At 43.6% G+C, this 72,089-nt stretch overlaps 1 protein-coding gene across 5 annotated transcripts; it reads left to right on the top strand.

Annotated features, from left to right (window-relative positions):
- The first annotated feature begins 22,845 nt into the window (after positions 1-22,845).
- LOC109879268 (nuclear receptor coactivator 6) lies at positions 22,846-63,420 on the top strand. Of its 5 annotated transcripts, none has more exons than XM_020471442.2 (19): positions 22,846-22,977; positions 38,375-38,663; positions 38,952-39,107; positions 39,256-39,378; positions 39,477-39,599; positions 39,710-39,813; positions 39,941-40,679; positions 40,922-41,065; positions 48,707-49,326; positions 49,438-50,030; positions 50,131-50,249; positions 50,340-50,674; positions 50,767-50,988; positions 51,088-54,133; positions 54,227-54,283; positions 55,536-55,566; positions 62,249-62,290; positions 62,811-62,944; positions 63,068-63,420. In XM_020471442.2, the coding sequence occupies exons 2-19, from the start codon at positions 38,423-38,425 to the stop codon at positions 63,112-63,114; spliced, it is 6,876 nt and encodes a 2,291-aa protein (XP_020327031.1). In that variant the 5' UTR covers positions 22,846-22,977; positions 38,375-38,422; the 3' UTR covers positions 63,115-63,420. The 5 variants fall into 5 exon arrangements, 4 of the variants coding, with proteins under 4 accessions (XP_020327031.1, XP_020327030.1, XP_020327032.1 ...); XM_020471441.2 differs by having other exon boundaries at positions 50,764-50,988; XR_002253507.2 differs by lacking the exon at positions 63,068-63,420 and having other exon boundaries at positions 50,764-50,988; positions 55,536-55,600; positions 62,811-62,879.
- Positions 63,421-72,089: the final 8,669 nt, after the last annotated feature.

Here is a 72,089-nt window from a genome sequence, read left to right as displayed (position 1 = left end):
CCCTTATCTCACCTCATTTGCTCATATTGTATATATACTTGTTTTTGTACTATATTATTGACTGTATGTTTGTTTTACTCCATGTGTAACTCTGTGTTGTTGTTCCTGTCAAACTGCTTTGCTTTAACTTGGCCAGGTCGCAATTGTAAATGAGAACTTGTTCTCAACTTGCCTACCTGGTTTAAATAAAGGTGGTGGGGGGGGGGGAACAAGACCAGTACCCATGCTTGTCTTGACCACTGAATGCTGTCTTCCCCCCCCCCCCCCTTCCACTTACTTGACTCTTCCAATAATTTTGAAAGAGTATTTGCAGATTCTAAACCCTGATTACTCCCTTCTTATGGCTACAGGGGCAGTATTGAGTAGCTTGGATGAAAGGTGCCCAGAGTAAACGGCCTGCTCCTCAGTCTCAGTTGCTAATATATGCCTATTATTATTAGTATTGGATAGAAAACACTCTGAAGTTTCTATAACTGTTTGAATGATGTCTGTGAGTATATTAGAACTCATATGGCAGGCAAAAACCTGAGAAGAAATCCAAACAGGAAGTGAGAAATCTGAGGATGGTCTATTTTCAACCCAGGCCCTATTGAATTCACAGTGGGAAATGGATGAAGTCACACTTCCTAGGGCTTCCACTAGATGTCAACCGTCTTTGGAAACTTTGGAAACAAAGCTTCTATTGTGTTGTGGGCCTGAATAAGAGCTGAATGAGTCAGGTTACTGGCAAAGAGCCATTTCCTGGTCACGCGCATTCCACATGATATCGACCTGTGCTTCCATTGCTTCTCTAGACACAAAGGAATTCTCCGGTTGGAACTTTATTTAAGATTTATGATAACAACACCCTAAAGATGGATTCTATACTTAGTTTGAAATGTTTCTTCGACCTGTAATATAACTTTTTGAAGTTTTTGTCTAAAATTATGCGGGACCTGCACGAGCGTTTGGATATGTGTGCCTAACGCGGTAACAAAAGTAGCTACTTGGACATAAATAATGGACATTATCGAACAAATCAAGCATTTATTGTGTAACTAGGATTCCTGGGATTGCATTATGATGAATATCATCAAAGGTAAGGGAATATTTATAATGTGGTTTCTGTTGACTCCAACATGGTGGAAAATGTTATTTATTTTCTGTCTCAGATTATTGCATGGTTTGCTTTTTCCGTAAAGGTTTTTTGAAATCTGACACAGCAGTTGCATTAAGGAGAGGTATATCTATAATTACATGTGTATAGCTTGTATTATCGATGTGGCTATGCAAAATCACTGGATGTTTTTGGAACTAGTGAACGTAACGTGCCAATATAAACTCAGATTTTTTACATAAATATGAACTTTATCAAACAAAACATATATGTATTGTGTAACATGAAGTCCTATGAGTGTCATCTGATGAGGTTAGTGATACATTTTATCTCTTTGTGACTCCTCTCTTTTGCTGGAAAAATGGCTGAGTTTTTCTTTGGCTTGGTGGTGACCTAACATAATCATCGGTGGTGTTTTCGCTGTAAAGCCCATTTGAAATCGGACACTGTGGTGGGATTAACAACAAGATTTCCTTTAAAACGGTATAAAATACATGTATGTTTGAGGAATTTTAATTATGAGATTTCTGTTGGCGTCCTGCACTTTCACAGGATGTTGTTATATCATCCCGTTAATGGGATTGCAGCCCTAAGAAGTTGTTAACCAGCTCATCTTTGCTTGTAGGCTTGGCAGAGTTACTGATGAATGTTTTCAGTTGATGTCAAACAAGTTCAATCGTGTTTAAATCAGGAGACATATACATGTAGAGATGTAAAAAATATTTTTAGATACGCTGTAGGCCTACTGTAGGTGTTGTAGGTCTTTTATTTATTGATATTGCTTTTACTACATAAAGGTCTACTTACTCTGCTGGCGTCTTGAACCCGTTTATGCCCTCATCTGCAATGCAAAACCGGGCGGCTGTGTGTTTTGGGTCTTTGTCTGCATCTGAAGAAGAAAATAAGACATTAAGCCTAACAGCCAAAAATACTAGAAATATACATGTAAATAAGCCTCAACATAACAAAATATTGATATAATCCTACCTTGAAAAAAACGGTCCCAGAAACACCTCTCTGACATAGGGTCCAGCATATCTCTTGATGATTTCTTCCTCAATGAAATATCGAGCCATGATACCTGAAAAAGGAGGCAACAGTGAATTATTGTGGAACACATAGCATAGGTGTAGGCTACTTTTGTAAACTTACCATTAAAAATCAAATATGGTCACTGGGGACCAGGTTAACCCCCACACATGGACTTTGAGGGGATGCTTGGGACTCGGCTTACATGATCTTCTTCCTTTTTTTCTGTAGCAATTTTGAGCAAATTGCTCAAGGGCCATGGTTGATTCGTCTGTGAAGATGACGTCAATTAATGTCTCACCAGCTTTGATCCATGCCTGGGCCTGCAGGACGCGAAGGTCTTTGTTTGACATTCAAATCATTGGGTCGAAAATACAGAACAGTACAAAACAAGAGAAAACACAAGGTTAACCTCTCTCTAGGTTATGTGGACAACATCCAGTGAGATTACAGAGCTCTAAATTCAAAAACAGAAATACTCATTATAAAAATTCAGAAAAGATACAACTATTTTACATTGGTTTAAAGATTAACTTCTTGTGAATCCAACCACTGTGGCAGATTTCAAAAAAGCTTTACGGCGAAAGCATTAACTTACGATTATTTGAGAACATAGCCCAGCAGACAAATCATTACAAACAGTAACCAGCCAAGTAGAAGAGTTACACAAGTCAGAAATAGAGATACAATTAATCCCTTACCTTTGATGATCTTCATATGGTTGCACTCAGAAGACATTCATTTATTCATTCATTTATTCAATAAATATTCCTTTTGTTCGATAAAGTCTCTCTTTATATCCAAAAACCTCCATTTTGTTTGCGCATTTTCTTCAGTAATCCACAGGCACAAATGCAGTCAAAACAGGCAGACAAAAAATGTCAAATTGTATCCGTAAAGTTCATAGAAACATGTCGAACGATGTTTATATTCAATCCTCAGGTTGTTTTTAGCCTAAGTAATCTATAATATTTCAACCGGACAATAACGTCGTCAATATAAAAGGTAAACAAGAAAGGCACTCTCTCTGGTGGCGCGCATGAAAAAAGTCTGTGACACGGCAGGGTCCATTCATTCAGACTACTCTTACTCCCTAATTTATAGGAATACAAGCCTGAAACAATTTCTAAAGACTGTTGACATCTAGTGGAAGGCATAGGAACTGCAATTTGAGTCCTAAATCAATGGACACTGTAACGGCATTGAAATGGAAAAAAAGAAAAAAATGAATGGATTTTTCATAGGTTTTCGTCTGCCAAATCAGTTCTGTTATACTCACAGACATTATTTTAACAGTTTTTGAAACTGTAGAGTGTTTTCTATGCATATCCTATCTTCTGGGACTGAGTAGAAAGCTGTTTAATTTGGGCATGCTTTTCATCCAAAATTCTAAATGCTGCCCCCTACCCTAGAGAATTTAATGTTCTGAAAAGAATAATATATACATATTAAATGTCTTACTGAGCATTCTCGTAAATCCAAGTTTCTTCACCTGTCTTCTGTCCTTTGACTGTGATTACAGCGATGTTGAGATGTGATGCCAGCAGATTACAGATGGCCTTTTATTTTTTTTATTTAACCTTTATTTTCCATTCCTCCTGAAAGCCCTAATCTGCTCACTTAATTAAATAGAGATCCTGGTCAAATCGAAATCGAATAAAATAAAATAAAATTGTATTTGTCACATGTGCCGAATACAACAGGTGTAGACAGTGAAATGCTTACTTACAAGCCCTTAACCAACAATGCAGTTTTAAGAAAATACCCCCCCCAAAAGTAAGGGATAAGAATAAGAAATAATTAAAAAGCAGCTGTAAATAACAATAGCAGGGCTATATACAGGAGGTACCGGTACAGAGTCAATGTGTGGGAGCCCCGGTGTCAAGGTAATTGAGGTAATATGTACATGTAGGTAGAGTTATTAAAGTGACTATGCATAGATAATAACAATGCAAATAGTCTGGGTAGATGTTGATTAGATGTTCAGGAGTCAGGACTCTTATGGCTTGGGGGTAGAAGCTGTTTAGAAGCCTCTTGGACCTAGACTTGGTGCTCCAGTACCTCTTGCCGTGTGGTAGCAGAGAGAACAGTCCATGACTAGGGTGGCTGGAGTCTTTGAAAATTTGTAGGGCCTCGTGGGCTCGTGTCACTGGGCAGCTCGTGGCTGTGCTTCCCTTTGTAGTCTGTAAAAATTTGCAAGCCCTGCCACAACTGACGAGCGTCGGAGTTATTGTAGTACGATTCAATCTTAGTCCTGTATTGACGCTTGGTCTGTTTGATGGTTCGGTGGAAGGCATAGCGGGATTCCTACTCCTTGAAAGCGGCATCTCTACCCTTTAACTCAGTGTGGATATTGCCTGTAATCCATGGCTTGTGGTATGTATGCACAGTCACTGTTGGGACGACGTCATCGATGCACTTAATTAGCCAGTGACTGATGTGGTGTACTCCTCAATGCCATCGGAAGAATCCTGGAACATATTCCAGTCTGTGCTAGCAAAACAGTACTGTAGCTTAGCATCTGCTTCATCTGATCACTTTCTTAATGACCGAGTCACTGGTGCTTCCTGCTTTAGTTTTTGCTTGTAAGCCAGAATCAGGTTAGAATTATGGTCAGATTTGCCAAATGGATGGCGAGGGAGAGCTTTGTACGTGGAGTAAAGGTAGTCTAGAGTTTTTTCCCTCTGGTTGCACATTTAACATGCTGATAGAAATGAGGTAAAACTGATTTGAGTTTACCTGCATTAAAGTTCCCGGCAACTAGGAGCGCCGCCTCTGGATGAGCGTTTTCCTGTTTGCTTATGGCCGTATACAGCTCATTGAGTGGGGTATTAGTGCCAGCACGGTCTGCGGTGGTATATAGACAGCAGGTGAAACAGATCAAGGTGTGACACCTTATTCCGCTTACTACTTACTTCCTTGTTAGTATAAAATTCATGGAATTCATAAATAGTAAATAGTTACTTAATACTTAGGATAGAATTCATTATTAGTTGTGCATGAAAGTTGACTGAATTGAAACTCACACACCGGAGAATTCAGATGCCCTTGATGTTCTTTTACAAGACTAAAGTTGAAATTTGTGTTTACCTGAATTGTGGCTACACATTTACTGTCAGTTTTTTCAGACACACAATGTGGTGGAAATTCTGGAAGGATATTGATCTCATCCCGTCAGTAGAGGATGCCTGTTTTTTTTTTTAAATGCCTTCCTCACCATCTTAAATAAGCATGCCCCTTTCAAGAAATGTAGAACCAGGAACAGATATAGCCCCTGGTTCTCTCCAGACCTGACTGCCCTTAACCAACACAAAAACAACCTATGGCGTTCTGCATTAGCATCGGACAGCCCCCGTGATATGAAACTTTTCAGGGAAGCTAGAAACTAATACACACAGGCAGTTAGAAAAGCCAAGGCTAGCTTTTTCAAACAGAAATTTGCTTCCTGCAACACAAACTCAAAAAAGTTCTGGGACACTGTAAAGTCCATGGAGAATAAGAACAACACCTCCCAGCTGCCCACTGCACTGAGGATAGGAAACACTGTCACCACCGATAAATCCACTATAATAGAGAATTTCAATAAGCATTTATCTACGGCTGGCCATGCTTTCCACCTGGCTACTCCTACCCTGGTCAATAGCACTGCACCCCCCCACAGCAACTCACCCAAACCTTCCCCCAAATCCAGTCAGCTGATATTCTGAAAGAGCAGCAAAATATGGACCCCTACAAATCAGCCGGGCTAGACAATCTGGACCCTTTCTTTCTAAAAATGATCTGCCAAAATTGTTGCAACCACTATTACTAGCAAGTTCAACCTCTCTTTCGTGTCATCTGAGATTCCCAAAGATTGGAAAGCAGCTACGGTCATCCCACTCTTCAAAGGGGGGGACACTCTTGACCCAAACTGCTACAGACCTATATCTATCCTACCCTGCCTTTCTAAGGTCTTCGAAAGCCAAGTCAACAAACAGATTACCAACCATTTCGATTTGACACTGATAGAGTGTCAAATCGGAGGGCCTGTTGTCCGGGCCTCTGGCAGTTTCTATGGGGGTACCACAGGGTTCAATTCATGGATCTCTGTATACATCAATGATGTCGCTTTTGCTGCTGGTGAGTCTCTGATCCACCTCTACGCAGATGATACCATTCTGTATACTTCTGGCCCTTCTTTGGACTCTGTGTTAACAACCCTCCAGTGGAGCTTCAATGCCATACAACTCTCCTTCCGTGGCCTCCAATAGCTCTTAAATACAAGTAAAACTAAATGCATGCTCTTCAACCGATTGCTGCCTGCACCTGCCCGCCCGTCCAACAACACTACTCTGGACGGTTCTGACTTAGAATATGTGGACAACTACAAATACCTAGGTGTCTGGTTAGACTGTCAACTCTCCTTCCAGACTCACATCAAACATCTTCAATCCAAAGTTAAATCTAGAATTGGCTTCCTATTTCGCAACAAAGCCTCCTTCACTCATGCTGCCAAACATACCCTTGTAAAACTGACCATCCTACCGATCCTCGACTTCGGCGATGTCATTTACAAAATAGCCTCCAATACCCTACTCAATAAATTGGATGCAGTCTATCACAGTGCAAAGCCCCATATACTACCCACCACTGCGACCTGTACGCTCTCGTTGGCTGGCCCTCGCTTCATACTTGTCGCCAACCCCACTGGCTCCAGGTCATCTACAAGACCCTGCTAGGTAAAGTCCCCCCTTATCTCACCTCGCTGGTCACCATAGCAGCACCCACCTGTAGCACGCCTCCCAGCAGGTATATCTCTCTGGTCACCCCCAAAACCAATTCTTAATTTGGCCGCCTCTCCTTCCAGTTCTCTGCTGCCAATGACTGGAACGAACTGCAAAAATCTATGAAACTGGAAACACTTATCCCCCTCACTAGCTTTAAGCACCAGCTGTCAGAGCAGCTCACAGATTACTGCACCTGTACATAGCCCATCTATAATTTAGCCCAAACAACTACCTTCTCCCCCTACTGTATTTATTTATTTATTTATTTTGCTCCTTTGCACCCCCATTATTTCTATCTCTACTTTGCACATTCTTCCACTGCAAATCTACCATTCCAGTGTTGATTTTTTTATGATTTATTATTATTAATATTATTGATTTATTATTGATTTATTATTATTATTATTATAATAAATTATAATAATAAATTATAATAGCTTGGATGAAAGGTGCCCAGAGTAAACGGCCTGCTCCTCAGTCTCAGTTGCTAATATATGCCTATTATTATTAGTATTGGATAGAAAACACTCTGAAGTTTCTATAACTGTTTGAATGATGTCTGTGAGTATATTAGAACTCATATGGCAGGCAAAAACCTGAGAAGAAATCCAAACAGGAAGTGAGAAATCTGAGGTTGGTCTATTTTCAACCCAGGCCCTATTGAATTCACAGTGGGAAATGGATGAAGTCACACTTCCTAGGGCTTCCACTAGATGTCAACCGTCTTTGGAAACTTTGGAAACAAAGCTTCTATTGTGTTGTGGGCCTGAATAAGAGCTGAATGAGTCAGGTTACTGGCAAAGAGCCATTTCCTGGTCACGCGCATTCCACATGATATCGACCTGTGCTTCCATTGCTTCTCTAGACACAAAGGAATTCTCCGGTTGGAACTTTATTTAAGATTTATGATAACAACACCCTAAAGATGGATTCTATACTTAGTTTGAAATGTTTCTTCGACCTGTAATATAACTTTTTGAAGTTTTTGTCTAAAATTATGCGGGACCTGCACGAGCGTTTGGATATGTGTGCCTAACGCGGTAACAAAAGTAGCTACTTGGACATAAATAATGGACATTATCGAACAAATCAAGCATTTATTGTGTAACTAGGATTCCTGGGATTGCATTATGATGAATATCATCAAAGGTAAGGGAATATTTATAATGTGGTTTCTGTTGACTCCAACATGGTGGAAAATGTTATTTATTTTCTGTCTCAGATTATTGCATGGTTTGCTTTTTCCGTAAAGGTTTTTTGAAATCTGACACAGCAGTTGCATTAAGGAGAGGTATATCTATAATTACATGTGTATAGCTTGTATTATCGATGTGGCTATGCAAAATCACTGGATGTTTTTGGAACTAGTGAACGTAACGTGCCAATATAAACTCAGATTTTTTATATAAATATGAACTTTATCAAACAAAACATATATGTATTGTGTAACATGAAGTCCTATGAGTGTCATCTGATGAGGTTAGTGATACATTTTATCTCTTTGTGACTCCTCTCTTTTGCTGGAAAAATGGCTGAGTTTTTCTTTGGCTTGGTGGTGACCTAACATAATCATCGGTGGTGTTTTCGCTGTAAAGCCCATTTGAAATCGGACACTGTGGTGGGATTAACAACAAGATTTCCTTTAAAACGGTATAAAATACATGTATGTTTGAGGAATTTTAATTATGAGATTTCTGTTGGCGTCCTGCACTTTCACAGGATGTTGTTATATCATCCCGTTAATGGGATTGCAGCCCTAAGAAGTTGTTAACCAGTTCATCTTTGCTTGTAGGCTTGGCAGAGTTACTGATGAATGTTTTCAGTTGATGTCAAACAAGTTCAATCGTGTTTAAATCAGGAGACATATACATGTAGAGATGTAAAAAATATTTTTAGATACGCTGTAGGCCTACTGTAGGTGTTGTAGGTCTTTTATTTATTGATATTGCTTTTACTACATAAAGGTCTACTTACTCTGCTGGCGTCTTGAACCAGTTTATGCCCTCATCTGCAATGCAAAACCGGGCGGCTGTGTGTTTTGGGTCTTTGTCTGCATCTGAAGAAGAAAATAAGACATTAAGCCTAACAGCCAAAAATACTAGAAATATACATGTAAATAAGCCTCAACATAACAAAATATTGATATAATCCTACCTTGAAAAAAACGGTCCCAGAAACACCTCTCTGACATAGGGTCCAGCATATCTCTTGATGATTTCTTCCTCAATGAAATATCGAGCCATGATACCTGAAAAAGGAGGCAACAGTGAATTATTGTGGAACACATAGCATAGGTGTAGGCTACTTTTGTAAACTTACCATTAAAAATCAAATATGGTCACTGGGGACCAGGTTAACCCCCACACATGGACTTTGAGGGGATGCTTGGGACTCGGCTTACATGATCTTCTTCCTTTTTTTCTGTAGCAATTTTGAGCAAATTGCTCAAGGGCCATGGTTGATTCGTCTGTGAAGATGACGTCAATTAATGTCTCACCAGCTTTGATCCATGCCTGGGCCTGCAGGACGCGAAGGTCTTTGTTTGACATTCAAATCATTGGGTCGAAAATACAGAACAGTACAAAACAAGAGAAAACACAAGGTTAACCTCTCTCTAGGTTATGTGGACAACATCCAGTGAGATTACAGAGCTCTAAATTCAAAAACAGAAATACTCATTATAAAAATTCAGAAAAGATACAACTATTTTACATTGGTTTAAAGATTAACTTCTTGTGAATCCAACCACTGTGGCAGATTTCAAAAAAGCTTTACGGCGAAAGCATTAACTTACGATTATTTGAGAACATAGCCCAGCAGACAAATCATTACAAACAGTAACCAGCCAAGTAGAAGAGTTACACAAGTCAGAAATAGAGATACAATTAATCCCTTACCTTTGATGATCTTCATATGGTTGCACTCAGAAGACATTCATTTATTCATTCATTTATTCAATAAATATTCCTTTTGTTCGATAAAGTCTCTCTTTATATCCAAAAACCTCCATTTTGTTTGCGCATTTTCTTCAGTAATCCACAGGCACAAATGCAGTCAAAACAGGCAGACAAAAAATGTCAAATTGTATCCGTAAAGTTCATAGAAACATGTCGAACGATGTTTATATTCAATCCTCAGGTTGTTTTTAGCCTAAGTAATCTATAATATTTCAACCGGACAATAACGTCGTCAATATAAAAGGTAAACAAGAAAGGCACTCTCTCTGGTGGCGCGCATGAAAAAAGTCTGTGACACGGCAGGGTCCATTCATTCAGACTACTCTTACTCCCTAATTTATAGGAATACAAGCCTGAAACAATTTCTAAAGACTGTTGACATCTAGTGGAAGGCATAGGAACTGCAATTTGAGTCCTAAATCAATGGACACTGTAACGGCATTGAAATGGAAAAAAAGAAAAAAATGAATGGATTTTTCATAGGTTTTCGTCTGCCAAATCAGTTCTGTTATACTCACAGACATTATTTTAACAGTTTTTGAAACTGTAGAGTGTTTTCTATGCATATCCTATCTTCTGGGACTGAGTAGAAAGCTGTTTAATTTGGGCATGCTTTTCATCCAAAATTCTAAATGCTGCCCCCTACCCTAGAGAATTTAATGTTCTGAAAAGAATAATATATACATATTAAATGTCTTACTGAGCATTCTCGTAAATCCAAGTTTCTTCACCTGTCTTCTGTCCTTTGACTGTGATTACAGCGATGTTGAGATGTGATGCCAGCAGATTACAGATGGCCTTTTATTTTTTTTATTTAACCTTTATTTTCCATTCCTCCTGAAAGCCCTAATCTGCTCACTTAATTAAATAGAGATCCTGGTCAAATCGAAATCGAATAAAATAAAATAAAATTGTATTTGTCACATGTGCCGAATACAACAGGTGTAGACAGTGAAATGCTTACTTACAAGCCCTTAACCAACAATGCAGTTTTAAGAAAATACCCCCCCCAAAAGTAAGGGATAAGAATAAGAAATAATTAAAAAGCAGCTGTAAATAACAATAGCAGGGCTATATACAGGAGGTACCGGTACAGAGTCAATGTGTGGGAGCCCCGGTGTCAAGGTAATTGAGGTAATATGTACATGTAGGTAGAGTTATTAAAGTGACTATGCATAGATAATAACAATGCAAATAGTCTGGGTAGATGTTGATTAGATGTTCAGGAGTCAGGACTCTTATGGCTTGGGGGTAGAAGCTGTTTAGAAGCCTCTTGGACCTAGACTTGGTGCTCCAGTACCTCTTGCCGTGTGGTAGCAGAGAGAACAGTCCATGACTAGGGTGGCTGGAGTCTTTGAAAATTTGTAGGGCCTCGTGGGCTCGTGTCACTGGGCAGCTCGTGGCTGTGCTTCCCTTTGTAGTCTGTAAAAATTTGCAAGCCCTGCCACAACTGACGAGCGTCGGAGTTATTGTAGTACGATTCAATCTTAGTCCTGTATTGACGCTTGGTCTGTTTGATGGTTCGGTGGAAGGCATAGCGGGATTCCTACTCCTTGAAAGCGGCATCTCTACCCTTTAACTCAGTGTGGATATTGCCTGTAATCCATGGCTTGTGGTATGTATGCACAGTCACTGTTGGGACGACGTCATCGATGCACTTAATTAGCCAGTGACTGATGTGGTGTACTCCTCAATGCCATCGGAAGAATCCTGGAACATATTCCAGTCTGTGCTAGCAAAACAGTACTGTAGCTTAGCATCTGCTTCATCTGATCACTTTCTTAATGACCGAGTCACTGGTGCTTCCTGCTTTAGTTTTTGCTTGTAAGCCAGAATCAGGTTAGAATTATGGTCAGATTTGCCAAATGGATGGCGAGGGAGAGCTTTGTACGTGGAGTAAAGGTAGTCTAGAGTTTTTTCCCTCTGGTTGCACATTTAACATGCTGATAGAAATGAGGTAAAACTGATTTGAGTTTACCTGCATTAAAGTTCCCGGCAACTAGGAGCGCCGCCTCTGGATGAGCGTTTTCCTGTTTGCTTATGGCCGTATACAGCTCATTGAGTGGGGTATTAGTGCCAGCACGGTCTGCGGTGGTATATAGACAGCAGGTGAAACAGATCAAGGTGTGACACCTTATTCCGCTTACTACTTACTTCCTTGTTAGTATAAAATTCATGGAATTCATAAATAGTAAATAGTTACTTAATACTTAGGATAGAATTCATTATTAGTTGTGCATGAAAGTTGACTGAATTGAAACTCACACACCGGAGAATTCAGATGCCCTTGATGTTCTTTTACAAGACTAAAGTTGAAATTTGTGTTTACCTGAATTGTGGCTACACATTTACTGTCAGTTTTTTCAGACACACAATGTGGTGGAAATTCTAATCAAGTGATAGAGACTTTGTCATTTCTTCAAACAATCATCTTTATTTAATATCGATTAATTATTGCAATAATGAAGCTGGTCAACCTCACATTCTGAAGTGTGTTGCCGAGAGCTCCACGAGCAGAACTAAAGCATTTTAGGGCAAAGTCCATCCTCTTGGATGTTCATGACAAACAACAGATTTGCAGAATTATACAAAGGTACATTGTTATATCAAGCAACAGACAGCAAGATTTACATTGCGCCAGGTTTCTGTCTCTAGGTCAGTTATTGCATCAAATGATGGAGTCCATTATTCATCTGCCATTTGGGAGAAATAAACTGGAGGGGGGGTCTGCTTGGCACCGGCAGACAGGCACACAGACACTAATCATGGAATGGAATGCAGTCTCTATGTTTTATCACCAAGACATCGTAAATCAATTGCCAGTCCAAGCCTCAGAGGCACAACTCAGTCCCACAAACACAGATGAGACAGTACTAAGAAACCTTATTCGATACATAAACACTATGAAAAAAGAATCTTGTAATTTTTCTACCATCACACACACACACACACACACACACACACACACACACACACACACACACACACACACACACACACACACACACACACGCGCGCTCACACGCGCATGCACACACACACACACACACACACACACAGACACGCACACCTCTCCTCCACTCCTCTCTGCACCTCAGATCTCCAGTGCCCTGCCCTCTCTCTCTCTCTCTCTTTATGGCCATGGCTGAAGTCCTCCTACTAAGTCTAGGCTTTATGAGTAGAGTCCCTGCATGTGTCTGCAGTTGTGCCAAAATACATGCTCTTGTTGTTCTCTTACAGATTACAGGTGAATTGTGTGTTTAGCTACACATACATTGTTCATTTTTTTACACGCACATACAGTGGGGCAAAAAAGTATTTAGTCAGCCACCAATTGTGCAAGTTCTCCCACTTAAAAATATGAGAGAGGCCTGGAATTTTCATCATAGGTACACTTCAACAATGACAGACAAAATGAGAAGAAAAAAAATCCAGAAAATCACATTGTAGGATTTTTTATGAATTTGTTTGCAAATGATGGTGGAAAATAAGTATTTGGTCAACAACAAAAGTTTATCTCAATACTTTGTTATATACCCTTTTTTGGCAATGACAGAGGTCAAACGTTTTCTGTAAGTCTTCACAAGGTTTTCACACACTGTTGCTGGTATTTTGGCCCATTCCTCCATGCAGATCTCCTCTAGAGCAGTGATGTTTTGGGGCTGTTGCTGGGCAACACGGACTGTCAATTCCCTCCAAAGATTTTCTATGGGGTTGAGATCTGGAGACTGGCTAGGCCACTCCATGACCTTGAAATGCTTCTTACGAAGCCACTCCTTCGTTGCTCGGGCGGTGTGTTTGGGATCACTGTCATGCTGAAAGACCCAGCCACGTTTCATCTTCAATGCCCTTGCTGATGGAAGGAAGTTTTCACTCAAAATCTCACGATACACGGCCCCATTCATTCTTTCCTTTACACGGATCAGTCGTCCTGGTCCCTTTGCAGAAAAACAGCCCCAAAGCATGATGTTTCCACCCCCATGCTTCACAGTAGGTATGGTGTTCTTTGGATGCAACTCAGCATTCTTTGTCCTCCAAACACGACGAGTTGTGTTTTTACCAAAAAGTTATATTTTGGTTTCATCTGACCATATGACATTCTCCCAATCTTCTTCTGGATCATCCAAATACTCTCTAGCAAACTTCAGATGGGCCTGGACATGTACTGGCTTAAGCAGGGGGACACATCTGGCACAGCAGGATTTGAGTTCCTGGCGGCGTAGTGTGTTACTGATGGTAGGCTTTGTTACTTTGGTCCCAGCTCTCTGCAGGTCATTCACTAGGTCCCCCCATGTGGTTCTGGGATTTTTGCTCACCTGTGATCATTTTGACCCCATGGGGTGAGATCTTGCGTGGAGCCCCAGATCGAGGGAGATTATCAGTGGTCTTGTATGTCTTCCATTTCCTAATAATTGCTCCCACAGTTGATTTCTTCAAACCAAGCTGCTTACCTTTTGCAGATTCAGTCTTCCCAGCCTGGTGCAGGTCTACAATTTTGTTTCTGGTGTCCTTTGACAGCTCTTTGGTCTTGGCCATAGTGGAGTTTGGAGTGTGACTGTTTGAGGTTGTGGACAGGGGTCTTTTATACTGATAACAAGTTCAAACAGGTGCCATTAATACAGGTAACGAGTGGAGGACAGAGGAGCCTCTTAAAGAAGAAGTTACAGGTCTGTGAGAGCCAGAAATCATGCTTGTTTGTAGGTGACCAAATACTTATTTTCCACCATAATTTGCAAATAAATTCATTAAAAATCCTACAATGTGTTTTTCTGGATTTCTTTTCTCATTTTGTCTGTCATTCTTGAAGTGTACCTATGATGACAATTACCGGCCTCTCTCATGTTTTTAAGTGGGAGAACTTGCACAATTGGTGGCTGACTAAATACTTTTTTGCCCCACTGGACATGCACACATAACTCTTCTAATACTTGTTTAATTTTTTATTTTTTTTGAAACATTTTTATAACACACATACAGTACCTGTCATGTTCTTTCCTGTACTTGAGTACTTATTAAATTCAATATGTTTCATAGTCAGTTGTTTCAGTTGTTTATTAGTGTCTCATTTAGACTTAATCTCCTTATTTAGTCCCTACACAATTGCAGATCTAAGACAAGATGAAAGTAAAAACCCATTCTCGTTCTAATTCTTTTTTTTCCACCTGCATTTTGTCAGACCAGTGAAGATGGTGGTAAACTGTACTATTTGTATGAACGCTAGGTTACCTTTTCCCATTGTTATCATACTAACTTTTTTTCATATAACCTTAATTAGAGCTCTTGCTCACCTGATGTACCATGCCAGGTGTGTATAATACGGATGTTAATGGGAGAAGGAAGGTGTTAAGGTGTGGTCTTTACTCCAAAATGTCACTTAATATAACTTCCAATTGAAGAGAGACTATGAGATGCCCTCTGCAAGTAGTTGTGGAGAACACGTGACCTTCACGCAGACATCGACATTTGAGGGGCTGAGACGAAGCACTCTCCAATACATTTTCCACCGGGCTGCCAGAATCCCAAAGGCACATTAAACAACTAACCTTGCCCTAGACAGTCGTTTGTTGAAGATCCTTACAGACCTTGGCAATTGCAGCTGGCGTCTAGCGTAGGGCCTCATGGGGTTGGGTTTCAAAGGGAAGACCTCGTCGCCAACAAAGACATTGGTAATGGGTCCCAGGTCTTCAGCCCATGGAGTAATACAGGTGGTGGACTCTCCAGGGTGCCATCCTGAAGTGCCTGGCCAAAGGCAGAGTCCCGGGGGGTCCCGCCATCACTTCCATTGCCGTATGCACCGACATCAACGTAATGAAAACAGTAGATGGAATCCACACACTATCAACAAGGCAGGTCCTAGTTTTGTCACACCTGGTCTACGGTTCAGTGGTGTGGTCAGGTGCCACAAACAGGGACTTAGGAAAGTTGCAATTGGCTCAGCATGGCTGGCCCTTGTATGTCCACAGAGAATAATAATATGCATGTCAATCTCTCCTGGCTCGAAGTGGAGGAGAGATTGACTTCATCACAACTTGTATTTGTGAGCGGTATTGACATGCTGAATGCACTGAGCTGTCTGTTTAAACTACTAGCACACAGTTCTGACACCCATACATACCCCACAAGACATGCCACTAAAGGTCTCTTCACAATCCCCAGGTCCAGAACAGACTATGGGAGGTGCACAGTACTACATAGATCCATGACTACATGAAACTCTATTCCACACCAGGTAACTGATGCAGCAGTAGAATCAGATTTAAAAAAACAGATACAAATACACCTTATGCAGTGACTGTGAAGTAACACAAACATAGGCACAGACACATACACATACACACACACAATAACATACGCACTATACACACACGTACACATGGATTTTGTGTCGTAGATATGTGGTAGTGGAGTAGGGGCCTGAGGGCACACACTTAGTGTGTTGTGAAATCTGTTATTATAGTACATTCATGTTTTAAAATTGTATAACTGTCTTTATTTTGCCCGGAACCCAGGAAAAGTAGCTGTTGCCTTGGATCTATAATAAATACAAATACAATATTCTATCTACTCATATACAGTGCTTTGCGAAAGTATTCGGCCCCCTTGAACTTTGCGACCTTTTGCCACATCTCAGGCTTCAAACATAAAGATATAAAACTGTATTTTTTTGTGAAGAATCAACAACAAGTGGGACACAATCATGAAGTGGAACGACATTTATTGGATATTTCAAACTTCTTTAACAAATCAAAAAACTGAAAAATTGGGCGTGCAAAATTGGGCCGAATACTTTCGCAAGGCACTGTAGCTACCTCAGTCTATGACTGTACCAATAAACTAGACAAGGATGACTCTACTCTTAAAAAGGTGATATCTAGAACCTAAAAGAGTTCTCTGGCTGTCCCCATAGGAGAACCCTTTGAAGAATCCTTTTTGGTTCCAGGTGTAACCCTATTGGGATCCACGTAGAACCTTTTCCCCAAAGGATTCTACTAGGAACTCAAAAGAGTTCTACCACTTTTACTTTTTTTCTAAAAGTGTACATGATTTCAATAAGAATGTAATGAATGACTAACTGTTTTGAACAACAAGTGGTCCTGGAGAAAACTACCCTACCTTCATCAGGGCAGAAGGCACCCTAACTTTCTTTTCATTTGGTAACTTAACATTTAATAATTAAAACAATTATTTTAAACTAACATTCTGTAAAAATACATCTGATGTCACATAGCGGCTATTAACTAGAGAGCCCTTTAGCTAGCTAGGTTACACATAAAATATATCTAATATCAATCAGTTATGGTATCAAAGGCTTTGAATTTAGCTTACCGGAGACAAATCGCAGGCGTTCAACTCGGCTGATGGACTCCCGGTAGTTGGTATCCATCCGGGCGATCCTGGATCCAACCATCTAGAGCAGGTGATCGAACTTGCTTCGGTCCAGACGAAAGTAGCTTTGGATTTCCTCTCCAAACAGTCGAAACTCTTGAATGAGTCAGTGGAACTCCCCTGCCTGTTTTCGTGAATTTAACCATCTCTAGACCCACACAGATGCGCGCTTTCGGTGGTGCTGGTGCCAGTCCAACAGCACGACCAAGACCACCTTCCTCAACCTGGTCTCATTGTTGAAATAGCCTACTCTCTACTATCTATATTACTTATTATTGCATTTCGCTCCAAAACTATGCATTTTGGAGGGAAATTATATTATAGGCTGTCACAATAAATAATATGTATACTACTTGGCAAATAAATGAATAAAACATTAAAAGAAATTCAACTGTCTAAACTTTTTTGTTAAGTAATCTCACTTTCTGTACTGGATATGTGTGCTACAAAAGTTCAACTATCACATTTTGCTACTTTCTTTCAAGTCTATGCATACAATTTGATACATACTTTCGATAAATCCAACATATGCACCGCAATGCAACTGCCTCTGCAACGCAATGCTGAAAGGCAAACGCAGCGTTCCATTGGAAATGGAAGTACTTCTGGTGTACCAAAACAAAATAAAACAGTCGGTGTGTTCAAGGTATTAATCTTTTCACCCTCCTCTAACTTTCCATCCAATCCCCCTCCCTTAACTAAACACAGTACCATATAGAGCCATGACTACATGGAACTCTATTCCACATCAGGTAACTGATTTAAAACCAGATAAAAATACACCTTATGGAACAGTGGGGACTGTGAAGCAACACAAACATAGGCACAGGTGATTAGAATGGCGCCGGAGGAGATGGGTGGCGTTTTAAGGACTCCTAACCAATTGTACTATTGTGTGTGTTTTTTCGCATTATTTGTAACTTATTTTGTACATAATGTTTCTGCCAACGTCTCTTATGACCGAAAAGAGCTTCTGGATATCAGGACAGCGATTACCCACCTCGCACTGGACAAAGATTTTTTCTTTAACGAGTCGTCCACAAAGGATTTACTACAAACACCCGACAAGGCCCATTTGCATGAGAAAGAAACGGAGATATCGGGGACGAAGGTCGGGGTGCCATGTAAGGATCCGACGGCGAGTGGATAATCTGCCTCTACCATCAGTCCTATTAGCCAACGTAAAATCATTGCATAACAAAATAGACGAGCTACGATCATGAATATCATACCAACGGGACATAACAAACTGTAATATCTTATGTTTCACCGAGTTGTGGCTGAAAGACAACACGGATAACATACAGCTGGCGGGGGTTACGCTGCCAGGGCAAGATAGAACAGCTGACTCCGGTAAGACAAGGGGTGGCGGTCTGTGTATATTTGTAAACAACAGCCGGTACACGAAATCTAATATTAAGGAATACTCAAAGTGTTGCTCACCTGAGGTAGAGTATCTCATGATAAGCTGTAGACCACACCAAGAGAGTTTTCATCTATATTTTTCGTAGCTGTACATTTACCACCACAAACCGATGCTGTCACCAAGACCTGTATACGGTCATAAGCAAACAGGAAAACGCTCATCCAGAGGCAGTGCTCCTAGTGGCCCGGGGACTTTAATGCAATCAACTCAATTTTAACTCATTTGTACCAACATGTTAAAAGTGCAACCGGAGGAAAAAAAACTCTAGCCACCTTTACTCTACACACAGAGACGTGTACAAAGCTCTCCTCGCCCAAATCTGACCAAAATTCTATCCTCATGATTCCTGCTTACAAGCAAAAATTAAAGCAGGAAGAACCAGTGACTCATTCACTAAAGAAGTGATCAGATGACGCAGACTCTAAGCTACAGCACTGTTTTGCTAGCACAGACTGGAATGCATTCTGGAATTTTTCCGATAGCATTGAGGAGTACACCACATCAGTCACTGGCTTCCTCAATAAATGCATCGATGGAGTCGTCCCAGCAGTGACCGTTCGTACATTTCCCAACCACAAGTTATGGATTACTGGCAACATTCACACTGAGCTAAAGGATGGAGCTGCAGCTTTCAAGAAGTGGGACTCTAACCCGGACGCTTATAAGAAATCCAGCTACGCCCTCCGACGAACCATCAAACAGGCAAAGCGTCAATACAGGACTAAGATTGTATCGTACTACACAGGCTCCGGCACTCGTTGGATGTGGCAGGGCTTGCAAACTATTACTATTACCACAAAGGAAAGCACAGCCGTGAGCTGTCCAGTGACACAAGAGAATCAACTGTTCCGGATGACTGTGTGATCACGCTCTACGTAGCTGACGTAGGTAATACCTTTAAACAGGTCAACGTTCACAAGGCCGCAGGGCCAGACGGATTACCAGGACATGTATTCCCGAGCATGCGTTGACAGTTGACCAACTGGCAAGTGTCTTCACTGATATTTCCAACCTGTCCATGACAGAGTCTGTAATACCAACATGTTTCAAGCAAACCACTATAGTCCCTGTGCCTAAGAACACTAAGGTAACCTGCCTAAATGACTTCTGACCCGTAGCACTCACGTCTGTAGCCATTAAAGTGTTTTGAAAAGCTGGTCATGGCTCACATCAACACCATCATCCCTGTAACCCTAGACCCACTCAAATATGCATACCGCCCCAACAGATCCAGAGATGAAGCAATCTCTATTGCACTCCACACTGTTCTTTCCCACCTGGACAAAAGGTACACCTACATTAGAATGCCATTCATTGACTACAGCTCAGCGTTCAACAGCATAGTTTTCTCAAAGTTCATTACTAAGCTAAGGACCCTGGGACTAAACATCTCCCTTTGCAACTGGATCCTGGACCTCCTGACAGGCCTCCTCCAGGTGGTAAGGATAGGTAACAACACATCTGCCACGCTTATCCTCAACACGGGGTCCCCTCAGGGGTGCGTGCTCAGTACCCTCCTATACTCTCTGTTCACCAATGACTGCATGGCCAGGAACAACTCTAACGCCATCATTAAGATTTCCGACGACACAACTGTGGTAAGCCTGATCACCGACAATAATGAAACAGCCTATAGGGAGGAGGTAAGAGACCTGGCCGTGTGGTGCCAGGATAACAACTTCTCCCTCAACCTGATCAAGACAAAGGAGATGATTGCACTTGCTTGACTGACTACAGGAAAAGGAGGACTGAGCACTGGATTCTCATCAACGGGGCCTCCAGATAGATGGGGCAGCAATGGAGCAGGTTTAGAGCTTCAAGTTTTAAGGTGTCCACATCGCCAATCAACTATCATGGTCCAAACACACTAAGACAGTTTTGAAGAGGGCATGGCAAAGCCTATTCCCCCTCAAGAGACTGAAAAGATTTGGCATGGGTCTTCAGATCCTCTAAAAGTTCTACAGCTACACCATCGAGAGCATCCTGACAGCCTGGTACTGCAACTGCTTGGTCCGACTGCAAGGTACTACAGAGGGTAGTGCTTACAGCCCAGTACATCACTGGGGCAATGCTTCCTGCCATCCTGGACCTCTATACCAGGTGGTGTCAGAGGAATCGCCTAAAAATTGTTATAGACCCTATCCACCATAGTCATAGACTATACGGAGCGGCAAGTCTAGGTCCAAAACGCTTCTTAACAGCTTCTACCTCCAACCCATAAGAATTCTGAACAGCTAGTCAAATGTCTACCCAGACTATTTGCATTCCCCCCCCCCCCCCACCACCTCTTTTACTGGAGCAACGAACCGCCCTTGCTGTCTCTGACTGGCCGGTTCCCCTGTTTCCACTGGGATTCTCTGCCTCTAACCCTATTACAAGGGCCGAGTCACTGGCTTACTGGTGCTCTTCCATGCCGTCACTTGAGTGGGTTGAGTCACTGACGTGGTCTTCCTGTCTGGGTTGGCTCCCCCCCTTGGGTTGTGCCGTGGCAGAGATCTTTGTGGGCTATACTCGGCCTTGTCTCAGGATGGTAAGTTGGTGGTTGAAGATATCCCTCTAGTGGTGTGGGGGTTGTGCTTTGGCAAAGTGGGTGGGGTTATATCCTGCCTGTTTGGCCCTGTCTGGGGGTATCATCGGATGGGGCCACAGTGCCTCCTGACCCCTCCTGTCTCAGCCTCCAGTATTTATGCTGCAGTAGTTTGTGTTGGGGGGCTAGGATCAGTCTATCTGGAGTATTTCTCCTGTCTTATCCGGTGTCCTGTGTAAATTTAAGTATGCTCTCTCTTATTCTCTCTTTCTCTATTTCTTTCTTTCCCTCTCTCGGAGGACCTGAGGACCATGCGTCAGGACTACCTGGCATGATGACTCCTTGCTGTCCCCAGTCCACCTGGCCGTGTTGCTGCTCCAGTTTCAACTGTTCTGCCTGCGGCTATGGAACCCTGACCTATTCACCGGACGTGCTACCTGTCCCAGACCTGCTGTTTTCAACTCTCTAGAGACAGCAGGAGCGGTGGAGATACTCTTAATGATCGGCTATGAAAAGCCAACTGACATTTACTCCTGAGGTGCTGACTTGTTGCACCCTCGACAACTACTGTAATTATTATTATTTGACCCTGCTGGTCATTTATGAACATTTGAACATCTTGGCCGTGTTCTGTTATAATCTCCACCCGGCACAGCCAGAAGAGGACTGGCCACCGCTCATAGCCTGGTTCCTCTCTAGGTTTCTTCCTAGGTTTTGGCCCTTCTAGGGAGTTTTTCCTAACCACCGTGCTTCTACACCTGCATTGCTTGCTGTTTGGGTTATTAGGCTGTGTTTCTGTACAGCACGTTGAGATATCAGCTGCTAAATAAATGTGATTTCATGCTGTTGCTACTCTCTGTTTATTATCTATGCGTATTCACTTTAACTCTACCTACATGTACATATTACCTCAATTACCTTGACTAACCTGTGCCCCTGCACATTGACTCAGTACTTTTCCCCCCTGTATATAGCCTTGCTGTTGTTATTTTACTGCTGCTCTTTAATTATTTGTTATTTAAATGTTTTACTTCTCTATTGTTTCTTTACAAATCATAATAGCTTGCAAGCGGAGTTTGAATAAGACATCCGATTACCACTTTGCAGTAAGAACAGTTGGTTTTATTATAGATAATAAATAACCAAGCGGAGTTTGAATAAGACATCTGATTACCACTTTGCAGTAAGAACAGTTGGTTTTATTATAGATAATAAATAACCAAGCGGAGTTTGAATAAGACATCTGATTACCACTTTGCAGTAAGAACAGTTGGTTTTATTATAGATAATAAATAACTAAATAATTGATGGATCACTAGATAAAACAAATGCATCTTTTTTTGTTTTTTAATTGTATTTTTATTAACAAATATCAACAAACAGAAGAGGAATAGTCACATGCAAACAATTTACATTGCCAGGATTCCTAAACAATGTTTTAATTGACTTTCATTTTAGTTAAAGTAGTGCCATATTGTTAAAATTCATTTATAAAGTGAAAAAAGATAGGTTTCGAATTAGACCATTTGCATTTGTGAATATGAAATGTACCTACTATTATTAGCAGTTGAATGAAATATACTACATCTTTATCAATGTCAGAATTTCAGAAATAAATCATATCAAAACCATTAAACTGTTGCAATGCGTTCGGCACCACACACTCCATCTGATTGGTCGAGTAGGCGGGCCATCTGAATCTGTGGCTGTGGTAACTAGAGACGGCCCCCCGGTTCATGGTTTCTAGCAGGCGTTGCATTGTTGTACTTGCTCCCAAATGGATTTTTCTGGTAAGGATTTCGTTGTTTGTTTTGAACATTTGTCTTAAGCAGTTGTATGTAGTTAGCTAACCAGCAACATAACGTTAGCTGGAACGGAGGTCATGAAATAGCTAGCTAGCTACGTTAACGTAGTTAGCTAACCGGTACATAATGAATCAATGTACTAGTAGCTTGCAGCTAGCCAAATCCCAAAAGCGAACTGCTGCTAGCCAGCAGGCCCAGTTAACTGTGTTGTGATCTAGTTTTCTAATTGTATTGCGCCGTGTAATGACAGCTTACCACCAATTGGTGTTTTGGTGATCTCTTAATATTCAACTTCGCTTGCGTGGTATTATGCAAGCTTGTCAATGTCTTATTCGATAGGCAGCGAAGGCCTCGTTCTCCTTAGCCTATTGAATAAATGCTTGAATCGCTTTTGCCAGATACTAGTTAGCTAAATCTTTTGTAGCAGCAGGAATGGTCTAATTAGTTATTGCTAAAGCATGTACCGTAACTATGGTGTTCACTAACGTTAGCCCGTTGGTGTTGGTTTCTCATCAACAGTTAAGCCAGCTAACGCTAGCTACCTACCTGTCATGATAACAAGCAGCTTGCTATTGAACGCTGGACCTTGTAATAAGCTATAAGTAACCACATTATCACTACTGCTTGAAACAGAGTTACAACGCCCGTGACAACGGCAGTATTTTACATTGAGCTACAATGTTGTTAGACTAAGCTTCGGACACACCGATAGCATCATTGCGCAAAATAGTACACAGCATCATCTGGATATGTATGCAACAAAAGTTCAACATTCACCTGCTGCCCTTTCTGTCAATCCGTTTTCGCATACAGTTTGTATTGTCCACACCGAATGCACTGCATGTGCAATGCAATGCTGCAAGGAAAACGCAGCGTTTTCTTGGGTATGAATGTAATGCTGGTGTACCAAAATACAATGACACTGTCGGTGTGTTGGAAGTGAGCACCGTGGCACCAACGACCTTTTCCCGAACGTCCTACTCCCGCTTCACAACGCCTGCTTCGCTATAGCTGTCAATAAGACATGCCTACGTTAACCTTGTAATGTACCTCGCAGAGTTGCCTCACGTAACTAATTATTAACATGGTTACGACTCCTTTGTGAGTACGCTCACTGTTTGCCCGGGTACACGTTCTGGCGATGGCTGGCGCATACCAATCAAACGGTAAACATTTTCTGGTCATGATTAACCATATTTGTAAAAAAAAAAAATGGTGTAAAGACAACAAAAAACGTGTCCCAGTCCTCTCTTTCAAGATGTGGCCGATTTTAAACATTTTATAATTAAGAAATTACCGAATAACCAACGATTTGTGGTTTCTTGTTAATTTGATATGCGTCGAAATCTGTTCATTCATAGACATCGAATTGAGCGAATGCTGAGCAGGTTCACTGAGTTGCAAATCAAATGGATAGGTCTAGCTCATTGATTTGTAGATCTGAAGCAGTTGCTACCTCAGATTATGAGCCCTAGCAAGTGTCACAAATTAGTTATGTAGTACCCACAGAAGGCCACAGGGAGGAGCAAGAGCTAGCTGTTTTTTGCCTTAAAAACCTGATCCCACGCTTAACCTATATTAGCCTCAACCATAGGTTTCACCTATTTTAGCCTTAACCCCTAATTTTAGGGTTAGGATTATACAATAGGTATAACCTAGAACAGTTGTAGAAAATATTTTAGAACTAATATTATGTTATTAAATACCATTATAGTACTAAATAGCATTTCGATTGTAATTTTTTTTTTTTTATCAAAACCTATGTAAGCATTTTGCTGTTTTTTGTTATTAGTTATTTTAGGATATTTATTATTGCAAAGCAGAACACTTGATAAACAAGCCACATTTGTTTTATTTTTTAAATGTGGTTTGAATTGGGTGTGACCTAGTAACCACTATTTGAAAGTCCAGAAATTGGCGTGGGGCAGGGTTGAGACTGATCTCGGGAAGTACTAAGAAAAATACCCTTTATTTCTCGGCTGCCTCACCAATGTCTTTATGCGAATTAATAACTTTGAATTGCTAAATATTTCCAATAGATGGCAGCATAAGATCACAAAGAATCAGTTATAATTTAGGCTATGAGCAGCAATATGATTGACATAAAATAGCATGCAACTAAATACTATATGTCCCATGATTTTCTAGAAGGGTCACCCATTGCTTTACAGTTAGCTACTTGTGCGAGAAGGCAGAGCGTCTCGAAGCTGATTGATGAATTTGACAATAAATGTTCTAGAACAATACATTTCTCGACCAGTGGTGACTGAATTCATGTTCAGGATTATTGATAATCGTTATTGAAATAGTAATCAAGTATCATTTCAAAACATGAGCATGAAAATAGGTAATAATAAACGTTAATCATCATCATAGTAATTCACAGTAATCTGTTAAAAGGGTGTTTTGGTCCTTGCTCTTGAGTTAGCTGTGTGGAAGGGGCAGAAACAAGTGTTTGTGAGTTGTTCTGTGAGTCATGAAAATAGGTAATAATAAACGTTAATCATCATCATAGTAATTCACAGTAATCTGTTAAAAGGGTGTTTTGGTCCTTGCTCTTGAGTTAGCTGTGTGGAAGGGACAGAAACAAGTGTTTGTGAGTTGTTCTGTGAGTCATGAAAATAGGTAATAATAAACGTTAATCATCATCATAGTAATTCACAGTAATCTGTTAAAAGGGTGTTTTGGTCCTTGCTCTTGAGTTAGCTGTGTGGAAGGGACAGAAACAAGTGTTTGTGAGTTGTTCTGTGAGTCATGAAAATAGGTAATAATAAACGTTAATCATCATCATAGTAATTCACAGTAATCTGTTAAAAGGGTGTTTTGGTCCTTGCTCTTGAGTTAGCTGTGTGGAAGGGACAGAAACAAGTGTTTGTGAGTTGTTCTGTGAGTGGGGGGGGTGTATTCAGGGAGAACTGGTCACATGAAATCTCATTAGTGGTCTTATGCTGCCATCTATTGGAATTCAGGAATTGCAAAAAAACATTTTCAAAGAGATTACATCATGCAAACCGAAGCCCCTCCCTTGCACAAGAAGGCTGAGTGGTTGCTGTCGGCAAGAGCTTGAGTTGACTACTTGCATGAGAAGGCAGAGCTGCTCGATGCCTTTTCCTCGCTTTGGCATCAAACCTGGTTGAATAAACCATGAACGCTATCAGCAATGACGTTCATTCACGGACGGTCCAGATTATCAATACATAACATACAGATTAACAATACATACAATTCTGAAAACTTGTTTTATCCATAAACAGTCTTGCATTTTAATTGATAAACTCATCATTACTGCCGGGCTATCCAGGCTGTATCACATACAGCCGTGATTGGGATTCCCATAGGGCGGCGCACAATTGGCCCAGCTTCGTCCAGATTTGGCCGTGTTAAGCCATCATTGTAAATAAGAATTTGTTCTTAACTGACTTGCCTAGTTAAAGAAAGGTAGCAGTCAATAGCCGATTGGCCCTGGGCATTTGTTTTGCATACTGTAAGGTAGGGGTTCCCAAACATTTTATAGTCCCGTACCCCTTCAAACATTCAACCTCCAGCTGCCTACCCCTTCTAGCACCAGGGTCAGCGCACTCTCAAATTTTTTTTTTTTTGTTGCCATCATTGTAAGCCTGCCACACACACTATACAATACATTTATTAAACATAATAATGAGTGTGAGGTTTTGTCACAACAAACAAACCGATTCTTCCTTTGGCCGCCTCTCCTTCCAGTTCTCTGCTGCCAATGACTGGAACGAACTACAAACATCTCTGAAACTGGAAACACTTATCTCCCTCACTAGCTTTAAGCACCAGCTATCAGAGCAGCTCACAGATTACTGCACCTGTACATAGCGTGCCTACCTGGTTAAATAAAGGTGAAATAAATAAACAACCCGGCGCGTGGGAAGTGACAAGCTCTTATAGGACCAGGGCACAAATAATAATCAATCATTTTGCTCTTTATTTAGCCATCTTACATATAAAACCTTATTTGTTCATCGAAAATTGTGAATAACTTACCACAGGTTATTGAGAAGGTTTTGCTTGAAAGGATGCACATAACTCTGCAATGTTGGGTTGTATAGAGTCTGTCTTAAATCATTTTCCACACACAGTCTATGCTTGTATTTAGTTTTCATGCTAGTGAGGGCCGAGAATCCACTCTCACATAGGTACGTGGTTGAAAGGGATAACAGTTGTTTTTGTCATCCGTTTCGGGAATGTACCTGTGTAATTGCGCACCCAACCCACTCAGGTTCTTTGCTATATCACATTTGACGTAAGCTTGAGTTCAAGAGCTCCAACTTCTTAATCATAGCCTCAATTTTGTTTCACACATTGAATATAGTTGCGGAGAGTCCCTGTAATCCTAGATTCAGATCATTCAGGTGAGAAAAAACATCACCCAGACAGGCCAGTCGTGTGAGAAACTCGTCATCATGCAAGCGTTCAGACAAGTGAAAATTATGGTCAGTGAAGAAAACTTTAAGCTCATCTCTCAATAAAAAAAAAGTCTCAATACTTTGCCCCTTGATAACCAGCGCACTTCTGTATGTTGTAAAAGCATTACATGGTCGCTGCCCATATCATTGCATAGTGCAGAAAATACACGAGAGTTCAGGGGCCTTGCTTTAACAAAGTTAACCATTTTCACTGTAGTGTCCCAAATGTCTTTCAAGCTGTCAGGCATTCCCTTGGCAGCAAGAGCCTCTCCGTGGATGCTGCAGTGTACTCAAGTGGCGTCGGGAGCAACTGCTTGCACGCGCGTTACCACTCCAATATGTCTCCCTGTCATGGCTTTTGCGCCATCAGTACAGATACCAACATGAGCAGCAGCTACGTTTGGCTACATACGGACCGTTAGTAGAATTCCCGTGAGAGAGTAACTTCTAATGTGATTGGATGTTAATTATTTGACTAGGCTACCTGTATTTGATATTGTGTTGTTATTTCGCCGAACACTAGATGGTTGAATTTTTTGGGGGGCAGTGAAACAAGGATACTCAGACAAGAAAAAAACTTCACCCAAATGTATAGCCCCGTTGGAAAATATAAATGGACTGTTTGAAAATGTGAAGATAAAATGCAAGACCGAAGATGCACCCCGCATGTCCCTATGGGCTTCAGAGGGTCGGGTAGGGTTGCAAAGGATCGGAAACTTTCCGGGTAAATTTCTGAAAATGTTCCATGGGAAGTTAAAACCTCTTAGGGATGATGTGAATTTTCGCAGCTTTTTGTTAAAAATCGCGCAACATTTCAAAGTCCTGCTACTCATGCCAGCAATATAGTATATGCATATGATAAGTATGTGTGTATAGGAAACACTCTGAAGTCTCTAAAACTGGTTAAATCGTGTCTGTGGCTATAACATAACGTGTTTAGGAGTAAAAATCCCTCGAAAAACTGTTCATCAAAAACACACAAAAAATATTAATCCGCCAGTCAATGTATTGTCTAAGGCGACAGAAAATAAATGAGGATGCCCTTTAAATGCCTACAGCTTCCACACGATGTCGCCAGTACTGGCATTTCCAGTCTGCTTTATCCTTGGTTAGATGACGTTTTGGCCCTTCCTGTTTTAGGCTCACCACAGGATGTTGTGAAATTGAAAACATGGACGATGATTTCAAGACTTGCTGCTATCGAATACAGATCGCCCCGTGATCAATTTGATAGATTATTAACGTTTATTAATACCTAAAGTTGGTTTAGAAAAGTCGTTTGAAGTGATTTGTAAAAGTTTATAGGCAACTTTTGAAATTTTAAAAAGTGACGTTGCGTCTTGTAAAATGGAATATTCCTGGATCAGACCTGGTCTTCAGAAAACGACATTTTGGCTATACAATGTGACCCAATTGTGATGTTTATGGGATATATAGGAGTACCAAGAAAGAATCTCGTCAAAGGTAATGAATGTTTTATATTTTATTTCTGCGTTTTGGGTAGCGCCGGCTACCGCAAAATCTGTTGTTTAGGTGACGGTCTGGTATTCTGGGGGGTGCATGCTATCAGATAATAGCTTCTCATGCTTTCGCCGAAAAGCATTTTACAAATCTGACTTGGTGGCTAGATTCACGAGTGTAGCTTTAATTCAGTACCTTGCATGTGTGTTTTAATGAAAGTTTGAGTTTTATCAAAAACTATAGGTGGCGCTCTGAAATTTCCGCTGATTTGGTTCCGCCAGCGGAAAAAGGCTGTTTCACATCTGGCCGTGATTGGTAGTCCCATAGTGCAGCGCACAATTGGCCCAGCATCGTCCGGGCCATCATTGTAAATAAGAATTTGTTCTTAACTGACTTGCCTAGTTAAATAAAGGTTACACACACACCACACGGAGTTATTTTGTTGGCATTTATTGATGTCCCCATTCCCCATTATTTCACTTACTTGCTGTGCTGTTTCGTTGTTCATTTGTTCAGTCGTTTCATTCTCAACCAGTATTTATATGGAACGCCGTTTGGGTCTTTGCATGTCAATAAAGATACACATCAAATAACACCATTTGACGTGTCAAATAAGCTGGTTGGCCAAACAGGACCTGAGTATGACTGCACGTCACATAATAATTTAACGTATTTATACATTTCTTACATAGTTATTACATATTGATTATCACTCATATTTCATGTGTCACATTGATTCATCGATACATATGCTATGATGCTGGTAAAGTTGTCTCGAGCACCTACACTGATGGTCTTAAAAAAAGCTAGCTAGCTCATGGATGCAAACAATGTTCTTCCCCAAAAACATAGAAAAACAACAATCTGTTTCAATAGCTATATCGCTATTGTGTCTTATTAACAATGGTGGTCGGACCCATATATGGGAAGCTAACAGTGGACTTTGCGGTTAGCCTTCAAAATAAAAGTATGGCATAATTTTACTATTTGTTTTCATTTGCATCACTGTCAATGACATACGTTTATTTTGAAGGCAAACCGCAAATTCCACTATTGTGCCTAATCCTTATTGTGGCTAGCTTCACAACACAACCCGGTCCGGTCGAGCCTCATTAGACAGATGAAGCTTGCTGGCTGCTTATAACGTTAGCTTTGGGCAACAGGGTTAAGTAGCCGGTTAGATTTTCTGGTGCATGTGTTGCGCATCTCGGAATGGTGAGTACAATCAGTGTGGTCTTGGGGGGTGGCCATTGTGTGTGTCTGTGTGTGACTGGGCCATTGTGGGCTTGCGGGAGGCCATTGCCTAGTCTTGTGGGTGTCCTTGGACATGCACCTGCATTATGAATGCATGTCTATTATTTTTTCTATCGTCGCTATGGTTACGCCCAATATAATCTATGCCCTGGAGTATGTGCCAAGAAGGGGAGGAGAAACCAAGTAAAGATGGTCATAGACAGACTAGAAACAATAGTGGCAGAATACTAAAAGATGTGGATCATTTACATAAAGAGGAGTGACTATGTATGTTGTGTCAAACTTGTACTGTATATAAAGTGATCTTTGAGTTTGGGACTGGCATGGACCAGCTCGGCTTGTTACTTTGTAATAAAGTCTATATTGAATTCACAAGCTCCGGTATTTTTAAGAAGTATTTCCACGACACACCCCTCAACCAGTATTCTACAAGAGTACAGACACAAGTGACAACAGACACACTGGTCTCTACAATGCAGATGAGCTGAAAACAGTCATCAATGACCTTGGACCACAGAAGGTATTTGCAATGGTGACCGGCAATGCTGCGAACATGAAGGCTGCTTGGTCTAAAGTGAAGGAGTCCTACCCTCACGTCACACCCAATGGCTATGCTGCTCATGCATTGAATCTGCTCCTCAAGGACATCATGGCACTGAAAACAATGGATGCACTCTACAAGAGAGCCAAGGAAATGGTTAGGTACAGTGGGGCAAAAAAAGTATTTAGTCAGCCACCAATTGTGCAAGTTCTCCCACTTAAAAAGATGAGAGGCCTGTCATTTTCATCATAGGTGCACTTCAACTATGACAGACAAAATGAGAAAAACAATCCAGAAAATGACATTGTAGGATTTTTAATGAATTTATTTTCAAATTATGGTGGAAAATAAACTTTTACTTATCTCAATACTTTGTTATATACCCTTTGTTGGCAATGACAGAGGTCAATCGTTTTCTGTAAGTCTTCACAAGTTTTTCACACACTGTTGCTGGTATTTTGGCCCATTCCTCCATGCAGATCTCCTCTAGAGCAGTGATGTTTTGGGGCTGTTGCTGGGCAACACAGACTTTCAACTTCCTCCAAAGATTTTCTATGGGGTTGAGATCTCGAGACTGACTAGGCCACTCCAGGACCTTGAAATGCTTCTTACGAAGCCACTCCTTTGTTGCCCGGGCGGTGTGTTTGGGATCATTGTCATGCTGAAAGACCCAGCCACGTTTCATCTTCAATGCCCTTGCTGATGGAAGGAGGTTTTCACTCAAAATCTCACGATACATGGCCCCATTCATTCTTTCCTTTACACGGATCAGTCGTCCTGGTCCCTTTGCAGAAAAACTGCCCCAAAGCATGATGTTTTCACCCCCATGCTTCACAGTAGGTATAGTGTTCTTTGGATGCAACTCAGCATTCTTTGTCCTCCAAACACGACGAGTTGAGTTTTTACTAAAAAGTTATATTTTGTTTTATCTGACCATATGACATTCTCCCAATTTTCTTCTGCATCATCCAAATGCTCTCTAGCAAACTTCAGACGGGCCTGGTCATGTACTGGCTTAAGCAGGGGGACACGTCTGGCAATGAAGGATTTGAGTCCCTGGCGGCGTAGGGTGTTGCTGATGGTAGGCTTTGTTACCTTGGTCCCAGCTCTCTGCAGGTCATTCACTAGGTCCCCCCGTGTGGTTCTGGGATTTTTGCTCACTGTTCTTGTGATCATTTTGACCCCACTGGGTGAGATCTTGCGTGGAGCCCCAGATCGAGGGAGATTAAGTGGTCTTGTATGTCTTCCATTTCCTAATAATTGCTCCCACAGTTGATTTCTTCAAACCAAGCTGCTTACCTATTGTAGATTCAGTCTTCCCAGCCTGGTGTAGGTCTACAATTTTCTTTCTGGTGTCCTTTGATAGCTCTTTGGTCTTGGCCATAGTGGAGTTTGGAGTGTGACTGTTTGAGGTTGTGGACAGGTGTCTTTTATACTGATAACAAGTTCAAACCGGTGCCATTAATACAGGTAACGAGTGGAGGACAGAGGAGCCTCTTAAAGAAGAAGTTACAGGTCTGTGAGAGCCAGAAATCTTGCTTGTTTGTAGGTGACCAAATACTTATTTTCCACCATAATTTGCAAATAAATTCATAAAAAATCCTACAATGTGATTTTCTGGATTTGTTTCTTCTCATTTTGTCTGTCATAGTTGAAGTGTACCTATGATAAATTACAGTCATCTTTTTAAGTGGGAGAACTTGCACAATTGGTGGCTGACTAAATACTTTTTTGCCCCACTGTATGTCATCAAGTTATAGCAGCAATCTACCTCACCAAGAAAAGTGAGAAGAATAAAAGCAACACATTGAAGCTGCCCAGCAACACCCTTTGGGGTGGTGTTGTCATCATGTTTGACAGTCTCCTGGAGGGGAAGGAGTCTCCAAGAAATGGCCATATCACAGTCTGCCGATATGTACAGCCCCATCAAGAGGATCCGCCTGGACGATGTATTTTGGGAGAGAGTGGTAAGCAGCCTGAAACTCCTGAAACCTATAGCAGTAGCCATTGCACGGCTTGAGGTAGACAATGCCATCCTCTCTGATGTTCAGACTCTGCTTGCAGATGTAAGAGAAGAAATCCGTACTGCCCTGTCCACTTCACTGTGGCTCCAAGCAGAGGAAACTGCAGTTCTGAAAAACATCAAAAAGTGTGACGATTTCTGCCTGAAGCCCATACACGCCGCAGTGTACATGTTGGAACCCAAGTATGCTGGTAAGAGCATCCTGTCTGGTGCAGAGATCAACAAGGACTATGGTGTCATCACTACTGTGTCTCGTCACCTTGGCCTGGATGAGGGCAAGGTTCTTGGCAGTCTGGCAAAGTACACTTCCATGCAAGGGCTTTGGGATGGAGATGCAATATGGCAGTCATGCCAACATATCTCATCAGCCATCTGGTGGAAGAGACTTTGTGAATCTGAGGCTCTTTCCCCTGTTGCCTCCATCATTCTCCAAATCCCACCAACATCAGCCGCCTCAGAGCGCAACTGGTCCTTGTTTGAGAACACTCATACCAAAGCATGCAACAGGCAGACCAATACAAGGGTTGAAAGATTGGTGGCCATCCGGGCAAATTTGAGGCTTTTTGAGCCTGACAACCAGCCATCCTCAACAAGGTTGGAAGGTGGCAGTGAAGATGAGGTGAGTCTGATGTTCAAGAGGTGGACATTGAGGAGGTTCAGGGAGAAGACATTGAAGCCTGAGAGGAAGACAACCAAGACTTTAGTTTGTAGACTATCATTTTATTGATCTATGTTGAAAACATTTTTGGGAGATGCGATGGATAATTCAATATTCCCTTTTGTTGTTCAGTGAAATCATCCCATGTGAAGAGTCAACTCATTGAATTAAAGTTCAATTCGTTACAAAAAAAAAATATTATTGGAAGGATTTAATAATTTGGATTTATGTCTACTTATGATAAGGTAAAAGGTTTCTGTTTCTGTCTGCATATGATATGGTAAATATATCCAATGCAAAAAACATCTACATTTAAATGATAGTAATTTGCGTATATTTCCATGAATTCCAATATATTTTTGTTAATTCCCACGGAAAGTTTCCACCTCTGAATATTCCCCAAAATGTGCAAGCGGGTGCAGGTATGTCGCCTAATATTTGTTTTATGTACTTCCGGCACCGACCGAGATGGCCGCCTCGCTTCGCGTTCCTAGGAAACTATGCAGTATTGAGTTTTTTTGACTTGTTATTTCTTACATTGGTACCCCAGGTAATCTTAGGTTTCATTACATGCAGTCGGGAAGAATATAAAAGCAACGTCAACTCACCGTCATTGCGACCAGGAATATGACTTTTGCGAAACGGATCCTGTGTTCTGCCTTCCACCCAGGACAAAGGAATGGATCCCAGCCGGTGACCCAAAGCAACGACGTCGTAAAAGAGGCAAACAAAGCGGTCTTCTGGTCAGGCTCCGGAGACGGGCACATCGCGCACTACTCCCTAGCATACTACTCGCTAATGTCCAGTCTCTTGACAACAAGGTTGATGAAATCCGAGCAAGGGTGGCATTCCAGAGAGACATCAGAGACTGTAACGTTCTTTGCTTCACGGAAACATGGCTCACTTGAGAGACGCTAACGGAATCGGTGCAGCCAGCTGTGTTTTTATTCCCGCATCATGCAGACAGAAACAACCATCTTTCTGGTAAGAAGAGGGGCGGGGGGGGGGGTATGCTTTATGATTAACGAGACGACGTGTGATCATAACAACATACAGGAACTCAAGTCCTTCTGTTCACCTGACTTAGAATTCCTCACAATCAAATGTCGTCCGCATTATCTACCAAGGGAATTCTCTTCGATTCTAATCACAGCCGTATATATTCCCCCCAAGCAGACACATCGATGGCTCTGAACAAACTTTATTTGACTCTTTGCAAACCACAGATCCTGAGGCTGCATTCATTGTAGCTGGGGATTTTAACAAGGCTAATCTGAAAACAAGACTCCCTAAATTGTATCAGCATATCGATTGCGCAACCAGGGCTGGTAAAACCCTGGATCATTGCTAATTTAACTTCCGCAACGCATATAAGGCCCAACCCCACCCTCCTTTTGGAAAAGCTGACCACGACTCCATTTTGTTGCTCCCTGCCTATAGACAGAAACTAAAACAAGAAGCTCCCGTGCTCAGGTCTGTTCAACGCTGGTCCGACCAATCTGATTCCACGCTTCAAGACTGCTTTGATCACGTGGATTGGGATATGTTCCGCATTGCTTCCAACAACACATTGGCGAATACGCTGATTGGTGAGCGAGTTCATTAGAAAGTGCATTGATGATGTCGTTCCCATAGCAACAATTAAAATATTCCCAAACCAGAAACCGTGGATTGATGGCAGCATTCGCGTGAAACTGAAAGCGCAAAACACTGCTTTTAATCAGGGCAAGATGACCGGAAACGTGACCGAATACAAACAGTGTAGCTATTCCCTCCGCAAGGCAATCAAACAAGCTAAGCATCAGTATAGAGACAAAGTAGAGTCACAATTCAACGGCTCAGACACGAGGTATGTGGCAGGGTCTACAGTCAATCATGGATTACAAAAAGAAAACCAGCCAAGGTCACGGACCAGGATGTCTTGCTCCCAGACAGACTAAATAACTTTTTTTGCACGCTTTGAGGACAATACAGTGCCACTGACACGGCCCGCAATCAAAACCTGCGGATTCTCCTTCACTGCAGCTGTCGTGAGTAAAACATTTCAACGTGTTAACCCTCGCAAGGCTGCAGGCCCAGACGGCATCCCCAGCCGCGTCCTCAGAGCATGCGCAGACCAGCTGGCTGGTGTGTTTACAGACATATTCAATCAATCCTTATCTCAGTCTGCTGTTCCCACATGCTTCAAGAGGGCCACCATTGTCCCTGTTCCCAAGAAAGCTAAGGTAACTGAGCTAAACGACTACCGCCCTGTAGCACTCACTTCCGTCATCATGAAGTGCTTTGAGAGACTAGTCAAGGACCATATCACCTCCACCCTACCTGACACCCTAGACCCGCTCCAATTTGCTTACCGCCCAAATAGGTCCACAGACGACGCAATCGCAACCACACTGCCCTAACCCATCTGGACAAGAGGAATACCTACTGTCGGGCAAAAAAGTATTTAGTCAGCCACCAATTGTGCAAGTTCTCCCACTTAAAAAGATGAGTGGCCTGTAATTTTCATCATAGGTACACTTCAACTATGACAGACAAAATGAGAAAAGAAAATGACATTGTAGGATTTTTTTATGAATTTATTTGCAAATGATGGTGGAAAATAAGTATTTGGTCACCTACAAACAAGTAAGACCTGTAACTTCTTTAAGAGGCTCCTCTGTCCTCCACTCGTTACCTGTATTAATGGCACCTGTTTGACATTGTTATCAGTATAAAAGACACCTGTCCACAACCTCAAACAGTCACACTCCAAACTCCACTATGGCCAAGACCAAAGAGCTGTCAATGGACACCAGAAACAAAATTGTAGACCTGCACCAGGCTGGGAAGACTGAATCTGCAATAGGTAAGCAGCTTGGTTTGAAGAAATCAACTGTGGGAGCAATTATTAGGAAATGGAAGACATACAAGACCACTTAATCTCCCTCGATCTGGGGCTCCACGCAAGATCTCACCCCGTGGGGTCAAAATGATCACAAGAACGGTGAGCAAAAATCCCAGAACCACACTGGGGGACCTAGTGAATGACCTGCAGAGAGCTGGGACCAAAGTAACAAAGCCTACCATCAGTAACACACTACGCCGCCAGGGACTCAAATCCTGCAGTGCCAGACGTGTCCCCCTGCTTATTAAGCCAGTACATGTCTAGGCCCATCTGAAGTTTGCTAGAGAGCATTTGGATGATCCAGAAGAAGATTGGGAGAATGTCACATGGTCAGATGAAACCAAAATATAACTTTTTGGTAAAAACTCGTCGTGTTTGGAGGACAAAGAATGCTGAGTTGCATCCAAAGAACACCATACCTACTGTGAAGCATGAGGGTGGAAACATCATGCTTTGGGGCTGTTTTTCTGCAAAGGGACCAGGACGACTGATCCGTGTATAGGAAAGAATGAATGGGGCCATGTATTGTGAGATTTTGAGTGAAAACCTCCTTCCATCAGCAAGGGCATTGAAGATGAAACGTGGCTGGGTCTTTCAGTTTGACAATGATCCCAAACACACCTCCCGGGCAACGAAGGAGTGGCTTCGTAAGAAGACCTGAACCCAATGGAAATTATTTGGAGGGAGCTGAAAGTCCGTATTACCCAGTGACAGCCCCGAAACCTGAAGGATCTGGAGAAGGTCTGTATGGAGGAGTGGGCCAAAATCCCTGCTGCAGTGTGTGCAAACCTGGTCAAGAACTACAGGAAACATATGATCTCTGTAATTGCAAACAAAGGTTTCTGTACCAAATATTAAGTTCTGCCTTTCTGATGTATCAAATACTTATGTCATGCAATAAAATGCAAATGAATTACTTAAAAATCATACAATGTGATTTTCTGGATTTTTGTTTTCGATTCCGTCTCTCACAGTTGAAGTGTACCTATGATAAAAATTACAGACCTCTACATGCTTTGTAAGTAGGAAAACCTGCATAATCGGCAGTGTATCAAATACTTGTTCTCCCCAATGCATGTACTGTACCCTATCATCTACTGCATCTTTATGTAATACATGTATCACTAGCCACTTTAAACTATGCCACTTTGTTTACATACCCTACATTACTCATCTCATATGTATATACTGTACTCTATACCATCTACTGCATCTTGCCTATGCCGTTCTGTACCATCACTCATTCATATATCTTTATGTACATATTCTTTATCCCTTTACACGTGTGTGTGTGTGTGTGTGTATACAAGGTAGTCATTTTGGAATTGTTAGGTTAGATTACTCGTTGGTTATTACTGCATTGTCAGAACTAGAAGCACAAGCATTTCGCTACACTCGAATCAACATCTGCTAACCATGTGTATGTGACAAATAAATTTGATTTGATTTGTTACTTTTAACTCTCCAATGAACTTATCCTCTGCGGCAGAGGAAACTCTGGTTCTTCCTTTCCTGTGGCGGTCCTCATGAGTCAGTTTCATCATAGCGCTTGATGGTTTTTGCGACTGCACTTGAAGAAACTTTCAAAGTTGTTGACATTTTCCGTATTGACTGACCATGTCTTAAAGTAATGAAGGACTGTTGTTTCTTTTTGCTTATTTGAGCAGTTCTTGCCATAATATGGATTTAGCCCTACTTGGTAAAATACCATCTTCTGTCCTTGTCACAACACAACTGATGGGCACAAATGCAATAAGAAGGAAAGCAATTCCACAAAATAACTTTTAAGAAGGCACACCTGTTAATTGTAATGCATTCCAGGGTGCAAAGCTGTCGTCAAGGCAAAGGGTGGCTACTTTTAAGAATCTCAAATATAACGTACATTTTGATTTGTTTAACATGTCTTCATTATTATTCTACAATGTAGAATAGTAAAGATAAAGAAAAACCTTTTGAGTAGGTGTTCTAAAACTGTTGACTGGTGCTGAAGATTGACACTTGTGTTCTTTCCATTGAAAAACATGTTTTGCATGACATTTCATGGATTTACATGTAATTGATCACATACGCCCAATTGAGACAAATATTGTATCTTTAGAGGTAAAGTTATCTTTTGGTTCTACAGCATAAACGGTTCCAGTCTTCCCCACGCCAGTCCAACTAAGAGGGGTGGATGGCACATCAACACCCCCCATCAGAGCTTCCCCAGTGGACAGCAGTCCCAGATGGGGACCCTGACTCAGATTCCGACCAGGACTCTGGAGTTGGAGAGGATGCTGGTGTTCACTGGCAGGAGGGAGTTGGAGAGCGGGATTTCAACATCTTTGTTGCCTTTCGGGGAAACATGGATGACGAGGACTTCCAAGAGAAACTTGACAACATACTTAACAGGATGCCTAGTATGCTTGAATTGGGTTAGTAATGGTTGGTGATGTGGTGCACCGTTCTAACTGGCTAAACACTTAACAGGATGCCTAGTATGCTTGAATTGGGTTAGTAATGGTTGGTGATGTGGTGCACCGTTCTAACTGGCTAAACACTTTCGAATGTATTATGAAAGTCAAATGTTGAAAGTCATGATTTCAAAGCTCTGTATTATTTATATACTGATAAGAACAGTGATATTGAGGTATTGTACTCCTACCACTCCCCCCTCATCACCCAACTCTCCTCTTTCTTCATGTCTACCTATCCCTCTCCAGACTCAGAGAGACTGCAGCTCCAGCATGTGGAGCCATGGAACAGTGTGCGAGTCACCTTTAACATTCCTCGGGACGCGGCAGAGCGCCTCAGGCTGCTGGCCCAGAACAACCAGCAGCAGCTCCGAGACCTGGGCATCCTCTCTGTACAGATAGAGGGTATGTACAGTACCAAAATAGCAGCTGCCATGGGTATGGTCAGGCCCAAAATCTCTTGTTTATTTTATAGTAAGCATCCTGAAAAGTACTTAGATTGTTGTTGTTGTTGTTGTTGTTGTTAATATTTTTATTACATTTTTTCGTCCAGGTGAAGGAGCCATAAACGTGGCCATTGGGCAGAATAGAGGTCAGGAGGTCAGGGTAAATGGACCAATCGGTGCGTCCGGTCAGATGAGGATGGATTTGGGATTCCCAGGACAAGCAGGCCCAGGTGATTTGGGGCAGTACAGTAACAAGTTGAACTCTATGCATTGATTGATCGACTTTTAGTTGTTAATATAAACCAACTCCCATACCAATCTCTTGTAGGAGGCATGAGAATGAGCAACCCGTCGATGGTACCCCCTTGCCCCAGTATGTCTGGACAGGCCATGGTTCCCGGCAGCAGTGGACAGATGCACCCCAGAGCCGCCAGACCCCCCTCACAGACTGGTGAGGTCATATGCATGCTTAATAAGCAACCAGTTAACTCATTTACACATCCAAAATATGTGCAACTTGTTCAAAGGTATTGACCATATACGTTTTTACCCTCCCTTCAGATGCGATGGGCCCAATGATGTCGTTGCAGCAGCAGCTTCAGCATCCTCAGGCTGGCCCCTACGGCCAAGGACCCATACCCCCCCAGGCAGCTCACCACATGCAGGTACACAATCACTAATGGAGCTCAACAATAACCATGCATTATAATCACTATCAATACTACCAATTAATGCAAGGATTAAATGTATCAGGAGTTGACTCTATTTATAAAGGCTGTATTTTGACCACAGACCATGCAGGTGGGGAGGCAGCTCAACCCGGCTGCCCTCCATCAGCTGCAGCAACAGCAGCAGCAGGCCCAGCAACAAGCCCAGCTCTCCCAGCTTGGTGGCCCCCGTCCCCCCTTCAACTCCTCTGGCCAGATGCCTGTACCCTCCGGCTGGAACCAGCTCCCCTCAGGGGTCCTCCAGCCGCCGCCAGCCCAGGGAGGACCCATGGGCTCAGCTTGGAGGAAGGCCCCTCCCCAAGCTCAGATTACTCAACGTCCCCCCTCCCTGGCTATGGTCCAGACCCCCAGCCACCCTCCACCTCCGTACCCATTTGGTAGCCAGCAGGCTGGCCAGGTGTTTAATGCAATGGTGCAGGGGCAGCTCCAGCAGCAGCCAGGGGCTGGTCAGTTTGCAGCTCCCCAGCCTAAAGGTCCCCAGGGTGGGCCTGGAGGGGTGGCAGGACCCCTTAGACCTCCACCACCTCTGCCTCCTTCAGCAGGGCCTCAAGGAAACCTCACAGCCAAGTCTCCTGGTTCTTCACCTTCCCTCTTCCAGCAGGGTTCTCCAGGGACTCCTCCCATGATGGGGCAGGGTCAGGCCCAGCTGGGACCGAGACCTATGACCCCACAGGGTTTCTCTCAAGGGGTAGGCTCACCGGGCAGGGCGATACTGGGACAGCAGGGTAACCTGCCTCAAGGGTTCGTGGTAATGCCCCAAAATGGGCAGGCTGGACCTCCGGTTCATCAAGGAGGAATGGGAGGTAAGAAATTGAACTACAAATGATGACTACAAATGATGCATTCACTTTCACAGTGTAGGTTTGTTCCATGGTCACAAATGATCTCCTGAAGCATTGCCTTATTAGTTAGAATTACTTATTAGTTAGTAACACAATTCATGCTGAAATCAAAGTAATATTCAGACAGTTCGTGTATCCAGACATACTATAATGACCTTTTATGCTGGGCTAATGACATTCCCAACGGTGGTGTTTGATCATAGGCATGCCCAATCGCCTGCCCATGGGGTTTCCTAACGTCCCAGGGAACCAGAACTTTGTCGAGGGTCAGGTGACTAGCACCCCAGGAACCCCTGGGGGAGGAGCCAATCCCCAGCTCCAGAGCAGCCAGGTTATGGCACACACAGGTACAAGACAAAGAATAGATCAGCACAGTTAAAATTCTACTTTGTTTTTGAAAGAAAAGCAAATTTCTTGTCCATTTTTAAAATAACATCAAATTGATCAGAAATGCAGTGTAGACATTGTTCATTTTGTAAATTACTATTGTAGCTGGAAATGGCAAGTTTGTTATGGGATATCTACATAGGCATACAGAGGCCCATTATCAGCAACCATCACTCCTGTGTTCCAATGGCACGTTGTGTTAGCTAATCCAAGTTTATAATTTTAAAAGTCTAATTGATCATTAGAAAACCATTTTGCAAGAATGTTAACACAGCTGAACATTTTTGTTCTCATTAAAGAAGCAAATAAACTGTCCTTTAACTTCTTGCGTCGAGCAATCCCGTATCCGGGAGCGTAATCATAGCCTCAAGCTCATTACCATAACGCAACGCAACGTTAACTATTCATGAAAATCGCAAATGAAATTGGACATTGGAACACAGCGCCTTCAAAATCTGGGGCATTTCCTGTTTGAAATTTCATATTGGTTTCGCCTGTAGCATCAGTTCTGTGGCACTCACAGATAATATCTTTACAGTTTTGGAAACGTCAGTGTTTTCTTTCCAAAGCTGTCAATTATATGCATAGTCGAGCATCTTTTCGTGACAAAATATCTTGTTTGAAACGGGAACGTTTTTTTTATCCAAAAATTAAAAGAGCGCCCCCTATATCGAAGAAGTTAAACTAGTTGAGTATCTGGAGCATCAACATTTGTGAGTTAGATTACAGGCAAAAAAAAGGCCAGGAACAAAGACCTTTCTCATTAAACTCGTCAGTCTATTCTCATTCTGAGAAATTAAGGCTAATCCATGCGAGAAACTGAAGATCTTGTACAACGCTGTGTACTACTCCCTTCACAGAACAGCGCAAACTGGCTTTAACCAGAATAGAAAGAGTGGGAGGCCCCGGTGCACAACTGAGCAAGAGGACATTAGTGTGTAGTTTGAGAAACAAGACGCCTCACAAGTCCTCAACTGGCAGTTTCATTAAATGTACCCGCAAAACACCAGTCTCAACGTCAACAGTGAAGAGGTGACTCCGAGATACTGACCTTCTCGGCAGAGTTGCAAAGAAAAAGCCATATCTCATAGTCAGTCTGGCCAATAAAAAGAACAGACACTGGACAGAGGAAGATTGGGAAAAAGTGTTATGGACAGACAAATCTAAGTTTGAGGATCACAAAGAAGAACATTCGTGAGACACAGAAAAAGTTTAAAGATGCTGGAGGAGTGTTTGACGCCATCAAGCATGGTGGAGGCAATGTGATGGTCTGGGGAGCTTTGCTGGTGGTAAAGTGGGAGATTTTTACAGGGTAAAGGGATCTTGAAGAAGGAAGGCTATCACTCCATTTTTCAACGCCATGCCCATACCCTGTGGACGGAGCTTAATTGTTTTTTTTTTTTTCCTACAACAGGACATTGACCCAAAGCACAGCTCCAAACTATTTTTATTTTATTTATTTATTTGTGAGCACGTTCTCATTTGCAGCAACGACCTGAGGAATAGTTACAGGGGAGAGGAGGGGGATGAATGAGCCAATTGTAAACTGGGGATTATTAGGTGACCGTGATGGTTTGAGGGCCAGATTGGGAATTTAGCCAGGACACCGTGGTTAACACCCCTACTCTTACGATAAGTGCCATGGGATCTTTAATGACCTCAGAGAGTCAGGACACCTGTTTAACGTCCCATCTGAAAGACGGCACCCTACACAGGGCAGGGCATTGGGATATTTTTTTAGACCAGAGGAAAGAGTGCCTCCTACTGGCCCTCCAACACCACTTCCAGCAGCATCTGGTCTCCCATCCAGGAACTGACCAGGACCAATTTGATTGATGAACTATTTAGGGAAGAAGCAGTCGGCTGGTATTCTGTCTATATAATGGAGTGTCCAGCACAGTGACCGGATCTCAAACCTATTGAACTGTTGTGGGAGCAGCTTGACCTTAAGAAGTGCTTCAGGAAGCATGGGGTGACATCTCTTCAGATTACCTCAACAAAATGACAATTAGAATGCCAAAGGTCTGGAAGGCTGTAATTGCTGCAAATGGAGGATTCTTTGATGAAAGCACTTTGAAGGACAATTATTATTTATAACCTTGTCAACATCTTGACTATATTTCCTGTTCATTTTGCAACTCATTTCATGTATGGTTTCTTGGAAAACAAGGACAAGTGACCACAAACTTTTGAACGGTAGTGAGAGAAAAAGCCCTAGCAGGGTCGTTCAATGTGATTTCAATCACTTTTTGACTGCACACCATTTTTATTTTAATCTAAATTTTAACTTCCAATTGCTACCACAAAGATGGCCTCCGGTCCGCACACGGTTGACTGTCAATTTAAATGGTCATGTCTATTCTATTATCTATATTTCTATGATTTAATTTGGAAGATTGACATTGTAATTTACTGTTTGAAAGTTGAAATGCCAATGCTTTTCCCATTTTAGTGCATTTATCAGCCAAAACTTGACACCCACCCTCTATTCAAGAGCATGCTTTGTCTCAACCGTGGGCGGGCACAACCCAAACACCTCAGATTATGTAAAATGGGTTATCAGCTACAATGTATATGAAAAAAAGTTAATAATGACAGATTTTTTATATAATTGATGTTGAAAATGTTTATATATACAGTTGAAGTCGGAAGTTTACATACCGTAAGGGAACATTTTGACATTTGCCATATGGTTAGTGAGATAGTCCACATTGCAAATGTACGGACCCTTACTAGACGTCCGAAAACGTTTGTAAAATTCGCGGACTGCGTCGGGCCGTGCGGCAGGGCCGGATTCTCCAGGAAGTCCTCAAACGAACTCTCTCGGACATTCGGTTTCCATTTATAAAATAATCAAATTTTGGTCAATTTTCCACTGTCCCGGTAAATCCCACAAGCGGGCGAATGGAATCATATTGGAAATGTACAAAACATCACGAATAACGATTTTTATTTTACCTTTATTTAACCAGGCAAGTCAGTTAAGAACAAATTCTTATTTTCAATGACGGCCTAGGAACAGTGGGTTAACTGCCTGTTCAGGGGCAGAACGACACCTACGGTGTCAATAAAAAAAAGAACCAGCCATTTATCTATCGTCATTTAAGAGAAATCGTACAATGTCAAATTGGTGATGTTCAAACATATCTATATATTTTTTAAATCGTTACAGATCCAGTTGCAGCGTGTTCTTACGAATCTTTTTAAAGTGTGCTTCGGAGCTCTGCGAGATTTCTGTGATTTTCTGAAATAACACACACTCACTAAACCCTCCGTAAATAAGTCAGTTCTTAACATAGACTTAACTCAAAATTCTATAATTGCCTACCCCAAGGAGGATATATGTTCACTTTCAGCTTCCTGTGTAAACCGGAAGTGCCTTAAAATGGTGTCATTAGGTGCTGTTTTGAAGGGTTAAAAAGTCAGATCTTTTCAAAACTTCATATGTGTGATTAGGCAACCCTCATGAACTGTAAGTCAGTCATTTCTCCCAACAGATGTCAACGAAAAGCTCTCTCTCTCTCACACACACACACACACAAACAGCAAGGATGGAGTGACAAAGTGCCTGCAATGGCATTTTCATAATCTCTAGGCCATGCCGAGTTCAACAAGATGCCCCGCTTGACCGTAGCTTGCGACCGTGAAAAAAGTAGGCCCAAAATGAAACCTGGCCCTAAATGTCATTTGCTTTTGGGTGACAGTGAAAGAACCATTAGGGTGAGAAGCACAATTTGACCTCATGTACGTTCCTGAGGTCCTCCCGATCTGCAAGCCTAACCTTGACTGTGTGGCATTAACCCTTAACAGTTCATCAGGGTTTTTTGATCTCACAGATTACAATGACATGAGGATAGGCAACCCCCATGAACTGTAAATGTGTCATTTCTCCCATAAAATTTCCAAGAAAAAATCACACACACACACACACACAGCTAGGACAGAGGGACACCGTGTGGTGTGTAGAGACAGACAGTGCCTGCAATAGTTACCTTTGTTCGAACTAAAAAAGAACCGTCAGACCTAGAGTTCTGAAACTTTAGAAACCTGTTCTAGACCTCCGGTCGATAGTGTGTGGTGAGTTACTTGGCTCTAGAAGGTTCTCGGACCGAAAAACAGACTTGTACATTTGCACTGACTTGAATTAATTTGGACCATTACGAAAATGACGACATTTAGAAAAGTCTGACGCAAGACTAGGTTCATTGAAACCGGCTCGGCCCATAGAGACGGACCCCAACATTTCTGTCAGATAGCTCATTCAAGGACCCCGTAGCAAGGCATGGAAAAAAGTGGATTTCCAGCACCAATTAGGGTCTTGCTCGTGCACCAAATGACCTATCGAGCCGAAACTTGGGATTCGGGGTCGCCTCACATAGGCCTACACATAATGTCAGAACTGGACCCGCAGCTAGAACGTAACTACGTGTTTTACGTTTTTATTATGGTTTGAACAGAAGGTGCTGTGAATTTTGGGCCAGCTCTGAAGTATGTGATAGTTGGCTTCTAAACGAGTTGGAAAAAGTGGGTGTGGTGTCAGTTTGTATCAGTTCGGTGTCAGAATGATATCTAATTGACTGATGGACAGTGACTTGCTGGTGACATTTGTCAATTTGCAATATGTTTAAACAGTGAGGGACCATCACCAAAGTGACATTCTGAAATCAACCCCAATGAGTGATGGAGAGGAACCAGAATCACTGCCCAGCCATCCCGAGTTCATCTGGCCAGTCAATTTTGCCTTCCTGCAGGATTTTTGAGCATGCCAAATTCGTGATGGTAAATGCCCATTGAACCATTATGCAAATGCACAGTGCAGAAACAGTGAAGAAACATCACCAAATGGACATGATGAAATCAACACAACGAGCGATGGAGAAGAACCACTATCACTGCCCGGCCATCCTGTGTTCATCAGGCCAGACAATTTTTGCATTTCTGCAGGAGTTTTGCGCATGCCAAATTCGTGATGGTAAATGCCCATTGAAACATATTGCAAATGCACGTGCATTTGCAATATGATTCAACAGTGAAAAAACATCACCAAATGGACCTGATGAAATCAACACAACGAGCGAAGCAGAGGAATCACTGTCACTGCCCGGCCATCCCGAGTTTATCAAGCCAGTCAATTTTGCATTTCTGTAGGATTTTTGAGCATGTGAAATTCGTGATGGTACATGGCAAATGGACATCATTTCCTGATTTGGCATTTTCAAATCTTTCATATTGCATTGGGACATTTCTTATGGCATTTGGCCCAAAAAAGTGACTTGACTTCCTATGAAATGATATTGCAAATGGACAAACATATGTGCACGAGTGTGTGTGTGTGTATATATATATTTTTTTTTAATTTTTTTAAATGATGATGATAAAATATGACTAAAGTATGTTGATACAGCTCTTATACATGTGTAATTGACACAAAATTCGAAAGAATTTTGAAAAACGGTCCAGAGAGCACTTTTTTAAGGAGGTGATAAGTTTTTCAAAATTTTACTTTTGGATGTTGACTTGTATTACATTTGCAATATCAAAATCCACGGTGGAGCGCACTCGCCATCTGTTGGATTTTTAAAGTGTTACACTTGGCATTTGACAAACTTTGAATGAAACAACGCCGAATTGAGTGGTATTGGACACCGTGTATATGGTTTGTCCAGTGCCAATGACTTCCCATTCATTTTTGTACATTTCAGGGGGGGGGGGGGGGGGGGTGTTCCCTTACATACACTTAGGGTCATGCGCTTAGGTTGGAGTCATTAAAACTACCTTTTCAACCACACACAAATTTCTTGTTAACAAACTATAGTTTTGGCAAGTCGGTTAGGACATCTACTGTGTGCATGACACAAGTCATTTTTCCAACAATTGTTTACATACAGTGAATTATAAGTGAAATAATCTGTATCTCAATTCCAGTGGGAAAGACATTTGTGAAATGCTATGGTGCAGGGAATTTTTACAAGGATTAAATGTCAGGAATTGTGAAACTGAGTTTAAATGTATTTGGCTAAGGTATGTAAACTTCCGACTTCAACTATATACAGTGGGGCAAAAAAGTATTTAGTCAGCCACCAATTGTGCAAGTTCTCCCACTTAAAAAGATGAGAGGCCTGTCATTTTCATCATAGGCGCACTTCAACTATGACAGACAAAAGGAGAAAAAAAATCCAGAAAATGACATTGTAGGATTTTTTATGAATTTATTTGCAAATTATGGTGGAAAATAAGTATTTGGTCACCTACAAACAAGCAAGATTTCTGGCTCTCACAGACCTGTAACTTCTTTAAGAGGCTCCTCTGTCCTCTACTTGTTACCTGTATTAATTGCACCTGTTTGAACTTGTTATCAGTATAAAAGACACCTGTCCACAACCTCAAACAGTCACACTCCAAACTCTACTATGGCCAAGACCAAAGAGCTGTCAAAGGACACCAGAAACAAAATTGTAGACCTGCACCAGGCTGGGAAGACTGAATCTGCAATAGGTAAGCAGCTTGGTTTGAAGAAATCAACTGTGGGAGCAATTATTAGGAAATGGAAGACATACAAGACCACTGATAAACCCCCTCGATCTGGGCCTCCACGCAAGATCTCACCCCGTGGGGTCAAAATGACCACAAGAACGGTGAGCAAAAATCCCAGAACCACACGGGGGGACCGAGTGAATGACCTGCAGAGAGCTGGGACCAAAGTAACAAAACCTACCATCAGCAAGGGCATTGAAGATGAAACGTGGCCGGGTCTTTCAGCATGACAATGATCCCAAACACACCGCCCGGGCAACGAAGGAGTGGCTTCGTAAGAAGCATTTCAAGGTCCTGGAGTGGCCTAGCCAGTCTCCAGATCTCAACCCCATAGAAAATCTTTGGAGGGAGTTGAAAGTCCGTGTTGCCCAGCAACAGCCCCAAAACATCACTGCTCTAGAGGAGATCTGCATGGAGGGCCAAAATACCAGCAACAGTGTGTGAAAACCTTGTGAAGAGTTACAGAAAATGTTTGACCTCTGTCATTGCCAACAAAGGCTATATAACAAAGTATTGAGAAACTTTTGTTATTGACCAAATACTTATTTTCCACCATATATTGCAAATAAATTCATTAAAAATCCTACAATGTCATTTTCTGGATGTGGAGGAGGCCGTAGGAGGGCAACAACCCAGCAGCAGGACCGCTACCATCGCCAGAGCCCTGCAAAATTACCTCCAGCAGGCCACAAATGTGCATGTGTCTGCTCAAACGGTCAGAAACAGACTCCATGAGGGTGGTATGAGGGCCTGATGTCCACAGGTGGGTTTTTTTTTGTGTATCTTTTCCAGTGCTGAAGACATGGATGTCTCATATACCATGAGTGGGGTATGCAAAAAGGTTCAACTTTGAGCACCTTTATCTCTTGAATGTTTTGGCATTCAGGTCCAAAAAGTTACTTTCTGACCACTGGGCGAGTATGTATGGAGAGTTTAGTTAAAATCAAAAGAGGTGTTGTCAAAAAGTGATTTAAAATCAAGTGGACTAACCCAGCAGACAATACAGTGATATGAGTTAATCTGTATCAGGCCAACTTCAGTTTCATTCTCTTATGATCTGATTTCAGGAGCCCAGGCGTCAGCCTCCACCCCCAACAACATGCAAGGTCCGTGCCACTCCCAGCCCAATGTCATGGGCCTCCACGGTGGCATGGCCGGCCAGCTCCCAGGCACCACCTCAGGCCCCAGTATGGGCCAGCCCAGCCTCCAGAACCAGATGATGGGCCTCCAGGGCCAGCCTGTGTCCTCGTCCCCCAGCCAGATGGTCCAGGGTGGGGGTCCGGGGCAAACGGTCCTCTCCAGACCCCTCAACCCAGGGCAGAGAGGAGGCATGACCCCACCCAAGCAGCTGGTGCCCCAGCAGGGCCAGGGGGTGATGCACAGCCAGGTGGTTGGAGGGCAGGGGCACCAGGCGATGCTCCTACAACAACAACAGCAGCATCAGCAGCAACAACAGCAAAACTCCATGATGGAACAGATGCAAGGAAACAAACATGCGTTTGGGGTGAAAGGTCAAGCTGGGGTCATGCGGGGTCCGTCTCCTAACGGGCCCGGTAACATGTCTCAGTTCCAGCAAGCTCAGGTGGGCCAACAACAGCAGCAGCAGCAAATGGCTCAGCTCCAACAACAGCAGCAGCAACATCAGCTACAACAACATCAACAGATGACCCAGCAGCAGCTCCAACAGGTATTCCATTTCTTTAAAAAAAAAATATTTGCATTCTGGCAATAGGTGGAAAACCCAATTTCCCTGTGTAGGGAAATATTATTTAACTTGCTCATTCCTAAATTTGTTCAGGTCCCCATGGGTGGCAACCCAAACCAGGTCATGGGTATGCACAGTCAGATGAGACTCCCCAGTGGTCATCCTCTGGTCCAGCAGCAGCTACAGCAGCAGCAGCTCCAACAACAGAAACAACAACAAGCCATTCTACAACAGCAGCAACAACAGGCGACGCAGCAACACCCACACGCTCTCGGAGACCCCAGTGGCTGTACAGGCGACATGGGCAGTGTCCAACAGATGCTCCAGGACATACAGGGTCAGCAACAGCAGCAAGGCATGACAGGAATTGGAGCCCCCCAACACATGCAGGTGGGCAACGGCCACTTCCCGGGTCACGGGATGAACTTCAATCCCCAGTTCGGGGGTCAAATGCCTATGAGTGGGTTGTGCGCTCAGGCAGGGGGTTTTCCAGTGAACAAGGACGTGACGCTCACCAGTCCTCTCCTGGTCAACCTGCTCCAGAGTGACATCTCGGCTAGTCAGTTTGGAGCTGGGGGGAAGCAGGGGGCTGGAGGACCTGGCCAGGCCAAACCCAAGAAGAAGAAACCACCACGCAAGAAGAAGCCCAAAGTAGGGGAGGGACAGCAGCCGATGGAGGGGCTAGGGTAAGGAGCTGAATGTTATTGAAATCTTAAGCTATATCCACACAAAGTATTTAGTATTGGACATGGTTAGTCATTTGAGGTATTATTTTCTTCTACCCAGGGGTCTGGATGTGGGTGTTGGCCTGGAGGACCCAGAGCTGCCAGCACTGAGTGGGGAACAGGGGGTGGGCATGGACCATTCTGGACCCAAACTTTCAGACTTCACCAACAGGCCTGCAGGTATGCAATGTTCATGATTCTTGGTTTGCTCACTCACACTTGTATCTTTTAGTTGAGTGGCTTCTTATCATTCCTTTTTTCTCATGTCAGGTTTCCCAGGTCAGCCTGGAGACCAGAGAGTCCTACAGCAGGTGCCTATGCAGTTCATGCAGCAGCATCAACAACAGCAGCATATACAGCAGCAACATCAGCAGCAGCAGCAACATCAGCAGCAGCTGCAACAACAGCAGCTACAGCAACAACAGCAAATGCAACAACAGATGCAACAGCAGATGCAGGGAATGCAAGTTCCTCCAGGACAGCAACAGGGGGTGGCTGGAGCTCCGGGTCAGACTCAAGGCCAGCCACAGATGCACCCTCATCATCTACAACAACAACAAAAGCAGCAACAACCACACCATCAACAGCAACAGCAGCAACAACAGGTACCATCGACTGCGTGTGTGTGTCGTCACGACACATTTTCCATGTTAACTATGGATTATATAGCTAATTTGTTCCGGTTGTGTTATAGCAGCAGATGGTCATGAAGATGCAGCAGGAGCAGGCTAAAAACCGGATGCCCCTCCATCCAGGTGGGCAGAACCCCCCCAGGGGCATGATGAACCCCGGGGAGGCCCAGAGGATGCCTGGCACCCAGCAGGGCAACATGCCCGTCATGATCAACCTCCAGGGTCACGGAGGAGTGCCCCTCTCCCCAGACAAACCCAGAGTGATGCCCCTCATGGTCAACCCACAGGTTGGACACGATCTGATAGATGTTTGAATTAATGTTTGTTAATATTCTATGCCTGTTAATTCCCTGGGGTGTGTATATCATCTATCCCTACCTATGTAGATGACTGGGGCAGCCCGGCGGATGTCTCACCCTGAGGCAGGGCCTGGTTCCCAAGGAACGGGGGCTGAGGAGGCCCCTGGAGGTCCCAACTCACTGCAGGACAGATCTGGAGGCCAGGAGATGGGGATGCAGTCTGGGAATGGAGCCCAACAGTTGGTGGTGAACCAGGGCACAAACGCCCACATGATGAAGCAGGGCCCCAGCCCCTCGCCCATGCCCCAGCACCCTGGAGCCAGTCCCCAGCAACAGATGCCCCCTCAGCCCCTGCAGGGTGGCCCCATGCCTGGCCTCCACTTCCCTAACGTTGCCACCACCTCCCAGAGCTCCAGGCCCAAAACACCCAACCGGGCCAGTCCCAGGCCCTACCACCACCCTCTCACACCTACCAACCGTCCTCCCAGCACTGAGCCCTCTGAGATCAACCTCTCCCCTGAGAGGCTGAACGCCTCCATCGCAGGCCTGTTTCCCCCCAAGATCAACATCCCTCTGCCACCCAGGCAGCCCAACCTCAGCCGGGGCTTTGAACAGCAGGGTGGGCTCAACCCCACCACTCTCAAAGCCATAGGGCAGGCCCCTCCCAGCCTAACTATGTCCAGCAACAATGGAAGTGGTGGAGGTAACTCTAACAATGGTCAGCAGTCTTTCCCTATAGGCAGTGGAGCGGCCAACTTGGGCCAAGGGAAACAGGACAAGCAGTCTGGAGGAGGGCAGGCTAAAAGGGCCAGTCCCAGTAACAGCCGCAGATCCAGCCTTGCCTCCAGCCGCAAATCCACTACCCCCAGCCCGGGGAGGCAGAAGGGGGCTAAGATTGCCCTAACCTCCCCTCACCAGCAACACATGATCAACCCCCAGACAGGGCAGACCATGATGTTGAGCCCTACCCCAGTGCCTCCTAGCCTGGTCTCACTCCCACTCGCGGTTGGGGTGGGCCTGGATGCCCATCAGATCCAGAGCCCCTTCCAGGGGTTCCAGGATAACACAGCTGAGATGCCCAGGGAAGGGCAGGGAATGGCAGGTGTAGAGCAGCGGCAGATGCCCCAGCCTTTGCGGGAGCTCTCTGCCCCCCGGATGGCTAGCCTTCGTGTCCCAACTCCTCAGGAGGCTAAAGCTGGGCTTGAGCGCACAATGGTAGCAGGGGAGAGGCAGCCTGTACAGATGGCTCCTCAGCAGGAGTTTGTATCTGAGGCCTCTCCTGCTCTCAGGGATGTTCCTACCTCCCTTAACCAGCTACTGGATAACGCAGCCACCCCCAGCGTGCCTGCCAGGCCCACTCAGAGTGCTCCAGCTGGGGATACTGTCTACAAGGAGAGCACTAAAGCCTCCATAGTTTCAGAGAACCCATCCAGTGCTTTTCAGAGCTTGGAAGTGGGGGATACTGCTGTTGCTACTACTGGTGCTGCTGTGAACGAGCCAGAAGCTAAACCCAAGCCCAGCTCAACCCCCCGCCCCAAACTCCCAAATCCAGCCAGTAGTCCTAATCTGCAGCCTAAAGGAAGCCCCAATCTTAATGCTAATCACTGCCCTAGCCCCAATCTAAACTCGACTGTTAGCCCCAACCCTACTCTAAACCCTGCTCCTAGTCTTCGTGCCAATGTGGGCGCTAGCCCCAACACAGCCGCAGTCAGTCATAGTTGTCCCAGCCTCAACGTTTCCCCCAGACCAAACTCTAACTCAAACCCTGCAGTTAGTCCCAAATTAATCCCCAGCCCTAAACCCCTGGCCAGTGTCTCCACAGTCCTGCAGATCCCTGCGTCCTCTGCCACCATCTCCCCCAACCAGATAACCGTGTTTGTCACCTCCAACACTATCAGTTCCACCCCTCAGGCCCCCCCAGCCATCGTCTCCACTATGGTGGCCATGCCCAGTAAGAACATCAGACCACAGCAGCTCAGCCAGCAGACCACTGCCCCCCGGCCCCAATTCATTACCACGCCTGTGTTTATTAATACCGGTACCCCAATCTTCCAGGTCCCCGCAGCATCTGTGGCCCCCAACACCACAATGGTGTCCCAGCCGATCACCATGGTAGGGCCCATACAGGTGTCCACAACTAATATCCAGCTCACCACCGCTCCAACCCAGGCCCCAGGCTCTGCCTGGACCCAGGCTTCTGTGGTCAGTGTGGTCGGCACCCAGCCTGCCCGAATGCTAGTTGAGCAGGTCCAGATGGCCAGTAGACAGGCTTCCCCTGTTAGTAACTTGCCTCCTCCCCAGCAGCAAAGCCCTACCACTCCCAAACCAGAGACCTCTGGTGAGGCGCTCACCGGACAGAAATCTACCCCACCAGTTGGGCAGCCTTCCCACCGTCCAAGCCCCTATCCCACAGCCTCTACGTTTGCCTCGTCTCCCTTCCAGCAGCCCCTAGGGTCCGCCTTTCCATGCTCCCCCTCCTTGTCTGCCCAGGGCAAGCCTTTCCAGGCTCCTGGCTCTGCACCAGTGAGCAGTCCACCAGATTCCCAGCAGGTTTCTAAGGAATGGCTAACCCAGACTTTAGGGGGAGCTTACCAGCACCAGACAGGTCTGAACGCTGGGGGTGTGCCCATTCATACATCCCCTGCATCTCTCACCCAGACTGAGGCCACAGTGTCTGGAGCACAGACTCGGACTACTTCTGCTGCTGCTCCGAAAGACACCACTCCTCCTCCTCCTGTATCAGCTCCAACTCCTGTTCATGCTCAACCTGCTACACCAGCCCAGTCCCCTGTTCCTGCCCCAGTCTCTAAACCTACCACCCCTCCGCCAGTCTCAGTCCCAATCACTACTACTGCCCCTGTTCCTACCACTGCTACATTTCTCCCTGATCCGGCTCCTCCTTCAGCCCCAGTCCCGATACCAAATCTGTCCCCATCTACATCTCCTGTTTTTGCCACCACTGGACCCTCCAACCCGCCCAGGGACTCCTCAGCCATATCCTCCCCAGCCATATCCTCCCCAGCGGCCCTTACCCCTACTGTGGCTCAGCCTGTCCCCACAGCCATGGAGCCTCCAAGCCAGCCAGCCCCACCAGAGGCCACAGCACCTTCGGAGAATACCCAGATCATCCCAGGTACATATCAATCAATCCATGATTGAGTAACTTATCCCCCACATATCGACCTTTCAGTGATAATAACAACCTCCACCATCTCATTCCTCCCAGTGTCAATCGAGCCTGAAGCTCTACAGCAAGAGGAGCCTTCTGCTACTGAAAATACTGGTAAGTAATGTCACACTAACTGATCTATAACAAAATGGTGGATGCTCCGGACCCTTTATGTAATGACATGGCAATGACATAATATGACTTGGTAACAGAGTACAAATGGAATATATGCGAAGATGGTGGTATATCTAGAGGGCACCATAAAATGTAACAACTACAGCATAGAAGCACAAGTTACACTACACGAACAAAAGTATGCATTTACCTGCTCGTCAAACATCTCATTCCAAAATCATGGCATTAATATGGAGTTGGTCCCCCCTTAGGCTTTCCACTAAGGTGTTCAATGGGGTTGAGGTCAGGGCTATGTGCAGGCCAGTCATGTTCTTCCAGACTGATCTCGACAAACCATTTTAGTATGGACCTCGCTTTGTGCCTGCTGAAATGAGATAGGGCCTTCCAACTTTGTGGCAACAGTAAGGGGAAGCACAGAATTGTCTAGAATGTCATTGTATGCAGGTAGCGTTCTCTTGGCATCCCCCAAACCCAGATTCGTCCATTGGACTCCCAGATGGTGAAGCGTGATTCATCACTCCAGAGAACCCTTTTCCACTGCTCCAGTGTCCAATGGCGGCAAGCTTTACACCACTCCATTTGACACGTTGCATTGACCATGGTGATCTTAGGCTTGTGTGCGGCTGCTCGGCCATGGAAACCCATTTCATGAAGCTCCAGACTAACAGTCCTTGTGCTGACGTTGCTTCCAGAGGCAGTTTGGAACTCGGTAGTGAGCGTTGCAACCGAGGACAGGCGATTTTTACGCACTTCTGCAGTCGGCGGTCCCGTTCTCTGAGCTTGTGTGGCCTAACACTTCACGGCTGAGCCGTTGTTGCGCCTAGACATTTCTACTTCACATTAACAGCACAATAACAGCACTTACAGTTGACCAGGGCAGCTCTAGTATGGCAGAAGTTTGACAAACCTACTTGTTGGAAAGGTGGTATTGTATCACAGTAAGGCCATTCTACTGCCAATGTTTGTATAAAACATTATATGGCTGTGTGCTTGATTTGATATACCTGTCAGCAACGTGTGTAGCTTAAATAGCCGAATCCACATACTTTTGTATATACAGTATTAAATAATGTTATAGTCTGAGACCAAATCTGAAAATGGTTTTGTTATAAGATACTTGTACAGGTCTTGGACCATGCTTTTATATGATGCACTGTATGCCGTGAACATAGCATGCATCTTGTTGTGATATTTAGTAACTTTTTTTGTTTGTCACTTTTTCCTTCTACAGCAGAAGAAGTTGCCACTGTGACAGAACAAGGGTGAGGTTCTCAAGACATTTCAGACTAACAACATGTCAGTATAAAATAAATACTTGTCATGCCAGAGATAATTGGGTAATTCCATTGCCTGTAAAGGTTACTTCAGTATTCTTAAAGTATTTGTTAGTAATTAGCCTAGTCTACAGTAAGTGCCATGTTTGTAAACAGAAATGCTTTGCCATTTGTGCCTACTAAAACTCAGGGAGTTCATATGGTTGGGCGGGGGGGGGGGGGGGGTACATGAGGGAAAAAATCGATGAGCCACTTGTTACACTACATGACCAAAGGTATGTGGACACCTCGATGTTTCTGTTCTCTGATCTTGTGTGGCCTACCTCTTTGCGGCTGAGCTGTTGTTGCTCCTAGAAGTTTCCACTTCACAATATTAGCACTTACAGTTGACCGGGGCAGCTCTAGCAGGGCAGAAATGTGACGAACTGACTTGTTGGAAAGGTGGCATCCTATGACAGTGCCACTTCTACTATTTTCTGCAGCCACAGACATCACTTCCTGTTGTACGTAGAACGGGAAAGAGCTCGGTTTTGTTTGTTTGGAAAGTTCTCGGTAGCTACCTAGATTCTTCTGTTGGATCCCACGATGCAGTTGGCATCAGTTGCTGGGACTGCTTGTATCTTTCCAGTGATCCTGCCGACCAAGGACGGGTCTGAGGAGCTATTTGGAGTCGCAGCTAGCCTAACTGCTAGATAGCTGGACATCAACCTAGCGAGGTGTTCTTGAACGCAGCCTGCGACCTGGTTAGCCATTGTGGCTGGGAATGCGGATTGTCCCGGATTTGTGGCTGTCTAGAGCCCTGCTGTTTGTTGTTTTCAATTTTCTCGGTGACCTGCCCTGTCTGGAAAAGTGAGGAGTAACAGCCTAACATATGTTGCTAGCTACCATGACAAAGACCAAAGCTGGCGGCTGAACCATTGAGGACAGTGCCATTGGTGTCTCTCTATCACGCGTGAATGATCTTTTAAACAAAGAAAAACAGCCTAACATATGTTGCTAGCTACCATGACAAAGACCAAAGCTGGCGGCTGAACCATTGAGGACAGTGCCATTGGTGTCTCTCTATCACGCGTGAATGATCTTTTAAACAAAGAAAAACAGCCTAACATATGTTGCTAGCTACCATGACAAAGACCAAAGCTGGCGGCTGAACCATTGAGGACAGTGCCATTGGTGTCTCTCTATCACGCGTGAATGATCTTTTAAACAAAGAAAAACAGCCTAACATATGTTGCTAGCTACCATGACAAAGACCAAAGCTGGCGGCTGAACCATTGAGGACAGTGCCATTGGTGTCTCTCTATCACGCGTGAATGATCTTTTAAACAAAGAAAAACAGCCTAACATATGTTGCTAGCTACCATGACAAAGACCAAAGCTGGCGGCTGAACCATTGAGGACAGTGCCATTGGTGTCTCTCTATCACGCGTGAATGATCTTTTAAACAAAGAAAAACAGCCTAACATATGTTGCTAGCTACCATGACAAAGACCAAAGCTGGCGGCTGAACCATTGAGGACAGTGCCATTGGTGTCTCTCTATCACGCGTGAATGATCTTTTAAACAAAGAAAAACAGCCTAACATATGTTGCTAGCTACCATGACAAAGACCAAAGCTGGCGGCTGAACCATTGAGGACAGTGCCATTGGTGTCTCTCTATCACGCGTGAATGATCTTTTAAACAAAGAAAAACAGCCTAACATATGTTGCTAGCTACCATGACAAAGACCAAAGCTGGCGGCTGAACCATTGAGGACAGTGCCATTGGTGTCTCTCTATCACGCGTGAATGATCTTTTAAACAAAGAAAAACAGCCTAACATATGTTGCTAGCTACCATGACAAAGACCAAAGCTGGCGGCTGAACCATTGAGGACAGTGCCATTGGTGTCTCTCTATCACGCGTGAATGATCTTTTAAACAAAGAAAAACAGCCTAACATATGTTGCTAGCTACCATGACAAAGACCAAAGCTGGCGGCTGAACCATTGAGGACAGTGCCATTGGTGTCTCTCTATCACGCGTGAATGATCTTTTAAACAAAGAAAAACAGCCTAACATATGTTGCTAGCTACCATGACAAAGACCAAAGCTGGCGGCTGAACCATTGAGGACAGTGCCATTGGTGTCTCTCTATCACGCGTGAATGATCTTTTAAACAAAGAAAAACAGCCTAACATATGTTGCTAGCTACCATGACAAAGACCAAAGCTGGCGGCTGAACCATTGAGGACAGTGCCATTGGTGTCTCTCTATCACGCGTGAATGATCTTTTAAACAAAGAAAAACAGCCTAACATATGTTGCTAGCTACCATGACAAAGACCAAAGCTGGCGGCTGAACCATTGAGGACAGTGCCATTGGTGTCTCTCTATCACGCGTGAATGATCTTTTAAACAAAGAAAAACAGCCTAACATATGTTGCTAGCTACCATGACAAAGACCAAAGCTGGCGGCTGAACCATTGAGGACAGTGCCATTGGTGTCTCTCTATCACGCGTGAATGATCTTTTAAACAAAGAAAAACAGCCTAACATATGTTGCTAGCTACCATGACAAAGACCAAAGCTGGCGGCTGAACCATTGAGGACAGTGCCATTGGTGTCTCTCTATCACGCGTGAATGATCTTTTAAACAAAGAAAAACAGCCTAACATATGTTGCTAGCTACCATGACAAAGACCAAAGCTGGCGGCTGAACCATTGAGGACAGTGCCATTGGTGTCTCTCTATCACGCGTGAATGATCTTTTAAACAAAGAAAAACAGCCTAACATATGTTGCTAGCTACCATGACAAAGACCAAAGCTGGCGGCTGAACCATTGAGGACAGTGCCATTGGTGTCTCTCTATCACGCGTGAATGATCTTTTAAACAAAGAAAAACAGCCTAACATATGTTGCTAGCTACCATGACAAAGACCAAAGCTGGCGGCTGAACCATTGAGGACAGTGCCATTGGTGTCTCTCTATCACGCGTGAATGATCTTTTAAACAAAGAAAAACAGCCTAACATATGTTGCTAGCTACCATGACAAAGACCAAAGCTGGCGGCTGAACCATTGAGGACAGTGCCATTGGTGTCTCTCTATCACGCGTGAATGATCTTTTAAACAAAGAAAAACAGCCTAACATATGTTGCTAGCTACCATGACAAAGACCAAAGCTGGCGGCTGAACCATTGAGGACAGTGCCATTGGTGTCTCTCTATCACGCGTGAATGATCTTTTAAACAAAGAAAAACAGCCTAACATATGTTGCTAGCTACCATGACAAAGACCAAAGCTGGCGGCTGAACCATTGAGGACAGTGCCATTGGTGTCTCTCTATCACGCGTGAATGATCTTTTAAACAAAGAAAAACAGCCTAACATATGTTGCTAGCTACCATGACAAAGACCAAAGCTGGCGGCTGAACCATTGAGGACAGTGCCATTGGTGTCTCTCTATCACGCGTGAATGATCTTTTAAACAAAGAAAAACAGCCTAACATATGTTGCTAGCTACCATGACAAAGACCAAAGCTGGCGGCTGAACCATTGAGGACAGTGCCATTGGTGTCTCTCTATCACGCGTGAATGATCTTTTAAACAAAGAAAAACAGCCTAACATATGTTGCTAGCTACCATGACAAAGACCAAAGCTGGCGGCTGAACCATTGAGGACAGTGCCATTGGTGTCTCTCTATCACGCGTGAATGATCTTTTAAACAAAGAAAAACAGCCTAACATATGTTGCTAGCTACCATGACAAAGACCAAAGCTGGCGGCTGAACCATTGAGGACAGTGCCATTGGTGTCTCTCTATCACGCGTGAATGATCTTTTAAACAAAGAAAAACAGCCTAACATATGTTGCTAGCTACCATGACAAAGACCAAAGCTGGCGGCTGAACCATTGAGGACAGTGCCATTGGTGTCTCTCTATCACGCGTGAATGATCTTTTAAACAAAGAAAAACAGCCTAACATATGTTGCTAGCTACCATGACAAAGACCAAAGCTGGCGGCTGAACCATTGAGGACAGTGCCATTGGTGTCTCTCTATCACGCGTGAATGATCTTTTAAACAAAGAAAAACAGCCTAACATATGTTGCTAGCTACCATGACAAAGACCAAAGCTGGCGGCTGAACCATTGAGGACAGTGCCATTGGTGTCTCTCTATCACGCGTGAATGATCTTTTAAACAAAGAAAAACAGCCTAACATATGTTGCTAGCTACCATGACAAAGACCAAAGCTGGCGGCTGAACCATTGAGGACAGTGCCATTGGTGTCTCTCTATCACGCGTGAATGATCTTTTAAACAAAGAAAAACAGCCTAACATATGTTGCTAGCTACCATGACAAAGACCAAAGCTGGCGGCTGAACCATTGAGGACAGTGCCATTGGTGTCTCTCTATCACGCGTGAATGATCTTTTAAACAAAGAAAAACAGCCTAACATATGTTGCTAGCTACCATGACAAAGACCAAAGCTGGCGGCTGAACCATTGAGGACAGTGCCATTGGTGTCTCTCTATCACGCGTGAATGATCTTTTAAACAAAGAAAAACAGCCTAACATATGTTGCTAGCTACCATGACAAAGACCAAAGCTGGCGGCTGAACCATTGAGGACAGTGCCATTGGTGTCTCTCTATCACGCGTGAATGATCTTTTAAACAAAGAAAAACAGCCTAACATATGTTGCTAGCTACCATGACAAAGACCAAAGCTGGCGGCTGAACCATTGAGGACAGTGCCATTGGTGTCTCTCTATCACGCGTGAATGATCTTTTAAACAAAGAAAAACAGCCTAACATATGTTGCTAGCTACCATGACAAAGACCAAAGCTGGCGGCTGAACCATTGAGGACAGTGCCATTGGTGTCTCTCTACGCGTGAATGATCTTTTAAACAAAGAAAAACAGCCTAACATATGTTGCTAGCTACCATGACAAAGACCAAAGCTGGCGGCTGAACCATTGAGGACAGTGCCATTGGTGTCTCTCTACGCGTGAATGATCTTTTAAACTAAGAAAAAGAGACCTACAAGGAGTTGAAACAAAAAGAAAATAGCTTCAAGTTTTTTGTCCAAATACTGGTGGATTCTACTAATAAAAGAATGGACGACCTGAAGAACAGTTTTCAGTTCTCCCAGGGTCAGCTCGACGAGTTGAAACAGGAGAACGGCAAGATGGCAGCAATCTGTAAGTCATTAAGAGAGGACATCAGTCCTGTGTGTGAATCCATGATAACAGATAAATCAGACAATCTTGAGGGACAATCGAGGCGAAACAACATGGTTGTGGACGGAATTGCAGAATCTCCACCTGAGACCTACCTGGGTGGAGTCTTGAGGACAAAGTGAGGGAAATGATCTCTGAGAAATTGAAGATGGACCACAGGAAGATTGAGGTGGAGCGTGTCCACAGGACTGCAAAACCCACTACCGGCCCTGGTGATAGGCCCAGGCCGATAGTGGTCACGTTCCTGAGGCTCAAGAACAAGGTAGCTGTTCTGGAAAGAGCCAAGAACTTGAGAGGAATGCATATCTTAACCAGGACTATCCTGAAGTTGTGTGCCAGAAGAGGAAAGAACTGATCCCAGTCATGATAGCTGCCAGAGCGCGTGGGGACATTGCTTACATCCACTATGACAGGCTCGTTGTCCACCCTCCCTCCCAGAAGCCTGGAAGGGATGAGCAGCACACACACACACACACCAATTGATTCATGGAATGTATATATGTGCTGAATGTGTGTATTTTTTCTCTTGCTTTGTCTGCTCTTTTCAATAGTATGTCTATCTCTGATAAGCTACCCAGGAAAGGGCTGAAAATAGCCCATATTAATATATGTAGCCTTAGAAATAAGGTTCATGAAATCAATAACTTGCTAACATCAGATAACATTCATATATTAGTCATTTCTGAGACTCACTTAGTTAATTCATTTGATGATACAGCAGTAGCAATACAAGGATATAACATATATATTATTGCATGGAACTTCAATCCATCTCATATTGCTCAAATAAACAACAAACATGGTTTCAAAAAACAGATAAGGCAACACCTCGCTGCACAACTTCTTTCCCCTATTGGACCAGATCGTTTATGTGTATGCATTGATATGTAGGCTACGTGTGCCTTTTTTAAAAATGAATGTGGTTCTTCTCTAATGATGTTCTGTATTATGTTTTGTGTGGACCCCAGGAAGAGTAGCTGCTGATTTTGCTACAGCTAATGGGGATCCCAATCAAATACCAAATACGTTGAAAGTCACTGAGCTCTTCAGTAAGGCTATTCTACTGCCAATGATTGTCTATGGAGATTGCATGGCTGTGTGCTCAATTTTATACACCTGTCAGCAACGGCTGTGGATGAAATAGCCGAAGCCATTCATTTGAAGGGTTGTCCACATACCTTTTGTGTATGTATATGTGTATTTATAGTTATAGTTATATGTAGTGCATGTATGCTTAGCATGTAAACTATATCCAAATGTCAAAAGACGACAAGTACTTCCACTGCATAAGAACTGACTGTGCTAATTGAGTATGAATATGGCTATGTCTGATGATTTCTTTATTCTGGGGATGATTGTCACTAAGAGTATGTTGGGGGAATAAAACCATTTTTGTTAAGCATTATCACAGTTTAGTTGACTGCTGTTTTTCCACTTCTATCACAGATGGGCAAAGAAAAGAAAGACACCCGTTAACTTGGGCTCAAGGTATGTATTTACACGTGAGCACTGCCAGGACGCACGTAGCAGCCCTGTCGTGTCCACCATTTTGTTATCTATCGGATACTATTTACGGTGAAGACGGACAGTATCTGTGGTGGACAGGCTCCCGAGTGGCGCAGCGGCTAAGGCAATGCATCGCAGTGCTTGGGGCGTCCCTACAGACCCTGGTTCGATTCCAGGCTGTATCACAACCGGCCGTGATTTCCCATAAGGAGGTGCACAATTGGCCCAGCGTCATTTGGGTTTGGCCGTGGTAGGCCGTCATTGTAAATAAGAATTTGTTCTTAACTGACTTGCCTAGTTAAAGGTTAAATAAAAAAATTGATGAGGAAAGCCCACTCCGAAGCGATTTTCCCAACTTGAAGGAATACCGGAGCGATATTCCAACTTTTACTGAGTAGCTACTGAAGTTTCTTCTTTTATCTTTGTAACTGACCTCTCCTGCTTTTCTTTTCTATCTCCTCTGCTGTCTCTCTTGCTCTGTTTTCTGTCGGGCATCTATCAGGGCTGCCGTGGAGAAGTCAAAGGGTCCTAGCAGACGGAGCTCGCGGGCCGACAAGGAGGTGGAGGAGGAGACTGTGGCAGACAGCATGCAGAGGAAGAGACCGGCCAGGCCTGGAGCCGGTGCTGCTGCTAAAGGTACACGCACATGCACGCAGACTTGATTTCATACACAATTTACTCTTACATATAGTTGACGTTTTTTATTGTAAAGGGATTTGTCTCATCAAACATGTCCCCCTCTCTCTCCTCTCCTTTCAGAAACGGGTGCCAGCCCTACCCAAGCTAAGAGAAGGAAGTCTAAATGACCACAGTAGTGAAACCCTGTGAACTGAACTGTAAATGTATTTTTCATTGTCAATCATTCGATGAGCTTCTTTTCTCCAGGATTACACATTTTTGATGGTGAAAATAACCATGTACAGATAATTGTTTGAAAAATAATTGTTGATGTTTTGTCCCTGCTATCATGTGAGGTTGTAGCTTGTGTGTGTGTGTGTGTGTGTGTGTGTGTGTTTAATTAATTATGTGAAGACTGATAATAAAACTTGACTCAATTGTATAATTATGTTGTAAAACTTCATTAAATTTTCTACTACTTTTTTGTCCTGTGATGAAATGGTTTAATGTGCTGTACTTCCAAAGTTGTACTGTGATATTCTGTGAAAGTTGGCTGCATGAGTTGTTTCATATACCGTTTTAACATGGTGTTTTAGGGAAGAACCATGTAGGACAGTAGGCAACATTATTTTAATTAATTTGAGTATGCACAGTGGCCAGAAATTCGGACCCAGTGCACAACGATTCCAGTCTATCCAGACGACTCCATCAACCTCATCTTCTGACCTTGGGCGTCTGTCTTGTGTATGCTTTACAAGAAACCTCATCTTCTGAACTTGGGCGTCTGTCTTGTGAATTCTTAACAAGAAACCTCATCTTCTGACCTTGGGCGTCTGTCTTGTGTATGCTTTACAAGCAACCTCATCTTCTGACCTTGGGCGTCTGTCTTGTGTATGCTTTACAAGCAACCTCATCTTCTGACCTTGGGCGTCTGTCTTGTGTATGCTTTACAAGAAACCTCATCTTCTGAACTTGGGCGTCTGTCTTGTGTATGCTTTACAAGCAACCTCATCTTCTGAACTTGGGCGTCTGTCTTGTGTATGCTTTACAAGCAACCTCATCTTCTGAACTTGGGCGTCTGTCTTGTGTATGCTTTACAAGCAACCTCATCTTATGAACTTGGGTGTCTGTCTTGTGTATGCTTTACAAACAACCTCATCTTCTGACCTTGGCCGTCTGTCTTGTGTATGCTTTACAAGCAACCTCATCTTCTGACCTTGGGCGTCTGTCTTGTGTATGCTTTACAAGAAACCTCATCTTCTGAACTTGGGCGTCTGTCTTGTGTATGTATGCTTTACAAGCAACCTCATCTTCTGACCTTGGGCGTCTGTCTTGTGTATGCTTTACAAGCAACCTCATCTTCTGACCTTGGGCGTCTGTCTTGTGTATGTATGCTTTACAAGCAACCTCATCTTCTGACCTTGGGCATGCTTTACAAACAACCTCATCTTCTGACCTTGGGCGTCTGTCTTGTGTATGCTTTACAAGCAACCTCATCTTCTGACCTTGGGCGTCTGTCTTGTGTATGTATGCTTTACAAGCAACCTCATCTTCTGACCTTGGGCGTCTGTCTTGTGTATGCTTTACAAACAACCTCATCTTCTGACCTTGGGCATGCTTTACAAACAACCTCATCTTCTGACCTTGGGCGTCTGTCTTGTGTATGCTTTACAAGCAACCTCATCTTCTGACCTTGGGCGTCTGTCTTGTGTATGTATGCTTTACAAGCAACCTCATCTTCTGACCTTGGGCGTCTGTCTTGTGTATGTATGCTTTACAAGCAACCTCATCTTCTGACCTTGGGCATGCTTTACAAACAACCTCATCTTCTGACCTTGGGCGTCTGTCTTGTGTATGCTTTACAAGCAACCTCATCTTCTGACCTTGGGCGTCTGTCTTGTGTATGTATGCTTTACAAGCAACCTCATCTTCTGACCTTGGGCGTCTGTCTTGTGTATGCTTTACAAACAACCTCATCTTCTGACCTTGGGCATGCTTTACAAACAACCTCATCTTCTGACCTTGGGCGTCTGTCTTGTGTATGTATGCTTTACAAGCAACCTCATCTTCTGACCTTGGGCATGCTTTACAAACAACCTCATCTTCTGACCTTGGGCGTCTGTCTTGTGTATGCTTTACAAGCAACCTCATCTTCTGACCTTGGGCGTCTGTCTTGTGTATGTATGCTTTACAAGCAACCTCATCTTCTGACCTTGGGCGTCTGTCTTGTGTATGTATGCTTTACAAGCAACCTCATCTTCTGACCTTGGGCATGCTTTACAAACAACCTCATCTTCTGACCTTGGGCGTCTGTCTTGTGTATGCTTTACAAGCAACCTCATCTTCTGACCTTGGGCGTCTGTCTTGTGTATGTATGCTTTACAAGCAACCTCATCTTCTGACCTTGGGCGTCTGTCTTGTGTATGCTTTACAAACAACCTCATCTTCTGACCTTGGGCATGCTTTACAAACAACCTCATCTTCTGACCTTGGGCGTCTGTCTTGTGTATGTATGCTTTACAAGCAACCTCATCTTCTGACCTTGGGCATGCTTTACAAACAACCTCATCTTCTGACCTTGGGCGTCTGTCTTGTGTATGCTTTACAAGCAACCTCATCTTCTGACCTTGGGCATGCTTTACAAACAACCTCATCTTCTGACCTTGGGCGTCTGTCTTGTGTATGCTTTACAAACAACCTCATCTTCTGACCTTGGGCATGCTTTACAAGCAACCTCATCTTCTGACCTTGGGCGTCTGTCTTGTGTATGTATGCTTTACAAGCAACCTCATCTTCTGACCTTGGGCGTCTGTCTTGTGTATGTATGCTTTACAAGCAACCTCATCTTCTGACCTTGGGCATGCTTTACAAACAACCTCATCTTCTGACCTTGGGCGTCTGTCTTGTGTATGCTTTACAAGCAACCTCATCTTCTGACCTTGGGCGTCTGTCTTGTGTATGTATGCTTTACAAGCAACCTCATCTTCTGACCTTGGGCGTCTGTCTTGTGTATGCTTTACAAACAACCTCATCTTCTGACCTTGGGCATGCTTTACAAACAACCTCATCTTCTGACCTTGGGCGTCTGTCTTGTGTATGTATGCCTTACAAGCAACCTCATCTTCTGACCTTGGGCATGCTTTACAAACAACCTCATCTTCTGACCTTGGGCGTCTGTCTTGTGTATGCTTTACAAGCAACCTCATCTTCTGACCTTGGGCGTCTGTCTTGTGTATGTATGCTTTACAAGCAACCTCATCTTCTGACCTTGGGCGTCTGTCTTGTGTATGTATGCTTTACAAGCAACCTCATCTTCTGACCTTGGGCATGCTTTACAAACAACCTCATCTTCTGACCTTGGGCGTCTGTCTTGTGTATGCTTTACAAGCAACCTCATCTTCTGACCTTGGGCGTCTGTCTTGTGTATGTATGCTTTACAAGCAACCTCATCTTCTGACCTTGGGCGTCTGTCTTGTGTATGCTTTACAAACAACCTCATCTTCTGACCTTGGGCATGCTTTACAAACAACCTCATCTTCTGACCTTGGGCGTCTGTCTTGTGTATGTATGCTTTACAAGCAACCTCATCTTCTGACCTTGGGCATGCTTTACAAACAACCTCATCTTCTGACCTTGGGCATCTGTCTTGTGTATGCTTTACAAGCAACCTCATCTTCTGACCTTGGGCATGCTTTACAAACAACCTCATCTTCTGACCTTGGGCGTCTGTCTTGTGTATGCTTTACAAGAAACCTCATCTTCTGAACTTGGGCGTCTGTCTTGTGTATGCTTTACAAGCAACCTCATCTTCTGACCTTGGGCGTCTGTCTTGTGTATGCTTTACAAGCAACCTCATCTTCTGAACTTGGGCGTCTGTCTTGTGTATGCTTTACAAGCAACCTCATCTTCTGACCTTGGGCGTCTGTCTTGTGTATGCTTTACAAGCAACCTCATCTTCTGAACTTGGGCGTCTGTCTTGTGTATGCTTTACAAACAACCTCATCTTCTGAACTTGGGCGTCTGTCTTGTATGTATGCTTTACAAGCAATCTCATCTTCTGAACTTGGGCGTCTGTCTTGTGTATGCTTTACAAGCAACCTCATCTTCTGAATTTGGGCGTCTGTCTTGTGTATGCTTTACAAACAACCTCATCTTCTGAACTTGGGCGTCTGTCTTGTATGTATGCTTTACAAGCAACCTCATCTTCTGACCTTGGGCGTCTGTCTTGTGTATGCTTTACAAGAAACCTCATCTTCTGAACTTGGGCGTCTGTCTTGTGTATGCTTTACAAGCAACCTCATCTTATGAACTTGGGTGTCTGTCTTGTGTATGCTTTACAAACAACCTCATCTTCTGACCTTGGGCGTCTGTCTTGTGTATGCTTTACAAGCAACCTCATCTTCTGACCTTGGGCGTCTGTCTTGTGTATGCTTTACAAGAAACCTCATCTTCTGAACTTGGGCGTCTGTCTTGTGTATGTATGCTTTACAAGCAACCTCATCTTCTGACCTTGGGCGTCTGTCTTGTGTATGCTTTACAAGCAACCTCATCTTCTGACCTTGGGCGTCTGTCTTGTGTATGTATGCTTTACAAGCAACCTCATCTTCTGACCTTGGGCGTCTGTCTTGTGTATGTATGCTTTACAAGCAACCTCATCTTCTGACCTTGGGCATGCTTTACAAACAACCTCGTCTTCTGACCTTGGGCGTCTGTCTTGTGTATGCTTTACAAGAAACCTCATCTTCTGAACTTGGGCGTCTGTCTTGTGTATGCTTTACAAGCAACCTCATCTTCTGACCTTGGGCGTCTGTCTTGTGTATGCTTTACAAGAAACCTCATCTTCTGAACTTGGGCGTCTGTCTTGTGTATGCTTTACAAGCAACCTCATCTTCTGACCTTGGGCGTCTGTCTTGTGTATGCTTTACAAGCAACCTCATCTTCTGAACTTGGGCGTCTGTCTTGTGTATGCTTTACAAGCAACCTCATCTTATGAACTTGGGTGTCTGTCTTGTGTATGCTTTACAAACAACCTCATCTTCTGACCTTGGGCGTCTGTCTTGTGTATGCTTTACAAGCAACCTCATCTTCTGACCTTGGGCGTCTGTCTTGTGTATGTATGCTTTACAAGCAACCTCATCTTCTGACCTTGGGCATGCTTTACAAACAACCTCATCTTCTGACCTTGGGCGTCTGTCTTGTGTATGCTTTACAAGCAACCTCATCTTCTGACCTTGGGCGTCTGTCTTGTGTATGCTTTACAAGCAACCTCATCTTCTGACCTTGGGCATGCTTTACAAACAACCTCATCTTCTGACCTTGGGCGTCTGTCTTGTGTATGCTTTACAAGCAACCTCATCTTCTGACCTTGGGCGTCTGTCTTGTGTATGTATGCTTTACAAGCAACCTCATCTTCTGACCTTGGGCGTCTGTCTTGTGTATGTATGCTTTACAAGCAACCTCATCTTCTGACCTTGGGCATGCTTTACAAACAACCTCATCTTCTGACCTTGGGCGTCTGTCTTGTGTATGCTTTACAAGCAACCTCATCTTCTGACCTTGGGCGTCTGTCTTGTGTATGTATGCTTTACAAGCAACCTCATCTTCTGACCTTGGGCGTCTGTCTTGTGTATGCTTTACAAACAACCTCATCTTCTGACCTTGGGCATGCTTTACAAACAACCTCATCTTCTGACCTTGGGCGTCTGTCTTGTGTATGTATGCTTTACAAGCAACCTCATCTTCTGACCTTGGGCATGCTTTACAAACAACCTCATCTTCTGACCTTGGGCATCTGTCTTGTGTATGCTTTACAAGCAACCTCATCTTCTGACCTTGGGCATGCTTTACAAACAACCTCATCTTCTGACCTTGGGCGTCTGTCTTGTGTATGCTTTACAAGAAACCTCATCTTCTGAACTTGGGCGTCTGTCTTGTGTATGCTTTACAAGCAACCTCATCTTCTGACCTTGGGCGTCTGTCTTGTGTATGCTTTACAAGCAACCTCATCTTCTGAACTTGGGCGTCTGTCTTGTGTATGCTTTACAAGCAACCTCATCTTCTGACCTTGGGCGTCTGTCTTGTGTATGCTTTACAAGCAACCTCATCTTCTGAACTTGGGCGTCTGTCTTGTGTATGCTTTACAAACAACCTCATCTTCTGAACTTGGGCGTCTGTCTTGTATGTATGCTTTACAAGCAATCTCATCTTCTGAACTTGGGCGTCTGTCTTGTGTATGCTTTACAAGCAACCTCATCTTCTGAATTTGGGCGTCTGTCTTGTGTATGCTTTACAAACAACCTCATCTTCTGAACTTGGGCGTCTGTCTTGTATGTATGCTTTACAAGCAACCTCATCTTCTGACCTTGGGCGTCTGTCTTGTGTATGCTTTACAAGAAACCTCATCTTCTGAACTTGGGCGTCTGTCTTGTGTATGCTTTACAAGCAACCTCATCTTATGAACTTGGGTGTCTGTCTTGTGTATGCTTTACAAACAACCTCATCTTCTGACCTTGGGCGTCTGTCTTGTGTATGCTTTACAAGCAACCTCATCTTCTGACCTTGGGCGTCTGTCTTGTGTATGCTTTACAAGAAACCTCATCTTCTGAACTTGGGCGTCTGTCTTGTGTATGTATGCTTTACAAGCAACCTCATCTTCTGACCTTGGGCGTCTGTCTTGTGTATGCTTTACAAGCAACCTCATCTTCTGACCTTGGGCGTCTGTCTTGTGTATGTATGCTTTACAAGCAACCTCATCTTCTGACCTTGGGCGTCTGTCTTGTGTATGTATGCTTTACAAGCAACCTCATCTTCTGACCTTGGGCATGCTTTACAAACAACCTCATCTTCTGACCTTGGGCGTCTGTCTTGTGTATGCTTTACAAGAAACCTCATCTTCTGAACTTGGGCGTCTGTCTTGTGTATGCTTTACAAGCAACCTCATCTTCTGACCTTGGGCGTCTGTCTTGTGTATGCTTTACAAGCAACCTCATCTTCTGACCTTGGGCGTCTGTCTTGTGTATGCTTTACAAGCAACCTCATCTTCTGAACTTGGGCGTCTGTCTTGTGTATGCTTTACAAGCAACCTCATCTTATGAACTTGGGTGTCTGTCTTGTGTATGCTTTACAAACAACCTCATCTTCTGACCTTGGGCGTCTGTCTTGTGTATGCTTTACAAGCAACCTCATCTTCTGACCTTGGGCGTCTGTCTTGTGTATGTATGCTTTACAAGCAACCTCATCTTCTGACCTTGGGCATGCTTTACAAACAACCTCATCTTCTGACCTTGGGCGTCTGTCTTGTGTATGCTTTACAAGCAACCTCATCTTCTGACCTTGGGCATGCTTTACAAACAACCTCATCTTCTGACCTTGGGCGTCTGTCTTGTGTATGCTTTACAAGCAACCTCATCTTCTGAACTTGGGCGTCTGTCTTGTGTATGTATGCTTTACAAGCAACCTCATCTTCTGACCTTGGGCATGCTTTACAAACAACCTCATCTTCTGACCTTGGGCGTCTGTCTTGTGTATGCTTTACAAGCAACCTCATCTTCTGACCTTGGGCGTCTGTCTTGTGTATGTATGCTTTACAAGCAACCTCATCTTCTGACCTTGGGCATGCTTTACAAACAACCTCATCTTCTGACCTTGGGCGTCTGTCTTGTGTATGCTTTACAAGCAACCTCATCTTCTGACCTTGGGCATGCTTTACAAACAACCTCATCTTCTGACCTTGGGCGTCTGTCTTGTGTATGCTTTACAAGCAACCTCATCTTCTGAACTTGGGCGTCTGTCTTGTGTATGCTTTACAAGCAACCTCATCTTATGAACTTGGGTGTCTGTCTTGTGTATGCTTTACAAACAACCTCATCTTCTGACCTTGGGCGTCTGTCTTGTGTATGCTTTACAAGAAACCTCATCTTCTGAACTTGGGCGTCTGTCTTGTGTATGTATGCTTTACAAGCAACCTCATCTTCTGACCTTGGGCGTCTGTCTTGTGTATGCTTTACAAGCAACCTCATCTTCTGACCTTGGGCGTCTGTCTTGTGTATGTATGCTTTACAAGCAACCTCATCTTCTGACCTTGGGCATGCTTTACAAACAACCTCATCTTCTGACCTTGGGCGTCTGTCTTGTGTATGCTTTACAAGCAACCTCATCTTCTGACCTTGGGCGTCTGTCTTGTGTATGTATGCTTTACAAGCAACCTCATCTTCTGACCTTGGGCATGCTTTACAAACAACCTCATCTTCTGACCTTGGGCGTCTGTCTTGTGTATGCTTTACAAACAACCTCATCTTCTGAACTTGGGCGTCTGTCTTGTATGTATGCTTTACAAACAACCTCATCTTCTGAACTTGGGCGTCTGTCTTGTATGTATGCTATACAAGCAACCTCATCTTCTGACCTTGGGCGCCTGTCTTGTGTATGCTTTACAAGCAACCTCATCTTATGAACTTGGGTGTCTGTCTTGTGTATGCTTTACAAACAACCTCATCTTCTGACCTTGGGCGTCTGTCTTGTGTATGTATGCTTTACAAGCAACCTCATCTTCTGACCTTGGGCATGCTTTACAAACAACCTCATCTTCTGACCTTGGGCGTCTGTCTTGTGTATGCTTTACAAGCAACCTCATCTTCTGACCTTGGGCGTCTGTCTTGTGTATGTATGCTTTACAAGCAACCTCATCTTCTGACCTTGGGCGTCTGTCTTGTGTATGCTTTACAAGCAACCTCATCTTCTGACCTTGGGCGTCTGTCTTGTGTATGCTTTACAAGCAACCTCATCTTCTGACCTTGGGCGTCTGTCTTGTATGTATGCTTTACAAGCAACCTCATCTTCTGACCTTTGGGCGTCTGTCTTGTGTATGCTTTACAAGCAAATTGACAATGAGCAGAGATCATGGTCAAAGAGACTCACAGGTTATTATGCTTTATGATTTTTATATTTAGTAGGCTAGATAGTTATTTGAATTGTTACAATTGGTTTCGTTGACTATATAATGATAACATGGCATTTTTAATATGTTCACGTCTATACAATCGATATGTAAATAAAGTTTAATTAGTTGTCATTCAGGAAGCAACTTTATTTCAAATGCGCTAGCGATCGCTGTGCTTCGTGTAGAATTTTCTTATTTCTCTGTCTGAATCTTGACATTCTCCTT

Source organism: Oncorhynchus kisutch, linkage group LG27 (assembly GCF_002021735.2).
Source record: "Oncorhynchus kisutch isolate 150728-3 linkage group LG27, Okis_V2, whole genome shotgun sequence".
NCBI classification, from domain to species: Eukaryota; Metazoa; Chordata; class Actinopteri; order Salmoniformes; family Salmonidae; genus Oncorhynchus; species Oncorhynchus kisutch.
This window is presented reverse-complemented; position numbering and strand designations above follow the sequence as displayed.

Bases quoted from the DNA above. Each gene is read 5' to 3' on its own strand.
- LOC109879268 (XM_020471441.2), top strand. From the start codon at position 38,423: ATGGCACATCAACACCCCCCATCAGAGCTTCCCCAGTGGACAGCAGTC. The intron at 41,066-48,706 runs GTACAAGACAAA...ATCTGATTTCAG, and splicing joins CCAGGTTATGGCACACACAG to GAGCCCAGGCGTCAGCCTCC. The intron at 50,675-50,763 runs GTACCATCGACT...GTTGTGTTATAG, and splicing joins AGCAACAGCAGCAACAACAG to CAGCAGATGGTCATGAAGAT.